This window comes from Myotis yumanensis, unplaced genomic scaffold (assembly GCF_028538775.1).
Source record: "Myotis yumanensis isolate MYYU_CA2020_CCGP unplaced genomic scaffold, mMyoYum1.0.hap1 SCAF_17, whole genome shotgun sequence".
NCBI lineage: Eukaryota > Metazoa > Chordata > Mammalia > Chiroptera > Vespertilionidae > Myotis > Myotis yumanensis.
In genome coordinates, this window is record NW_027223768.1 from 33,241,725 (window position 1) to 33,311,194 (window position 69,470).

At 48.7% G+C, this 69,470-nt stretch overlaps 4 protein-coding genes across 8 annotated transcripts in view; 2 read left to right on the top strand and 2 right to left on the bottom strand.

Moving 5' to 3' along the window:
* The first annotated feature begins 4,582 nt into the window (after positions 1 to 4,582).
* On the top strand, positions 4,583 to 23,611 carry PIGR (polymeric immunoglobulin receptor). Its single transcript, XM_070397385.1, has 11 exons — positions 4,583 to 4,697; positions 12,333 to 12,428; positions 13,246 to 13,587; positions 14,935 to 15,588; positions 16,806 to 17,144; positions 17,880 to 18,203; positions 19,106 to 19,325; positions 19,716 to 19,837; positions 20,448 to 20,585; positions 20,949 to 21,007; positions 22,031 to 23,611. The coding sequence occupies exons 2-11, from the start codon at positions 12,386 to 12,388 to the stop codon at positions 22,124 to 22,126; spliced, it is 2,337 nt and encodes a 778-aa protein (XP_070253486.1). The 5' UTR covers positions 4,583 to 4,697; positions 12,333 to 12,385; the 3' UTR covers positions 22,127 to 23,611.
* Positions 23,612 to 27,675: 4,064 nt separating this feature from the next.
* On the top strand, positions 27,676 to 42,852 carry FCMR (Fc mu receptor). Of its 5 annotated transcripts, none has more exons than XM_070396203.1 (9): positions 27,676 to 27,854; positions 33,961 to 34,293; positions 34,908 to 35,081; positions 36,276 to 36,498; positions 37,911 to 38,041; positions 38,343 to 38,501; positions 38,852 to 38,931; positions 39,618 to 39,692; positions 41,650 to 42,852. In XM_070396203.1, exons 1-9 carry the CDS (start codon positions 27,815 to 27,817, stop codon positions 41,824 to 41,826), a joined length of 1,392 nt encoding a protein of 463 aa, XP_070252304.1. In that variant the 5' UTR covers positions 27,676 to 27,814; the 3' UTR covers positions 41,827 to 42,852. The 5 variants fall into 5 exon arrangements, with proteins under 5 accessions (XP_070252304.1, XP_070252305.1, XP_070252300.1 ...); XM_070396204.1 differs by having other exon boundaries at positions 34,959 to 35,081; XM_070396199.1 differs by having other exon boundaries at positions 27,717 to 27,854; positions 34,956 to 35,081.
* A 1,317-nt stretch (positions 42,853 to 44,169) lies between these two features.
* On the bottom strand, positions 44,170 to 48,282 carry IL24 (interleukin 24). The gene is made up of 5 exons (XM_070396897.1): positions 48,112 to 48,282; positions 46,929 to 46,991; positions 45,887 to 46,045; positions 45,174 to 45,248; positions 44,170 to 44,253 (listed from the first exon to the last, which is right to left on the bottom strand). The coding sequence occupies exons 1-5, from the start codon at positions 48,280 to 48,282 to the stop codon at positions 44,170 to 44,172; spliced, it is 552 nt and encodes a 183-aa protein (XP_070252998.1).
* Positions 48,283 to 68,186: 19,904 nt separating this feature from the next.
* Positions 68,187 to 69,470, bottom strand: part of IL20 (interleukin 20) — a 2,884-nt gene continuing 1,600 nt past the window's right edge. The window contains exon 5 of the mRNA XM_070396904.1: positions 68,187 to 68,264. Within this exon, the coding sequence (XP_070253005.1) occupies positions 68,187 to 68,264 (78 nt within the window). The remainder of the gene's footprint in view (positions 68,265 to 69,470) is intronic.

A 69,470-nucleotide genomic window follows, 5' to 3' on the forward strand; every position in this document is an offset into this window, starting at 1 on the left:
GGCTCCTGCCTTTGAAGATAAGTCTGGACTCAGAAACTCCCTAAAAGTTTACCCAAGTCCAGCCAACCAAATGTGCTATTCCCATCCCCACTCTCTCAGGTGGATTCTAAACAGCAACCACACGAGGGACCACAAAGCCAACCAGCAGCACTGAGTTGAGCAACAAGGGCAGTAGTCCCCATTCCATGCCCTCCCCCAGCCCAAAAGTTGACACTAGAACAGGAGGAGTAGATGCTGTACTCCCGCCAATGGATGACAACTAGAGTGAGGAAATACCAGATCATTATCTGTTGACAACAAGGGTGAAACTACTTGGGCATGGATTATCCCAAACAGTCAATATCCTTTAAAAAAAAAAAAAGAAAGAAAGAAAGAAAGGAGGAGGGGACTGGCTAGTTAGCTTTGGTAGATTCACTGTCACACTTCTGTCTCACAGTGATTGATACTGAAATGACTCTATAGCATTAGCTTACTGAGGAATGCTGGGTTTCAGGGCTCACTGGCCAGAGATTAAACATTGACTCCCGACAGAGGTTAAACATTGAGCCCAGGCAGGGGTTTAACATTGACTCAGCCAGAGATGTGCATGTGGGAGCAGAGAGCTGGCAGTAAACAGCAGTGATAGGCATTTCATCTGTCCTCTTACCTCATTCCCATACCACATTCACAGGAACCATCCCCAGTGAGGGGTGCCGGGAGGGCAGTGGGAACGTGGGGAGGAACTGTATGACTGTGGTCTCCCCTTCTGTTGGTTGCTGGGTCAACCCAGGGTCTTGAAGCATCAAACTAAGGATGCCACCTTGAAGGGTTGGACCCGTGTGGGCCTGTGTGTTTGGTCCTCTCCAATGTTTCGAAGATCAATCAAAGGGGCAAAGGGGAGTCCTTTGCTACCTGTGAACACACAATTCAAAAGGTTTTAGAAGCGGGAGAAATGCCCAATGCTGGGAGGCCTTGGTGCTGCCCCCCGGCCCCCCCCCCCCCCCCCCCCGCCCCCGGCTCCCAATCTACGCTATTGCCTCATTGTGCAAACTTGGGCAAGTCATTCCACTTCTCTGCCCTTGGTTCTTCATGGATCAGTGGGGATAACTCTTTGCTTTGGAAGCCTATGCTGTCCCATTTATTGAAGCTGATCGATAAGCACCTAGCAGATGCCAGTCAATGCACATTATACTTAATCTTTCTAACATACATACAGGGTAAATATAATTAGCCCCGTTTTATAAATAACGTGTCCAGGGTCCCTTAGCTAGCAGGTGGCAGGCTTGGATGTGAACCTGGGCGTGCTGGGCCTGGAGCCTGTGAGCTTTCCACAGGCTGCCCTGCCTCTCCACCCTGGCTGCCACCTGACTGCTCTCCTTGGCGGTGGCAGCGACGTGATGACTCCTTAAGTAGACCATATGCCCTTGGGGAACAGGGATGCCCATTCCTGTATGTCTCAAATCTGCCCGGACCTTGAACTGGTCATGAACATAATAGATGCCATGCTAGGCTGAAAAATGCCACCCCCAAAACATGTTTATCTCATGAAACCTGGAATCTGTACATGTGACCTTATTTGGGAAAAGGGTCTTTGCAGATGTGATTCAGTTCAGGATCGTGAGATAAGATCACCTCGGATTATCCAGGTGGACCCCAAATACCATCCTTAGAAGAGAGAGGCAGAGAAACCTCTCAGCCACAGAGAAAGCAGTAGGAGCACCAGGGCAGAGATTGGAACAAGCAGCTACCAGGCAAAGAATGCCAAGGGATGCCAGCAGCCGCCAGAAGCCAGGGGAGGCCTGGGCAGATTCTCCATGGAGCCTCCAGAGCAGTGGTTCTCAACCTTTCTAAGGCCTCGACCCTTTAATACAGTTCCTCATGTTGTGGTGACCCCCAACCATAAAATTATTTTCGTTGCTACTTCTTAACTGTAAGTTTGCTACTGTTATGAATCATAATGTAAATATCTGATATGCAGGATGTATTTTCATTGTTACAAATTGAACATAATTAAAGCATAGTGATTAATCACAAAAACAACATGTAATTATATATGTGTTTTCCGATGGTCTTAGGCAACCCCTGTGAAAGGGTCGTTCGACCCCCAAAGGGGTCGCACCCACAGGTTGAGAACCACTGCTCCAGAGGGAGCACGGCCCTGCCCACACCTTGGCTTCTGACTTTTGTCCTCCGGAACGGAGAGAGAATACATTTCTGTTGTTTTGAGCCGGGGAGGTTACGGTGACTTGTTGCAGCAGCCCCAGGACCCTAAAGCGGTGCTCAGTGAAAACAGAATCCTAGAAGTAGAAAAGCCCGGGAAACCATTTGGCCCAGCCCTCCCACTTAGCCGCTGGAATAATCACAGCCCTAAAGGAGGACGCGATTGGCAGCGGCCACTCAGCAAACTGCAGGCAGAGCCAGAACCAGAACCCAGGAGTTCTGACCCCAGGCCAGGGCTCTGCGTGTCCCCACACTGACTCATGCCAAGTCCCGAGCCATGAAAGTCAATTGAGAGGCTGTACTTCTTATTATATGCTCCTCATACTATTATTTTAAAAGAGAAGGAAGTGCTTAAGCACGCGAAGTAAGTTTTGGAAGGTAAATGACTGCTGTTACCATCCTTGTTATTGAGTTGGGCAATTGGGCCTCTTGGCCAGTTCCTCCGCCCCCAGGAATGGGATGCAGGGGTTACTTTTAGGGGCACCGAGTCCCAGATGGGGAAACCACCATGAGAGAGGGGAAGCTGGGGGACTCCAATCACACCACAGCATGTGGCTGAGCCCAAAATAAGATGCAGGGTTTTGACTTCCTGGTTCGTACCTGGGTTCTACTTCTCATTTTCCCTTTCCCTAAGCTGGGTCATAGAACAGGTGGGCTTTAGAAGTGTATCTGTGCATGTGTGTATGTGTATGTGTGCACACATGTGTACTTTTATGCGTATGTATCTGTGCATGTGTGTATGTGTATGTGTGCACACATGTGTACTTTAAGTGTGTGTATCTGTGCATGTGTGTGTTCACACGTGTGTGCTTTTACATGTTTGTGTGTGAGTATCTATGTGTGTGTGTGTGTGTGTGTGCACATGCATATGTGTCTGACACGGTCTGCTAAGATAGTTTTGGGGACTCCTGGGAACACACGCTGGGTCATGATCTAGGAAACCCCACCATCACAGAGTACGAGCACATGGAAGAAGGTCTGGGGCCCCCGAAACAGCATGAGAAACAATCGTTTCATGGATAAGCTTCCTGCCCTCCCCTCTCTGTCCTCCCCTCCTCACTCACCTAGTCTCTGTCCTAGTATTCAGTGGGCCCACTTACCCCAGGCTTAACATGAGTCCCAGAGGAGAGACGGAGACAAAAGGGAAAGAACATCTAGAATGAGAGTGAGTTTTAAATTGTGAAGGAAGTAACTGAGATGCCGTTGAACTGGACCCAGTTTGCTTGGAAGTGACCAGATCATTTAAGTCTTACATTAGTCAAGCTGTGCATTTAGGGTCGGAAATTAAGCTCCATAATAGAAAATGGCAATTTCTTTACTTGCCATCCAAATTCATGACGGTGGGTGGGTTCCCACCTGTGAGTGAGTGGTGAGCTAAAATAAGCCCCCGGGCTCTGACCGCCCTGTGCTTTCCGGGACTCTATTTCTCCTTCCCCTCTGGGCTTGGCCTACAGGACGCTGGAGTGAGAGCATGGGCCAACCCTGCACAGGTAGAAAGGGGCAGGATTCTGTGTGGCATGGGGTAAAGGGTGGGGGGCATGTGTGTGTGTGTGTGTGTGTGTGTGTGTGTGTGTTGGGGAGGGGGCTTCACTGTGTGACCCAGGACTGCCAAGATCATTTGGGGAACACCTGGGAGTCCTGACCAGGTCATGACCAGAAGGTCATGACCAGAAGGTCACGAGGGACTCGCTGAGGTGGAGAAGGAGGTTTCTACTCCAGCTCACAGATCGGCACCTTCTTTGATGTGGCCCTGAGCCCAGGTCTTGACAAGACGCGGAGGTTCACCATTTCAGGGGAGCCCGGCAGCAGCCAGCGTCTTTGTTCCTGTAGGAGTGGAAAGGAGAGAGCCGCGGTCCCCCTAGATCCCGGAAGCACTGGCGCTGGTCAGGGGGCTCCGCAGAAGATGTGCAGAGAGCGCTCAATCCAGGCTGTGTCCTAGGGACTGGGGGGCAGTGTTTCTGAGTGAGTGGGGGCTGAGACCGATCCCTGCCACCTGCGCCCCATCCAATGCATGTCAATATCATACCACGGCCTGGGCCAGGTGTCTTACATCTAACATCGGGTTATACCCTCAACCTTCAGGTTTGGTGTTCCTGTCCCTACTTCCCACCTGAAAAGAAATATGAAGGTGACGTGCCTGGGGCCTGGCAGCTAGAAAGTGGCAGAAGGGCCCTTCATGCTCTCAAACCCTATAGCTGCAATGATGTGGGGCTTCCCAAGTAACAGTCCCCCCAAGGTCAAGGTGAAGGCAGCCCAGAAAGCTGAAGGGGAAGGAAAGCAAGGATCTGTGGGAGTCACGTGGCCCTGGCTGGCAGCCACGCCTGTGGGAGAGTGTCCCTTTAAGAACCCAGGTGTGGGCCAAGCACTGTGCATAGTTTCAGTTTTGGCAGCAGCACCCCGTGTCCTGTTGGCAACTCCAAGGAAGCCAGGGGTTGTGGACTCGCCAGCAGGCTGTTCCCCCGAAACTGACTCGACGCGAGAGAAGCAAGTCTCTAAAAGTAAGTGTGGCTGCTCTGGGATCCCCAGATGGGATGCCATCTGGAAGGGCCTGGGATGGTGGCATAGGCAACCCCTATATTCACAGGCTCTCAGCCTCCTAGCGCCAGGCGAGGAGGACTGAGCACATGCTTGGGGAGTAGAGGTGCAGATCCCAGAGAGATGGGTAGGGGCGCACGTGTGTGGAAGCCCCCACCCCTTGTCTGTGGAATTTTGCAGGTGGGAAGAGGGATGTCTGTGCTCAGCACATGTGGTTGTTCTCCAAGTTTGAGCCCTGAGTTCCCTGCTAGCCCCTCCACAGGTGCAGTGTGTGGCCTTAAGCAAGTCCCCTCATGGCTCTCTGAGCCTTAGTGTCTTCCTCTGTAAAATGTGGACAAAAATAACACCCATCACCTGGGTGGATGTGAGGTTGAAATGTGAGGTTCAAATATATGGGAAATTGCTTTGAAAACTCCTGAGCAAAAGTAACAACTGTTGGGTGGTTTTTTTTTAATTTAGTTCAGTTACTCAAGTACTTGTGAGCATCAGACAGACCTGGATAAGATAATGCGTATAAAGTGCCTGGCACATAGCAGCGACTCCTCTAGCCTTTGGCGCTTTCTCCTCCTCCAGCTTCCTGGTGAGGACTCATGCAGCCCCTTTTCCGGGGCTTCGAGGAAGCTCTGAGAGCCTAATTTCAACCCAGCTTTGCTCCATGAGGTGTAGCACCATATTGTTCTGCCTTTGCTAAGGTGGGGAAAATGAGATCCTCCCAGGGTGAGCGAGTAAGGTGGACAGAACCCGCTCCCCAGGACAGTTGGCGTTCTGGTGTCCTGATGCTACTCCTGGCTCTGCAGACATAGGCCTCTCCTCCATGCCCTTCCTCTTGCCCATCCTGACAGGGTCCCCAAGCCAGCCCTGCGCCTCCAGCACAAGCTCCATCCTCGCCGCCCCAGTTCCCTTCCTGCAACTGTCTGAGGCCTGGGGTCGCCCGAGCTGCTGGCTCTGTTTTGGACACAGCTGTCCCTCTCCCCTTCATGAGGGGAATTACAGGTTCCTTAGCATCTGGAGAGGGGATGCGCGGATTCCTGGGATAGGGTAGAAGGCCGCTGTCTGGTCTTCCCGGAGCAGCTCTGCGCTCTGCATGCCTCCTTCTGGCCTGGATGTGGGGCTGCAGCAGAAAGAGCCATGCACCAGGTGTCAGGAGAGCATCTGAGCTCTGTGGTCATTGCCTGTCCCTGGGCAGCCCTCGATCTTGGTGGCTTTGTTTTATAAAGAGAGTGACAGCAGCAACTTCCACGTAGTAAATCCACCTACCCGCAGCTCTAATCTCATTCCCGCCTGAAACACACCCGGGTGGTAGGCAGGGTGGGTGTCACAATCGCATCTTATAGTCGGGAAACAAGACTCCATGAGCTAGTGCGAGTGGTGCCAGGTCACCCACATGTCCGAACGATGACATTTTGGCCCAGTCATTTGATGTGGTCATGGGGACATTTTGACATCACCTGAGAAACAAAATAACCAACTTTTGAAAAGTAGTATGACCCAGGCACGTGCTCAGCAGAGACTCCCTGAATCTGTGTCTCGCCCTTCTGGGTGGGCTGAGGCCACGGTTGCCCAGACCCTGGCCTTGACACAGTAGGACGTGGTAGAGAGAAGCTTTGGAGGCAAGTGTCTGGTTACAGGAAACAACTGTAACACGCCCTGCACATGGTAGGTGCCCAATAAATAGCAGCCATTATTATTTCCAGGAAGAAACATCTTGTTGGCAGCTACCTCTGGGTTCAGGTGTCCCTCCGCTGGAACTAAGTCTTCTGTGAAAGGTGGAGGGCAGAGAACGAAACTAACTTCTCTACGATTGGATTTCCTTCTCCCAACTGTTTCCCCTCTACCTCAAGGCCCCGCAGTGTAGCATAGTGACAGAGAGCTTAGACTCGATCCAGAGTACCTGCATTTGAATCCCATCGCAGTTACTTACCAGCTGGGCAAGATTATAACTTCTCTGTGCCTCTGTGAAATGAGTTTGCCTGTTTAATTCTACCTCATAGGGTGTCTGCAAAGATTAAATGAGTTAACATATGAAAAGCACTAGGAAATTACTCAGTGTGTGCTAACTGTAAATACTGTCCCCCATTTTGATCCTAGTACATAACACGTGTCTCCTCTTTCAGGCCATGCTGGTCCAATCTGAGCAGCGTGCGCGCGCGCGCACACACACACACACACACACACCTTCTTCAAAGGATGCTCAGTAAATAGAATTCTATTCTCTTTTCATTCTAAGATGAGAAAAACAGGAGACTATGTTGATTTTAGAGTGAAGATGGAAAAGAAATTAACACTTTTTAAATTTTGACACCATACCAAAGACTTTACATATGTTGTTCCATTTCATCCCTACAGCAACTCTATACTCGGTACAATTATCCCCAGTTTACAGGTGAGGACTGAGGCTCAAATAATTTAAAGACCCTGCCTCCAAATCATGCAGCCACTAAGGGAGAGAGCTCAGAGCCAAGCTGATGAGCCCATGCTCTGTGCCACTCTCCAAGGGCACAGCAACCGTGAAAGTCAAGTGCACTGATCCCAGTCCTCCTGTGCTTGAGTAATTGTAACGTCTTAAAGCTGAAGAGAACTTTATACTGTTTAAAGTGCCCCCATATACACTGTCCCACTATCCTCCTCCCTATTTCCCCATCCCACAGTAGCCCTTCAATCTAGAAGAGTCAGGAGCTCTGAGGGAGTTGAGCACAGTGGTACAGGTCTTCTGTAGCCTGTGACAGAGCAGGGCTCTGGCCTCTGGGTTGTCCTCCATCTTCCAGGCTCTTCTTCATGCTACTGTCCCTTTAGTGTCCAGAACCAAGAAGGCATTTGGCAAAGTGAGAGAAATTAATTCTGACATTTTCTTTCTCAAAGAGGGGCTAAGAGGATGTAACATTCCCAATCCCATCGGCCTTTGCTGTGCAGCTGGTCCTTGCCAGGAACTCTGGTGCAAGGCCCTCTGGGGATGGAGAGATTGGTCTAGTTGGCCCCTGCCTTCAAGGAGCTGCTCTCTGGCACAGTGGATGAGATAAATACCTACACATCAAGGTAGAGTAGGATGGAGCCAATAACAAGGATTCTAAGTCTTTGTTGAAAGGCTTATTCCCAGAGCTTCATGGAGCTGGTATTTCAAACGCTTAACTTCTGCTTTAGTGTCCCATTGATAGTAGGCCACTTAGATAGGGAAAGGACCAGAAAGTCTTGGATCTTTCTAACTCATACCTTCTTCAAACCCCTCGGCTATTCTTTCTCCATCTACCTGCCCTCTGGAGTTCCAATTCCTTTCCCTCGACATCACCTTTACTTGGGGGACTCTGCCACACTCCAGGGCTTCCATAGACTATATAAATTCTCCTAAGCTCTCACCTGTCATCGCAAGCCTAAGGCCCTTCCAAACCACACAGACTGCTCTCCCTCCCTAGTGGTGCTGTGGTTTCTGGGCTCCGTCTAGTGCCAGTGGTTCTCAACCTGAGGGTCGCGACCCCTGAAAATACATCCTGCATATCAGATATTTACATTACGATTCACAACAGTAGCAAAATTACAGTTATGAAGTCGCCACGAAAATAATTTTATGGTTGGGGGTCACCACAACATGAGGAACTGTATCAAAGGGTCGCGGCATTAGGAAGGTTGAGAACCACTAGTCTGGTCTGTACTCGGCCCCTGCACCCATGAGAGATGAGACTCAAGAGTAGGGAATATAGGGAAAGGGCTTGTTCAGTACAGGCCAAGGGAAGCCCCCTCTCCAGCCAGGCCAGCTCTCTTCACTCCTCTGAGCGCCAAGCTTTCTGCTCCTCCAAGTTCACATTCACAAGGAGTTGTCAGCCACTGCCACTTGGCTTTAAGTCCCCATAGGGCATGCTCTCTGTCCCCTCTGAAGCCCCTCTGAAATACCAATCCCTCCATCCCCAGAGGGCCTTGCACCGGAGTGCCTGGAAAGTCCCTGAGAGAGCTCCCCTGGCCCTCTCCTGTATACCAAACAAATGAAGAGCCCAGAGTTGCTAAAGGCCAGGTCGTTCAGCAGCGGCAAAGCCAGGACCTGTCCAGGAGATCCCTCTCCCTCCAAAAAGGGAGGAAACTTAACATTGGATGGACAAAGGTTTGGACTCAAGCTATGAGAGCTGAAGATCAGTCATTCTGCCCAGACAGTGTGGCCCAGGGGTTGAGCATCGACCTATGAACCAGGAGGTCATGGTTCGGTCCCTAGTCAGGCACATGCCTTGGTTGTGGGCTTGATCCCCAATGGGAGGCATGCGGGAGGCAGCCGATCAGTGATTCTCTCTCATCATTGATGTTTCTATCTCTCCCTTCGTCTCTGAAATCAATAAAAATGTTTTTGAAAAGATCAATTATACTAACTGAACGGAAGCTAGCTAGGTTAATCTCATAAGGAGACCATCACTATTCTCCAGCACGTCCCATACCCCTGCCCCACTCCACAGTTGTGTAGACTTATGTTATGAATATATCATGGGCAGTGACTTGATAAAAAGAGAATGATCTAGACTATCACAGCCTCAGCAGTAAAAAACAACTCCTATTTTGAGGACTAGAAAGGTGCTTTCATGCGTGATATACTATCCTATGTATATCCCAAAAGGACAGGCCCCTCTGCTCATGCAAGGAGTGATAACAGGGTAGTGATCCAATTCTGCTATGGGTCTTGGGGCCAAGAATCTCTCTAACCCTTGGATTTTCCATCAGCAACATGAAGATAATAGTATCTGCCTCTTGTGTTGTTGTGGAGACGGATGAAGCCATATAAGAAAAGAGGCTAGAAATGCACCAGGTGCATAGGAGGTACCCACTAAAGGTTATGTTCTTTCCTTCCTTCCTTAAGCAAATCCTTTCAATCCAACTCCAGACACCATGGAACTGGGACCTCAGTGAGACCTAAATCTCAAAGGTTGGGGAGGAAGTCTGATTTCACAAGGAAGAGATCCCTAATAATTCTCTAAGCCCAAGTTTCTTTCGACCGTTAGCAGAGAAATTGTGCTTCTAGTTTAGCTCTGGGCAAAGATTTCCTGTTCCTGAGAGAGTGGGCGCCCTTGCCCTTCCATCATCTCCCCTGGGACTAGACTGTGTTTCCTCTCCAAGACCACCCTCTGCCAGATTTGCCCTTCCAGCTGTGCAGGCCTGCTGCTTGCATCTCTGGCCCATGGCTGTGCAAAGAGTCATGGGTACATGCGTGTATCCTTCCCAAACCCAGACACCCACAGCCATCCAAACATGTCACACATGAGAGGAAGCCTGGGCTGAACATCGGGATGCCTGTTGCAAACCCTGGCATCTGACTCTCTGTGACCAGGGCGAATCACTTTTACCCATTCGAGGAGGGCTGCATCCCCAGCGCAGCCCATGGGAAGACTCACTCCAGTCTCACAGAAATATTAAGAAGCTGGCTTATCTAAATAGAGAACCAGAACCACGGAGAGCCACTGCTGGTGGCTCTTAAAACGGCAAGTGGCAGCTTGCCCTCCCACCTGCCACTGAACCCAAGGCCAGTGCAAATGGCAGGTGGTAGATTCCCCCAGACTCTGCAGCCATGTGTCCCAGAGGACACAGACTTCTCAGCCTTCTGACACTTGCTCCCACCTGGGAGCCTCCCTCACGGTGACTTCAGTTGCTCAAACAGGTGGTCCCCCAGCCAGCGTCCCCTGAGCCCCTCCAGGGTGGGGGTGATGTGGCGTTTGGCGAAGGCCCCACTCCAGAAGTTAATCATTGGCCTGCTGTGAACGGTCCAGGGCAATTAACCAGAATCAAGAGCCTCAAAGTTGCCACCTGACACCCATATCTGTCCCCACCCCCCAACCCCCCATCCTGCTCCCCTTCCTCTTCCAAAGAACTGGAGAAACAGAATACCTTTATCTACACAAGGAAATAAAAAGGTTCCTTGCTGGGAAATTCCCCCAAGGAAAAGAAATAACCAAGATAAACAGCTCTATTGCCTTTGGCTCAGGCTAGCGAAGGGAGTTGCTGCTGGGCAGCGAGGGCTGGGCAGTAAGGGGAGCCTGGGAGAGCGGTCCTGACTCCCTACTGCTTTGAGCTTCCTTATGTTTGGGGTGGCTCATTATTGCCCAAGCTCAGTTAACATGCTTCTCTCCTTCAACACTCTTGCTTTTAAGTTCATTGGAAAGTTTAAAGCCTGTCAGAGTCTGTGGGAAAGCGGGGACTCCCCTCTCCTCCCCTGGACTGCAGCTTGTGTCCTAAAAACAGCTGTGGTCAGACTGGGCCCTGGGACCCTCAACTCTCCCCAGCTCTGGGCTGTGTCCACAGACTCGACAAGGTCCACCTGCGCTGCACCCTCTGAGTGGCTTTCGTCTGCCCAGGCGCTCCAGGATAGCAAGAACCAAGTCTCTGGGAAATCGTGGGCATATCATTCAGCATCTCAAGATCTTGATTTTCTTCTGCATAATAAGATGGCTATAATTCTATCTGTTTTGTCTTATTTAAAGGGAAGTTATGAAGCTTCAGAGAAATAGTGTAAAGGACAGGGTTTTAGAGCAATGAGGAGTCTAAAATAACAGGAATAAGGCCCTAGCAGGCTTGGCTCAGTGGATATAGCGTCGGCCCTCGGACTGACGGGTCCCATGTTAGATTCTAGTCAAGGGCACATACCTCAATTTCAGGTTCCCCGGCCCTGGTCAGGAGGCAATCAACCCATGTGTCTCTCTCACATTAATGTGTCTTTCTGTCTCTCCCTCTCCCTTCCACTCTCTCTAAAAATCAATGGGAAAATATCCTCGGGTGAGGATTAACCGAAATAAATAAATAAATAAATAAATAAATAAATAAATAACAGGAATAAGCTCATGGGCTAAGCACACTGCTGTATTTGAGTTATAATTCCGGTGCAGTGGGAGAGGTTATGAGCTTGGATTTGAGAGTCCGGCAAAGCTGAGTTCAAATCTCACCCACCTTACCCACCCACACACTTGATCCTTGTGCGACCTTGAGAAAGGCACTTAATCTTTAAGCTTTCATTTCTTCCTATGTAAAATGTGGATAAGAACCCCTACCTCATAAGGGCAGATATCAAGTTTCAATGAGACAATACACCTACATTATTTCACACAGTGCCTGGAACACGTAAGAAAACAGTTGATGGTGGTTATGCCCATCATTGTTACATTTGAAACTTTAATCCTTACAAAGCTTTCTCTATGGGTCTTGGTTTACTCATATGAACACACCATAGAATATGGCAGCCCCCCTCCACCTCCCAGGACTGCAGCTGAGACGGAGAGATGGGACCACATGTTGGTAGTAACCAACCATCCAGCCAGCCGTTCCTGAGATCTTGCAGATCATGCTCAGGACTGTGCCTCCCAGGCGGAAATACCGAAGAAATGGCACTTGTGTCCTGTCCCAGAGAAAGTTGCAGATGAGTTGAGAAGATAAAAATATACATGATCACTTTGGAGGAACGAAAAGTACTGTGAGGTGACCAGACTTTGAGTTCTAATGGGAAAGGCGGAGCCATTCATTCTTTCAATAGGATTTATGTCCATTACTGGAGATACAACACCAAACTGGTGTTACAGGAACTCTAAGGTCATGTAGACTTGGAAGGCATAGGAGCTTCATCCCCTCATGCCATTGTCTTTCAGCATCCAAGCAAGAAATTGGCCTGGGCCCCACAGCCCAGAGGGAGCCACCAACGATGTCGCTCTTCTTCCTCGCCTGCCTGCTGGCTGTCCTCCCAGGTGCGTATGCCAGGTCCCAGCCCACTCCCTGCAGGATCCAGTTCCCTGGGGACACTGAGATCAGGCCCATCCCCAGGGATGCCCCTCTCAAAAAGTATATGCCCTCAAGAAGGGATCACACAGGTGATGGGGAAAATAGATTGCGGATCAGGAACAGAAATGGAAGTTTCTCATTTCAAGGCCAGGGGTCTGCTCTTCACTGGGAATTATAAAAAAGACCTAGACCTTGAGCCAAACATCTCTATGAGATGAATGGGGTTTGGGAAAAAATGACTTATCCTTCCTGGCTCTCAATATTTTTATCTAGAAAAAAAATAATCTAGAATGTGTTTTTAGGAAAATACAGACAGTAAATGCAAAAGTTTAGCACCCTACAAAAGTGGTTTTTTTAAATAACCAAGGGATATCTATAATTAAAGCATAATATGCTAATTAGACCGGATGTCCTTTCGGACGAAGCTGGGGCTGCAAGGGAAGCCCGGGTCCGGGGTGCCAGAAGGAAGCTGGTGCCGGCAGCCAGGGGGAAGGAAGGCCTACTCTTACACGAATTTCGTGCATCGGGTCTCTAGTCATTAAATAAGTTTACATTTCATTGTCCTTCGAATGATTATCATTAATAAATTATCATTGGAATTTAATGATTAATCACTTCTTTTACCCAATAGCAGCAATTGTCTAGCTGTAGTACAGGCAAATAATCCACTGAAGGCCCGTGAGTTGGGTGGAAATGTCATCTCCCTAAGGTGGGCTATTGGCATTCTTTCAGCAGGTTTTACCTCCCACGGGCTCAGAAAGCCTCTGTTCTCTGTCCCCACAGTGGTCTCCATGAAGAGTCCCATCTTCGGCCCCCAGGAGGTGAGCAGAGTGGAAGGCAGCTCAGTGTCCATCAAATGCTTCTACCCAGCCACCTCTGTCAACCGGCATTCCCGGAAGTACTGGTGCAAGCAGGGAGCCAGGGGCCGTTGCACTACCCTCCTCTCGGACAGCTACTTCTCCAAGGACTATGAGGGCAGAGCCAACATCACCGATTTTCCAGAGAACAACATGTTTGTGGTTGACATTGGCCATCTCACCCAGAATGACACTGGGCACTACAAGTGTGGTTTAGGCATTGTTAACCAAGGCCTGTACTTTGATGTGAACCTGGAGGTCATCCAAGGTGAGGATCCTTGGGCTTCTGTAGGAGAGTGAGGGGGAATCATCCCAGGTGCAATGGGAGGGCTGGAGGAAGAATGTGATGAGAGGGAAAGGTAGCCTAGTATGAGGTGGGGAAGGCTGTGGGTCCTCCTCCCTCTGGAGGCAAGGACCTTTGGTAACAAAACATGAGAATGAGACAGATGGCACCTATCTGGGGTGGGGGGGGGGGGGGAAGCAGATGGACTTTTCTAGATCTTTGGGGCCTATTACATTTTAGGGTTTTACTGAGGCCCTAGCTTCCAAGCGCATTAGGAGAACAACTCTAGTGTTTGGTGAGGTGGGACAGGTTTATGAGCTGAGGGATGTAGAAAAGGCAGGGAGAGATGTAGAGGGATCCTTAAATTCCTGCTACTAGTGCACCCTTTAGATCAAGACCTCAGGTCACCAGAAGGCTTCTTTGAAAATGCATTTTTTATCCAGGACCCATTAGTCCATCAACACTCTCAGCATAAGCTATATGGCCACTTCTTTTCCAAAGACCAGGGCTCTGAAAGGATGGGCCTTTGAACAAGCCCGTTCTAATTGAGAAAATAAAAAAAATAAATAAAGATTTTTGTGACAAGGTTTCAATGACAAGGGCATTTTAGATAATGAAGGGAAATTAAAAGAGAAAGGTCTTAAGGGAGGAAATTTTGAGGGATTCCCAAAGATATGTTTTTCTGTTTGGGGGGTGTGCTTAGTATTATCTGTGGACCCAATAAAGAGTTAATTCAGGTGATTGTGGAGATTCATAAAATCAGAGTCTTAAGGGCTAAGGAGAGCTTAAAGTTGGCCCTATATAGGACATCCAGGAGAACATTGGAGATGATGGGGATGCAGCCACCGGTCAAACACTATAAATGGTAGAAATTCATTACTTCACAAAGAAGTGCATTCCATGTTTAGACTGTTGTACAGTTTAGAAACTCTCTCACAATCCACTGAAATCCACGCCCTTGTGCTGACATTCATTCTGCTCATTTTAATGCACGTTAATTTGGACACTGACTGTGTAGAGGCATCATGCTAGGCCCTGCATGGGAGTTGAACATGTGTAAAGCATCTGCCCTCGAGGGACTTCCAGTCTGTGGGGAACATAATTAACTAAACACAAGACTGGATGTATGTGATTTAGATGTAAGTAAAAGAACACAGAAGATGGAAAGATTAATGCCAGCTTGTGGGGCGGGAGGTGGGGGGAGGGGTGGACTTCATGGAGGAAACAGCAGTAAAGGTAACGGGCTCACCCAAACCTTCACTGGAAACACTGAGTAGTCCTATGTCTCCAGAAAGTGAAATCACAACTCACCTCCTGCTCCTCATCCTGCAGGTCCCGGGCTCCAAAACGGCATTCGAGTCTATACAGCACACCTAGGCAAAAAAGTGATCATCAACTGCCCTTTCACGTCCGAGAATGCTATGCAGAGGAAGTCTGTGTGCAAGAACACAGGCAATCAGTGTGTTCTAGTCACCGACTCCACTGGGTATGTGAGCCCTGACTATAGCAACAGAGCTGAAATCACTATTCAGGACACCAGCCAGCTATCGTTCAGCTTCATCATCAACCGAGTCAAGCTCAGCGATGCCGGGAAGTATGTCTGCCAGGCTGGGGATGATTCTACTGGTGACAAAAGCAATGTCGACCTCAAAGTGCTGAAGCCTGAGCCTGAGCTACTTTATGGAGACCTGAGGGGCTCAGCGACCTTTGACTGCGCCGTGGACCCCGAAATGGCACGTCTGCCCAAATTTCTGTGCCGGGTGAACAAAGATAAAGCCTGTGAAGTGGTCGTCAACACCCTGGGGACAAGGGCTCAGGCCTTTGATGGAAGGATCCTGATTACTCTCAAGAACCAGGGCTCCTTCAGTGTGCATATTACTGGCCTGAGGAAAGAGGATGCTGGGAGCTACCTGTGTGGAGCCCACTCTGATGGGGAGCCTCAGGAAGGCTGGCCTATGCAGGCTTGGCAACTCTTCGTCAATGAAGGTGAGACTTGAGAGTGGGGGAGGGAAGAGGTGGGGCGCTCTGGCAGGTGAGAGCCTAACTCCCTCCCGGTGAGTCTATTCAATCTTCACCTGTCAGTCAACAATATCTGTCCCTGAACTTGATGCTATGTGGGCAGCTGTACAGGACAGCTAGGAAACACAGCCTCTGCCTCGTGTTATCTTTTAGTTCTTCTCTGTCATCATTCTGATGGCTGTCCCTGGTTAATAGACATGCGGAGAGTGAAGCTCCTGCTTGAAGCAAGACTTGTAGATTGGCTGGGCTTCAGAGAGCCACAGTGAGGACACAACATGGCATCCCAGGACTTGCAGGCCCATCTGTCCTTTCTCCCTGACTCTTAGCAGATGGCTCCTCCTGACTTACACTCAGATGATAGAATCAGTGGCTTGTGTTGCTCTCAAAGCTTTCCCAGGAAGGCAACACCCTGCCTATAAATGTTCCTCTCCAACATCTCTTAGGATTCATTGTTATTCAGCAAGATATGGCTTACTGAGCTCTACTTTGGTGAGCCACCAATATGGCGAAATACTTAAATCCCTGCTCTTTCTCACCCCAGAGCACCCTGCATGGATTTACCCTCATAAGAAACAACAAACCAGTACTTACTGCCCTTGTGCCTTTTAAGGGGCTCACACCCCCTGGGCAGCATTTCTCTGTCCGGCGTGGGGTCCTTAACACATTCCTCATCCACTCCAGTCACCCAGGATCTCGCTGAACCTCATCATGAACTCCTTGGAGAAGGGCTGTCCTTCTCTTTGGGAGGGCCCTTGGGGTCCCCAACAATTAAACGTATCTGTGCTACAGAGTTTGTGTTTTAAATCACACTGTTCTAAATATAATTTCTTAATTTGGAGAAAATGCATCAGGCTATTTTTGTGGAACAAGCTAATAAACAGGCAAAAAGTTATATACAGGAAGATTTTGTAAGAAGGCAAAGAGAGGAGCTGGTAGTCTCCTTAAATTCCTTCCAGTCTCTGCTCAGAATAAGGTGGGGGAAGGAGCAAGATGCCCTCACTAGCGGTGACGATTACAGGGGTCTGTTTGGGCAACTCCAGCTACAGGCTCGGTGACATTAGGAAAGTCTTTCTCACTTTCTGGGGCAGGTGAGGTCATTAGTATGAACCTCACCCTGGCTGAGACCAGGGAAGCGCCTGCTCAGACCATGTTGACTTTCTTCCATGCCATCTCTGTCCTTCTAGAGACGACGATTCCGCGTATCGTCTCTGTGATGAAAGGTGTGGTAGGAGGCTCTGTGGCCATGCTCTGCCCCTACCACCCTACGGATAAAAATAGCCAGAAGTACTGGTGTCGCTGGGATGAACAAAACAGTGGCTGCCCACAGCTGGTGAGCAACGAGGGGCTGGTGAAGGAGCAGAGCAAACCCTACGAGGGCAGGCTCGTCCTGCACGAAGAGCCAGGCAATGGCACCTACACGGTCATTCTCAACCAGCTCACCACCAAGGATGCTGGCTTCTACTGGTGTCTGACCAGCGGTGATACTCGCTGGTGGTTCACGGTGGAGCTCAAGATTGTGGAAGGTAAGCCCTGGTCAGGTGGCTCAGTTGATTGGAGCATCAGCCCAGGCACCAAAAGGTAGTGAGTTCGATTCCTGGTCAGGGTACATAACCACGTTGCCGGTTCAATCCCTGGTTGGGGCATATATAGGAGGCAACCTATCAATGTTTTTCTTTCTTTCTAAAAAATCAATAGAAAAACATATTCTCAGATGAGGATTTAAAAAAAAAAAAAAAGGAGCTGAACTGGGCAAGTGGGAAGGGAGGCAGCCCAGGGCTCCACCAGTCAGCAACAGCATCACCCCCTACCACGCTTCTTCTACTTCACCCACCTCCATGCTGGTGGGACAGACCTCAGGAGAGAACCCGCCTGTGCAGAGGTCATGCTTTCAGACCTGCAGCAAGCACCCTTCCCAGCACTTGGCCTTCACTCCAGACTACCACACACATAGCTCATCCTATCTGAAGTGATCCCAGCCTTTGTATTGAGACCAGGAAAGAAGAGCAAGGAAAGCCAGCTGAAGCCAGTGTGCGAGGTTCTCTGTTCTGTGATAGACTGATTGCTTCCTGGTGGTCACTCCTAAAACTTATTACCTGGGTGCATAATTACATGTCTTATAATGCCATTCTTTATAATGCTGTCCAAAAAGGAAATGAGCTGTGGACCAAGGTCCCCACCACAGCCATTTCCCTGCAGCATCGTCACCAGTGCCAACTTCTGTGCCTATTTCTCCCCCCCTCCCTCCCTTCCTGCTCCAGGAGAGCCAAACCTCAAGGCACCTGAGAAAGCCATTGCTTGGCTGGGAGACACTCTCAAGGTGCCCTGCCACTCGCCATGCAAGTTCTTCTCCTACGAGAAATACTGGTGCAAGTGGAGCAACAAAGGTTGCAAGGTCCTGCCCAGCCAAAACGAGGCCTCCAGGCAGGCCTCTGTGAACTGCGACCCGAACAACCAGCTCACCTCTCTGATCCTGAACCCAGTCACCAAGGAGGATGCGGGCTGGTACTGGTGTGGGGTGAAGGATGGGCCCCAATTCGGAGACACCGTGGCTGTCTACGTGGAGGTCAAGGAGAAGGCGAAGGGTGAGTCTTCAAGGCCAAGGCCTGCTTCCCCCGGGACCCCAGAGAAAGGCTCCTGCTGGGTGGGGGCCCAGGTTTGGCTCCAAGAGGCTGGGATAGAAGAGGTTTAGCCCCCACAGAGTCTCAGCCCTCCAAAAGGGGCATCCCAAATAAATACACAAACCAAGAAAAAAATAGCAGGCCTGCCATTTAACCTCAGCTTCAAGACAAGTCCCATAGTTGCCCCTCTGGGCCATTTGAAAACCTTTCTATATGTAGAGATCTTCCTTTTTATATAGAAATTTCTAAGTCATTGCCATATGCAATACACTCTGCCAAAGCCAGGTCTCTATAGACAGCCAGATGCCTTCTCCTGCAAGGTCTGAGAAAGAAAGTTAAGGGAACCTCTTCTAGTAAGTTTGCCTTTTACACCTCTTTCTTAAACGTCACCTGAAATGTTTTATCCCTAATGCAGGTATTTTTAGTCCCTCTAGAAATGCAATTGTCTGGGGCCTACTGTTCTGCCTCAACGAGGAACCAAGCGCCATGCTCCCACCAGGGGGCAGCACTATCGCACCCAGCCCTACAGTCAGGAGGCATTGGGCAGGGTTTTAAAGCTGTGAAAAATCTCCATGTCCTCAAATGATGGGTGGGTCAGCCCTTATGCACAGTTGGATCTATGATACGGAGCCTTGTAGATGAGAATAAAGAATGAATTTGGTATTAATGGGGCAGAGGTCATTTGTGACAAACAAGAGACCATCACTCTTCTACATCTAGTGTCATCCTGCTCCCTACCCTAACAGCTTTGAAATCTCACTCAGACCCTGTGAGTCACAATAAAGTCCCATTCCTCAGACTCTCTAGCCTCAGAAGTGCAAACGTAGAGAAAGAGCCACAATTCAGCCCCACTCTGCTCTCTCCAGCATCCCACGATGTCAGCCAAGTGAATGCGGCGGCTCCGGGCAAGGAGGTGATAGAGCCACCTGTCAAGGTGATAGAGCCACGTGTCAAGGTGATAGAGCCACGTGTCAAGGTGATCGAGAACCAAGTCATTAAAGATCCCAGCCTTTTTGCAGAGGACAAACCAGTGAAGGATAGTGGAAAACCAGAGGACAGGAGCAAAGCATCTGCAGACACTGGCAGGTGAGGAAGGATTTGGGGCTCCCACTCAGAGAGCATCTCAGAGGCCAAGGTCGTGAGGCCCCCAGGTCTGAGCAGGAGAGCCTGTCTACTTCCTGATCATGGGGCAGCCCTCACTGCCACTGTGGTGCTTGGGAGAGGCCATTGGTGCTCTGGGCCCTTCTCCAGGGACTGGGGCAGTGTTTACCGCCCAGGTCAATTTCCCAGGCCTGGGATGCAGAGAAGGCCCAGCCCTTGCCTTTGCCATGTCTGGGAAGGTTTCTTAGCACAATGGAGGGTTCTATCAGGAGGAGGGACTGGATCAACCTGAGAGGAAGATCTAGCCAAAGCCAGCACAACGCGGGGCGCCCAGGTTTCCTTTTCCATGACGAACGCACCCAATCTCTCTTCCAGCTCTGCGGGACAAGGAGGGAGCTCCACAGTGCTGGTCTCCACGCTGGTGCCCCTGGCCCTGGTGCTAGCTCTGGGGGCCATGGCGGTGGCGGTGGTTAGAGCCCGGCATAGGAGGAACGTTGGTGAGTCCCGGGATGCTCCCTGCCCCCCACCTCCCACCCCTTAGGTGGGGAGCTGCCATGTTCTCTGCTCTTTCATCAACTCAAGAAGAGGTTCTGGGGAAGTAGGGTGGGGAAAGATAAACCCGCAAGTGCCCCAAACTTACATGAAGTGCTGCTATCTCTGGAAGGCCACCCTCCACTGGCTCAGGTCCAAGTTCAGAGGCAGAGCTGCTAAAGAGGACAGCAGGGTGCTCGGGCACCTGCACTTCCAGCCTAATCTGAGAACTGATTGGATGTGCCACTTTGGGTGTCCCATTTCACACCTCACGGTTCAGGAAAGGGATCATCATACCACCTCAGAGGGCAGATGAGAGGACAACACGAGGCGCTGAGCACGGAAAGGTCTCAGAGTGACAAACAGACCAGGGATCAGTGAGCATTGATTATTCATGAACAGAGACTGGGAGGGGACTCAAAACACTTCCAGTCTGCTTTGGGTCATAGAGATGAGCAGCCAGAGACCCTGCCCTCCCCCAGCTGTCCTGGGGGGCTCCCTCTGAGAGAAGCAGCACGCCCTGCTCTCATATGTCCTCAATCCCATCCCTACACCAACTCCTTTTTCCCCTGACAGACCGGGTTTCGATTGGAAGCTACAGGACAGACTTCAGCATGACGGACTTGGAGAACTCCAGGGATTTTGGAGCCAATGACAACATGGGAGCCTCTACGATCACTATCACTCAGGAGACATCTCTCGGAGGAGAAGATGGTATGTCCCTCACTTGAGAGGATGCCTGACCCCTGGGAGAGCAAGAATTAGAGCTGATTCTACCCGGCAGGTGTGGCTCAGTGGTTGAGCATAGACCTATGCACCAGGAGGTCTCCGGTTCGATTCCCAGTCAGGGCACATGCCCGGGTTGCAGGCTCGGTCCCCGGTGTGGGGTATGCAGGAGATAGCCAATCAATGATTCCCTCTCACCATTGATGTTTCTACCTCTCTCTCCCTCTCCCTTCCTCCCTTTCTAAAAATCAATGAAAACATATTTTTTTAAAAAAAGAACTAGAGCTGACTCTGGGTGGGGTGGGAATGGGAGGCTAGTGAGGGCTAATTCACCCCCTTCTCTTCACACAGAGCTCACTGCCACCACCGAGGACACTGTGGAGACCCAAGAGCCCAAGAAGGCCAAGAGGGTAAGGGTGAGGAGGGGGAAGGAGGCCTCCCTTGGGTGACAAAGAAACACAGTATGAGGGACTGCAGTTAGACATTAGGAAAAACTACCTCAGAGCAGGGCTGTGTCGGAGAAGGGAAGGCGGGATGAGCAGTGTTCAGGAGGAACGTCTGAGGCTGAGAAGCACTTTACTGGCGTGGCGCTGGGCAGGCAGATGCACTAGGTGTATAGGCTGAACGCACGCAGGAGGGAGGGAGGCTGGGGAGGAGCAAGGCAAGTGCATGAAGTTTGGCCCCAGCGTGGGAAGGTCAAATATGAAAGGCTGGTGATTAGGCAGGTGCTCCTCCTGGGCTGGGGGCCCATGGACTTCATGTCACCCACCCTCCCTTGAGAGTTTTGCTCATGACGGGCCTTTCGCCTGGGCCTGGAAGACATTTGAGGCTGGTGGGCAATTTGATAGTCACTAGATGTCCCTCCTCACCCCAACCAAGTGCGACTTCACTTGAAATCCTATCAGGGGGCACTCCTGCCTCTGGGTCACTATCACCCTCCCCTCGGCCTCCCTGATCCCAAGGTGATAGGGTTTATCAGGTCTGCCCTCCCTCACAGCAGCCAAGCCCAGCATTTGGAACAGTGATGGGAACCAGTTAGTTCTGGAGACATCCTTTCCCCTTCAGTCTTGTGTTGTGTCCCTGGGCGGGTAGAGGAAGCCTGGACCACTCACCCAATGTGGCTGCTGCCAGCCTCGACCCCTTGCCCTCATGAACTGTGTGGGCAGAGCTTCCGGGGACAGGCCCAGGCAGCAGAGGGTTCCACTCCATGTGTTGGAAGGAGGTAGTGAGACCAGAGGGAGATATTTTTAGAAGCTGTGACTTTCTGTTTCTTGTTGGTAAGCATGGGGGCTGGCGTAAGAACAGGTAGTCAACACAGGCTTGGGTTGCGGGGCCAGGATTATGAATTCAGGATATTTAGCGTATCCTCTCCTTCCAACCCCGCTTGCTGAGTGAATGCTCCAAACACTGCCTCCTCTCTCGTTCCCCCTCAGTCCTCCAAGGAGGAAGCTGACATGGCCCACACTGCCTTCCTGCTCCAGGCCAACAACATGGCGACCAACGTCCAAGATGGCCCCAGCGAAGCCTAAGCCAAGCGCCCTGCCTCCTCCTTCCACCCTTGACAATCACCTTCAGAATCACGTTGATCCTTAGGGCCCTCACCTCGGGGGGGGGGGGGGGCTCGCTGCCTGCACGCAACCCCACCCAGGATTTTCCTACCTAGTCCCTCTTCAGTGGCATCCAATCCTGGCTTCATTGTTCCTGTTGGGGGCGAGGTGATGTGAGGAGTTCCTGCTTGAGGGAACTTCTTTCTAATGAGACAACTAAGGTGTGGAAGGAGAAGGAATTTTTAGAAAGGCCTCCTCAAAAAAAAAAAAAAAAAAAAAAGGAAAGAAAAGAAAAGAAAAAAGGAAAAAAGAGCTCAGGAAGGGTGGGAGGTAATTTTAGAAAGGAGGGCCATTCAGGGCTTCTCTGTACCCTTATTATGGGATGTCAATGGGATTCTCCTCTTTACTCCATCCCTTCATCTCTTATCCCCTCCCTCCCATCCATCCTCCCTTCTTCTTTCCTTCATTAAAAATACATATACGAACTCTGGCCAGGTAGCTCAGTTGGTTAGCGCATCATCCTGATACTACAAGGTTGCAGGTTCGATCCCTGGACAGGACATATATAGGACACAACCAACGAATGCATAAATAAGTGGAACAATAAATCAATGTTTCTCTCTTTCTCTCTCAAATCGATCAATAAATAAAAATGAAACACACACACACACACACACACACACACACACACATACACATATATTAATCCTCACCAGAACCCAGGCATCTAGCAGAATGAACAGAGATGCTGCACACCCAGCCTGCAGCCTTTGTGTAAACATCACTGGAGTCCTTGGAGGCCACAGCTCCTCTCAGTGTATTGTACTCACTACGACCTGAAATCCTCATCAGGTATACTCACCTCTCTGTCCACCTTGGGACAAATCAGAAAATGTCTGGAGTTCTGAGGTCTTAGGGATATATACATGGGCATATATACAACGAACCTTAAATACACGTTCTTAACACTTTACCGGGTAGAAAATTGAGGTCCTGAGAGGTGAAGAGGTTTGCTCAGGGGCACCAAATGAGTTACACTGATTTGATGACTCCTGTTTTCTTGGCCAGGGATCTCTCTACAAGAGCCCCTGCTCTCCTGGTGAAAACAGGATTCTAGAACAAGCAGAAGGGGAGGGGGGGGGGGGGCGGGGAGGAAGACAAAATTGCAAATGGAGGCTGGTCTTTCCCAAGCCCCACCTCTGGTAAGACAACCGGTTCCCTTTCTGTCACTCACATGAATCTAAGAGGATAAAGAATGGTCCAACACTCACAGCCCCTGTATTAGAAGAGTACCGAGTGGAAGGGAAGATAAGAGGGTGTTTGATGGTGCCAAGGGAGGGTCTGGTCTCCAAAGAGCTAAGGTGTAAGGTCTTTCTCCCTCTGAGCTCTGTACCTCCACCAGCTGGCTCTTGCTACCAAATAAAAATGTGACTTAATTAATAATTAAAGACTATGATTTCCACCAAAGAGGCTTAGACTGCATCTGTCCCCCATACCTTCTGTTTCCCAGACAACCCTTTCAGAGAAGTTTGCTTGGACCCCACTTTCAGGCACCCCATAACATGTATCTAAAACAAAGTCTCTTCTATCTCCATCACTGGGCTGAGGAGAGCTATGAAATTCCCTCCAAATGGGACCAAGATTATATTCAATACAAGAATAATTTGGTCACCACCAATGGTCAAGACCCCAAACCTCTGTGTAATAGAACATAATTAAGACTATTTATAACAGAACAAACTGAAAGCAGGTACAATCAGTGCTCCTCTTAGGCATTAAAAAAAAATCTTGGTGAGGCATCCATAGAATATTTGACCTTGAATTTCATACCTTAATGGAGTATCCTCCAAGATCAAGAAACTGTTCATCAAAACTCAAGTTACCAAATAAATAAACTCCCTCCACAGGAATATCACTTAGAAGCTACTTAAAGAATAGCTTGGCTTTTAGAATAGTTGATCCAAAGTCACTTGGAGGACAGTGATTAGATTTTAAAAACATACCAAAAAACCACCATTGTCTACTAAGGCCATTCCTAGGTTCTAGCACTGAAACTTCTCAGAACCTATAAGCGCCCACCCAGCCCAGACTCCTCCTCCGGGCTCTGTGTATGGAGAGTTCTCTCTGGGAGAGAGTTCTTCCCAGCCTTCTCTCCTGCCTGGGGTGGGGCACAACCTTCGCTTCCACCCAGGCCTTGAACATGATGCTTCTGATGCCACATGCTTCCTAAGCCTGCCCTTGACAGGACTCAGACATCAGTCCGCCTTGTCTCCCCTCCAGCCCCACCAGCCCCAGTGCCCAGTCCTGAGCCTTGGGCTCCTCCCTGGCCAGGAGGGGTGGTTGTCTGGAATATTTCTCTGTTCTCTACAACGGGGATACATACCTAGCTTCTCCGGAATGAGAGCAAATCAGTCCAGGAGCCCCAACACCACAGGTGTGTGTCAAACCCTATCACAGTTTTACCCCTGGGAAACTGCTCTCTGACTCACCAAAGGGTCATGCCTGGGGCAGAGGCTTAAGGTGCAGCTTCCGTATTAATGCCAACAACCTGCAGCCAATCCTGAGCTTGTGCAGCCTATATCAGTCCCTACAATCAAAAGCCAAGATATGTCACTAAAGCTGCAGACAATCCTATATTATTCTTGACTGATACTGTCAATAGGTGATAGCAAGTGTAACAATGTACTCCCCAAAGTGCACCTGGTTCTATGCAGCTTGTTGGACAGAGAAACCCTTCAATGAAGAAGAAAGTGGGTTAATAGCCAACATGGGATACTAATAAGGCTCAAAGCTAGAAAGTGCCAAGGCAGGACCAGAACCCAGGACTTCCGACTGGGTCATGGAAAGGGCCACTTGAGGATCTCAGCCTTCAGTCTGAAAAGGCCCAGAAGATGGCCCTTGGGAGCCTGGTCACAGGGAGGTCAAAGCAGGGTGATGCATTAGTCAAGCAGAACCAATAACGACCATCTCCACCTAATGACCATGGATAATCTCCACTGCTCTCAGACATTACTCCAGGCCCCGTGTGAAGCCCTTTGCAATGCTGACCCATGCAATCCTCACAACAACCTTCTGAGAAATATTCTTCTTCTCCCATCTGTAACATAGGGAGGACAATGAAGCCTAAGTTACTAGAGATTAAATTTGACCAGAGGAGAAGTGTTCTAAGTCCTCGGTACCAGTGTATGTGGTATTATTTATTGCCTCCACCTACCATCGGGCTCTGAATGTTTCCATCCTGTCCATCCCTTCTGATCACTCATTGCTCCTAGAGGATGTTTGACCATCGAGCCTCCTTCCATTAGTGTATTTCAGCTGATCAGATCTTCTCCTGGGAGCAGGAGCATCAGAGCAATTCAGCAGCCCTGAATCAGGAAGGAGAAATGAGGCTAAATGAGAGACAAATAAGAGAGGGTAAAGAGAAAAACAGTAAGTGTTTCCCACTTTGCAATTTAGCCAGGCATCAGCCTTCCCTGGGGCTCAGTCCTGAGACCCTGGGGCAGCAATGTGGAGGCAGAGACTGGACAAGCCAAGGTCTTGAAGCTTTGAGACTCGAAACATTCACTTCCTGTCTACATGTCCTCAGACCCCTCATGCTTGCTCCTAACAACCCAATGTGGTTTTTCTGAGGGTTTTATTTGGGCCACACAAGATGTGAAAATCTCTCCTACCCACTCACCCCACACATCCTCAGCACCTCCTGGCAGGCCCCAGCCACAGCAAAGCCAATTCTCATCTTCACACACCACATGTTCACACTTCACACACTCACACTACACAGCACACATTCACGTATCATACAACACAATATGCACACTCAGCCACACGTCACATAATCACACATCACAGACACACACACACATCATTATGCCACACATCATACATGCACACACTAACATCACACATAACATTCCCACCGCACACCTCACACTGTCACACGCTTACACATTACAGCTATATGTCACTCAACCCTCACACATTACACACTACACATTCACGCTCACACACACTCACGCCCACAATCACACCTACAACTCATTCCTTCATTTGTTCTCTCTCTCCAAGGCAGTCCCAGACATGGAACCCATAGCTGCCCAGCTATGTGGCAGAGCCCTCGAAGTCAGGAAGGATGGAGGCTAAGGGGACCTGTGGCCTCTGGCCTTCACTCACTCTAATCAGAGCCTGAGGCTGCCCACTGACCCGTTGGCCGAGTGTGGTTGCAGGAAGTCACGAGTACAGCTGCTCCGGGCTGGCAGAGACACAGATAGGGTGGGCAGGGCAGGTTGCCTGCCCCCACACACGCTTCCTCTGCACCTGCTCTGAGCCTCACACTCGATTTCCACTGCGGACGTCATTGTTTTGTGTTTTGGAGAGCTTGTGATAAATCTGGTGTGTAGGGGCCAGGGGGAGGGGTGCGCACAGGACCAATGAGGAGCCTGGAGGCCGTGAGCCACATCCACCCAGAAGGATGTGGGAAGAAGCCTCAGTCCCCCGTGGGCACCAGAGGCAGCAGCGCCCAGAGGTGTGGCCCTGGGAACCGACCTGGGATGCAACATCTAGGAATGAAGTTTTGGAAATTCTCTGATAAGTGACAGCCCAGCACATCGCCATGTTCAAGGGCTCTTAAAGCACTTCCATGAGTTTGGTTCCTGCTGGGTCTCATGAAAGCTTGTGAGGTAGGCAGGGCAGGGACCATCCCTATTTTATCAATGACAAAACTGAGGCTCAAAGCTAGAAAGTGCCAAGGCAGGACCAGAACCCAGGACTTCTGACTGGAACCCATGATACCTCATGACTGATCACCTCAGTGTCTCTTCCTTCAGCTCCTGGGCTGTGCCCTTGGACAGTTGAGGTCTGGAAGATATAGCTGTACTAAGTTGCTGTGACTTTAGGCAGAGTTCTGTGTGACTTGTCACACCCTCTCCTGTCATCACCCTTGAGGTCATTGGACAGTTACCTGGGCTCCTGCCAGAGCCAGCCCCTTAGGGAGATGTAGGAGATATGAAGGGTGGCTGATGTGAGGTTAAGACCCCAGGAACAATGTTTTGTAAGAGGGAATGCCAGGGATCATCTATTCCCACCTTCATTTCTAGATAAAGAAATCGAGGTTCAAAACCCATAGTATTCCCATATAGCAGATGCTCAAATAACTGTCAAATAAGTTCAAGGGCTACAACCAGCACCTCTGACTCAGGCACAAGCTTCTGTCCACACAGCCTCCCTCAGACCAAGAAAAGTGGTGATGAGGCTCTTATACCCTGAAGACAAGAAAAAAGTAGAAGGACTCTGGCTAAGACATCAATGAATACACATAAGGCATGGAAGGCCCCTCCAAGAGAAAGTGCCCAAGACAAAGAAATATCATGCCTGGTAGTTTCTGGTGGTCTTTAGGATCTGCGTAGAAGCCCTTTGAACCCTGGTGACCCAATCTCGTGCAACACATGTTTTCTCAACTCCTGACTTCCGTTGTGGTTTGGTGATGTTTTCTTTTTTGGTCTAAGACTAGCAAGCAAATAAGAGGGGCAGTCATTTCCTCATTTTCAAGTCTTCATCCTCACATGGGCCAGAAATCTCTTTCAAACTGCAGATTGTGACAGTTCCTGGGTGAGCAGTGAATCTTTGTCCCCCTCTCCTGAGGCTCTTGAATGGGACCTTGTCCTGGAAGGAGCCATGGACCTCTGGCTTTGGTTAATTTACTTCCTGCCCACAGGTAAGTGCTGTGGGGAAAGAGCTTACATGTCTGATGAGGTTTGAATTGGCCACGGGTAGAGAAGTAGCTGGTGTCTCCAGGTCTGAGGTTTCTAGACAGAATGAGTTTCAGACCAATACTAGGGCAGGACATGGACGGAGGCCAGACGAGGCACTGGAGAACCTCCCCACTCCCTGCTAGTGTTCCTCTCTCCACTCCAGACACATCTCCTGTTGGGTTCACAAGGACTGAAAGTGTCACTTTGCCCAGATGTAGAGCCTATTAATTTGGAACCTTAAAGCAAGTGCCACCAAAGTTCTTTCTTCTTACCTCTACACTCTTTTTCTTTGGATATCCCTCACTCCTGATCTTCAACTTTCAACTCTAAATGAAGACTCCCTAATCCATTCGGTAGCCCTAGTCCATTTCCCAAACTCGGTATCTCAGTTTACAGCTGTCTCATTGGTCACCATCCAAACCAGCTAATCTCTCTAAACTATCACTGATATGAGCTGCAAAATGTTAGAATGGCTCTTCGCAACCTCTTTCCATTTGTCCCCAGCCATACTTCGATTCAATCAATGGCCAATTCATGTGCTTTCTAGATTTCCATCTACCAGGATAAGAAGCAATGGCAGCCTCTACTAGAGACGTAACGGGGGGAAGGAATGGAAAAGAAAAGAACACACAGTCATCTCGTACCTATTTTTCCCTCTTCCTGCAGTTTGACCTACCTATAGTTCCAGATTAATTTTCCTAAAAGCTTGACTCCAATCATAGGATTGCCCTCCCACTGCCTACTGAATTATATACCTCTCCCTTGTGCTTCTCTGTATTTCTGAGCTTATACATCCCCCAGCACTTCCCTAACCTCCGGCTAAACAGGACTGCTTGAGCATGTGCTAGACTTACTGCCACCAGCCCTTGATCATCCCATTTCTTCTGCCTGGAACATTCTTCTGCTCACCTCTACCTTCTATGGGTCCTTCAACCATCGCCTCCTTCCTATACACTTTCCAGAACCTTCTCTTTTGAAACCCAATAGCAGATCCCATTCTGCCTTGTATTATGGTTTGGGGTGTTGCCCACCTCATTTTGTTGATTAAATGATAATCTCCTTGAGGGTCTAAATGGATGTTTTATTCCTACTTGCTTTCTTTCTGATGGCTTGAGTATGGAAGAAAGTCAAATGTTTGTCAAGTTGAAGATCAAAAACCCCTAAAAAGCCCAAGGGAACAGAGTTTTAATGAAGCGTCAGACTGGGTGAGAGGTAGTGAGGCATAAGTGAACACGATGTGAGTAAAATTAAACTCAGACCCCAGGGGGAAGAGGGGTTGGGTGGGAGCAGAAGGTCTCCAGGAGTGAAGGGTACCTAAATTGTACCACAGCCATATCTTCTAAGCAATAACATCATTCTATCTGGGCCAGAGGAGTCGAGGATCTGGGCCTGGTTCTTCTCCATTTGTGTCCATACCCACAAGGTGAGGAGTTCAAGGCCCAATGGGATGTGCCCACGCCAAGGCCACCCCTAACCCCCTCTTCTAGACCTTGAATTCTTTGTCCAAGTGTCTGCAGGCCCATTTTCAATGACTGTGTGCACTTCCATCTCAGGGTCTTCTATCCGTTGGCCTATGAAAGGATGGCACAGGTGTCTGCCTGGGACGGAGATAGATGGAGCTTATTATACCTGCCAGCTGGGGAATCCATCATGTATATACCAGCACCACTGTGGTGTTGGCAGGAGCCAGGGATGAGAGAAGCAGGGAGATAAGCAGGAGGCTGGGGCAGGGACGTGGGGCCTTCTTTACCTTATAGCCATGTTTTAGAGTGAACATCCAAGGAGTGTGTGAATTTGTAAAGAGAAGGGGATAGAACAAACTTTATTTAACAGTTTATTAGCTTTATTCATACCTGCAAAATCTTTAGACATATAATATATGGGCCTTTATTTGCATTCATGCCCCAGGTCCTGGTCCGCAGAGCCCAATGCATGAGGCCCAAGCTATAGGCCACACTGCCTGGAGCCTTAGGTGGCTTTGCCTAATAAAGTAAGGCAGTATCACAAGGTGTAGACTTTCAAACCATTTTTACCAATAACAATAATAATAATAATACATGAAAACACTAGGTGTTGTGATCCAGCACACACACACACACACACACACACACACACACACATCCCTACAATTTGTTCTTGATTCTTTCATATGGGCATGAGTTTTGGGCTCCAGCAGTTGGATGAATGTTGGTGCTCTTTACTGATATGGGAAGAGCTTGTAAAGAAATCAGTTTTGTTTTGTTCTTTACTGTTGTTTTGTTTTTCATTAAATTTCTTGGGGGATGGTTAATAGGATCATATAGGTTTCAAGTGTGCATTTCTATGATACATGATCTGTATATTGCACTGTGTGCCCACCACCCAAAGTTAAATCATCTTCCTTCACCATATATTTAGACCCCTTACCCCACTCAGCACTCTCCCACCCCAGCCTCTTGCTTATGTCCCACTGGTATCCACCATAATTTTGTCTGTTTATACGAGTTTTAGTTCTATATTCCACATATGAGTGAAATCACATTGTTCTTAGCTTTCTCTGACTGATTTCTTTCACTTAGCATTTTCAAGGTCCACCCACGTAGTCGTAGATGGCAGTATTTCACCTTTTCTGATGGCTGAGTAGTATTCCATTGTATTTATGTACCACATCTTCTTTATCCAGTCCTCTATCAAAGGACACTTTGGTTGCCTCCATGTCTTGGCCATGGTGAATAATGCTGCAATGAATATAGGGGCACATGTATTTTTGTGAATAAAGGTTTTCAAATTTGGGGGGTAGATACCCAGAAAAGGGGTTGCTGGGTCATATGGTAGCTCTATTCTTAATTTCTTAAGGAATGGCCATTCTGCTTTTCCATAGTGGCTGTACCATTCTACATTCCCAACAGCAGTGAACGAGGGTTCTCTTTTCTCCACAACTTCCCCAACCCTGTTTTTACTTGTCTTGTTGGTAACAGGTGTGAGGTGGCAGCTCATTGTAGTTTTGATTTGCATTTCCCTAATAGCTAGTCAAGTTGAACATCTTTTCATGTATCTGTTGGCCTTTTATATGTCTTCTTGAGAAAGTTGTCTGTTCAGATCCTCTGCCCATTTTTTAAACAAATTGTTTGTTTGGTGCTGAGTTGTATGAGTTCTTTATATATTTTGAAAATTAACCACTTGTCGAGCTATTGTTTGCTAATATCTCCCATTTGGTTGGTTGCCATTTTGTTCTGTTGTTGGTTTCTTTTGCTATGCAGAAGCTTTTTAGTCTGATATAGTTCCATTCATTTCTTTTTGTCTTTACTTCCCACATGCAAAAGAATGAAACTAAATTACAGTTTATCCCCATCTAAAAAAATTAATTCAAAATGGACCAAAGACCTACATATAAGATCTGAAACAATAAATTACATAGGAAACATAGGTACTAAACTTATAGACCTTGGTTATAGAAAACATTTTATAAGTTTGACCCAAAAGGCAAGGGTAGAAATGGGTTTTGGAAAAGAAATCAAGAGTCCTTTTTTTTTTGCCATTGTTTGTTTGAAACACATAGTAGATATTCACATGGAATCCAAATGTAAACATTGGGAAGGCAATTCTAGAGCCCAGAGGTAAAGACAAGACTGGAGATATATGTTTGGGTGAACTCTGTATAGAGTTGGCATGAAAAGCCACAGGAATAAATAAGCTAGTGTGGAGGGGAGGAGGGGAGTGATGGAGGACAGAGAAAGGAACACACCCAAGTATGAGGCCCTGGGGTGGCCTAACATTGGGAGGTGAATAGAGAAGAAGTAAGTAAGGAGATTGAAAAAGAATAGCTATTGAGAGTGTGATGTCAGGGAAGACAAGAGAAGAAAGTGTTTCAAGGGCTCAATTTCATCAAATGCTGCCAGGAGGGTGAGTAAAAGGAAGACAAAGAAGCGACCATTAAACATGGCAATAGGGAGACGCTGGGTGGCCTTGATTAGAGCACTTTCAGTGGAGTGTTGGAGACAAAATTCTGACAGGTGTAGGTAGAAGAGGAACTGGGAGGCGTGGAAGTAGATTCAGTGAGTTTGATGGCTCATTTAAGAAAGAGAACAGAGACGGGTGGCAGCTGAAGGGGAGGCAAAAGTCACCCGAGGGGTTTTCAATACAGCACAATGGAGCGTGTGTGGAAGCCATGGCGAAGGGGGAAGAGGAGAAAGCAAGAGGCGGAGAGAGAAAAGAATAATTGCAGGAGAGAGGTTCCGGGGAAGGTGAGCAGGATGGGTTTCAGGGTAGACATGAAGGCACTAGCGTTTGATAGGAAGGGGGACACTCCATTCACTGTGCAGGGACAAAGGGCAGGCTGCAGGCCTGGACACATAGGTTAGTGTACGCGGAAGTGAAAAGTTGATTTGGATGTTTCTCATCCTTTTAACAAAGTCTGCTCTATCTTATAAACGTAAATGTCTCAGGCCAGCTTCCTTCTTTCAGAGATTCTGCTATGGCTTGAGTTATAAGCTGCTCATTATCACCCTCCCTCCCCCTGAAAATCATCGCTTTGTGGAATCCAGAATCTATCTCCTGAGCTCCGTCACCAGGCAAGGCCATGGGACCCCTTACCTTATTTTGCATTATGAAAATTATATTATTTTCATGTTCCAAACATCCATTTATATCTAATTATATAATTAGTAACTTTTGAAATCCTCCCCTACAGCGCCACTATAAATCAAGTTGCCAAATTATAGATTAATGTCACTTACTTAGTTTAGTAGCTAAAATGCCATTAAACAGCTTGGCTCCTTTATATAGCTTCTTTCACTCCTCCCTTTCTCCCAAGAACCATTTGGAAATATAGTTATAGCCCAGAATTACAAAACTCTAAGGACAGCTGGGATGCTTATTTACCATGCAGGTGCCTAGACCCAACCTGGATCGAGGTTGTCTGCAAGTTCTCTCCACATGAATCTTAGCACACTGTGCTTAAGTTCTAAACCAGGAAGTTACTGGTACATCTATCTTTCTTCTGTTGGGGAAATCTGCTTTTCTAAGCCTTGGATGCCAGTTAGAAGCTACTCTGAACTCCAAGGAGAGTTGGGGTCTGGTCATTGTCATCTTGCCAACTGGTCTGTCTCTTCATGGGATCTATGATACTCTGCTGTAGTGGCTGTCCATTTGTGTGGATTTGTTTGTTTGTTTGTTTTAAGAAGAATATAGAGTTGCAGTCAAGAGATCAAGGTTCTTTTTTTTAATTGATTTCAGAGAGGAAGGGAAAGGGAGAGAGAGATAGAAACATCAAGGTTGAGAAAGAATCATCCATCGGCCACCTCCTGCACCCCACCGCCCCCTTACTGGGGATGAAGCCTACAACTCAAGTATGTGCCCTGACCAGGAATCAAATCGTGACCTCCTGGCTCATGGGTCAACACTCAACCACTGAGCCACACCAGCCAGGCAGTGGCTATCCATTTGTACCATCCACTGAATGAGTCCTTCTGTGAGGGGAGGAATACCAATTATCTTATTGTCTCTTGAAAGGCATTCAATACATGCTTATTGAGTGATTTAACAACTAGAACTGGGTGGGGATTGTTGTTTCGGCTGAATGGATCTGAGCAAAGCAAAACTAGACAGACAAACCTGTTGCAGCAAAATGGTTCCATGCCTCCCAATGCCACACTGAAGTCACCTGGGGGTTACTTGCTGTTTGCGATTTCCATGGAACATTCTCTCTCCTCGGAGTGCAGTATTTTTTTACTATATTCTTAGGGGGTTGGTGTCCTCGTGGACATGGGTTTGGTGGTGAGCTGAGGGTTATGCTCAGGCTTGGGCTGGGGAGAAGTGCAGCTGAGACAAGTTTGGGCACAGAGATGAACATAAAGTAGGGCTGAGGATGTAAAGAGAGGTGGGCCTGGGAACAGGCTGGGGATGAGGCTAGGGCTAGAGATGAGGATAGCACTGAAGCTGAGGGCTGGCTGAGGCTTGGGCTGGTAAAGGGGATGGGCTGTTCTGGGGATGAGCACGAGGCTGGACTGGGGCCTGGGCTGGACAGAGGGCTGGAGGTGGGAGTATGGCTGGTGATGAGGCTTCCTGTCCATTCACTCCCTCTTCCTGCAGTATCTGGAGCCCTGGTGCTCCCAGAAGTCAAGCTGGAGGGGATGCTGGGCGGATCTATTACCATTGAGTGCCCGCTTCCTGAAAGGTATACGAGAGTGTATCTGTGCCGCGAGACAGACAAATCTGAAGCGTGTTTCACCGTGGTGTCCAGCAAGCGCTTTGTCAGGAAGGAATACAAGCACCGCATCACCCTGACGCTGTATCCAGACCAGAACCTGTTCCTAGTGGAGGTGACAGGGCTGACCCAGAGTGACAGCGGAGTCTATGCCTGTGGGACAGGCTCGCACACAGACCGGGGCAAGACCCAGAAAGTCACCCTCGATGTCCACAGTGGTAGGTGCCCGACCTGATGGAGGCTCCGCCCAGCCGGCAAACCTTTCCACTCAGGAAGGTTAGGACAGCATCGGACTATGCTAGTGCCATAATAGTCAGTCCAATAATAACTTGGATTTGGATTGGTGGACCCCATAGAGTCAATTAAATTCAGGGTCCACAGAATTGTCTATGCAAGCAAGGTTGGCGCTCTTCTTGTGTTGAATTGTACCCAACCTACCCGGGGCATGAGGGGAGGAGTGGGGGCTGAGATTGAGGAGAGGCTCTGAGAGTGGAGGAAATTGGGAGCAAAAAGACATAATTCTCTCTGAGAAATATCAGGGGTGACTATAAAGGAAAGACAGTCATTTCTCAAGCCACATTTGTAGGCCAAACGTGTTGCTTTAGGATGTGATCCTTTCCATATTTCTGCGGAGTCCTGTCTTTCTCCACTCACTCCCTCACACGCCAGCAGCATTAATTCAACAGCCTAGAAACCCAGAGGCCTCTGGGTTGATTGGGTTGGGTGAAAAGGTTTCTTTTTCTGCTCCTCTTGGGGGACCCTGCCCTCATCCCCCCGCTGCCATCCACCCTGGCCGAGTCAGCTGCAGCTCCTACCACTGCCCCTTCCCCAGGCTTCTGGCTCCACCCGGAGCCCACCAGTGCATTCTTCATGCCTCCAGCAGAGTATGACCCCTTCTGGGAAGAGGAGCCGTTTCCACCATGGTCTCGGAGAGTTCCACCCATGGAGATGCTCCCTTGGTTCCAGAAACCTGTACTTGCCAGTTCCCTCGAAGTCCTTCCCCAAGGTCAGTTCCCCAAAGCTGGGGTGGGAGGGGTGGTGGAGGTGATAGGGCGTTGTGAGAAGGGAAGGAGGTTGTGTTCGTTCATAGAGTGGTTGGCAGAGCATAGCGGAGTCTCCGATGTGTGTTTCCCTGACTCAGGAGAGGGTACCCCCCTGAGGTCTGTTTCTGTGTCCTTCAAGCCCAGCCTACAGCCTGGACACTCGGCTCTAGTCGCAGAACTGACATCACCACTAGGTGGCACCGCAAGCAATGGAGTTTGTGCTCCATTCACAAAATCCAGCTCTTTTATGAATGACTGCGGAAACCGAAATGGGGCAGAAGGTTCCCAGCTGGAGCTCATTATGACTCCTGCTGCCCACAGGGCTGTCTTCCACTTGCTGGCATATACAGTGATCTTAACAACTCTATTTTGCAATGAAAAAAAAAAAGAATGATTATACTAATGATACCTTTACATTCTCTATCATTTCCCTGTTTTAAATGCATTTTGACATGCAATATTGCCATCCCACCTACCCTGTGGGGTAGATACATTAATTAAACATGGTGTCACTCGAGGACCCTGCTGGGTGCCAAGAGGGTGCAGCTGAGCTCATTATGTGCCCCTGGTTGTGACTGACAGGTGTGGGATGGGGGAGAATAGACAAGCACATGGCAGAACACAAGGTTTTCTCCATGCTCAGAGGAGGGGAGGCTGATCTTCCTGGGAAGCCGGGGAAGGCTGCATGGAGAAAATGGCATTTGAAACAAATCTGGGTAGAATTTCCTGGGTGTGGACGGAACTAAGAATGCTAGGAAGGTATTCCAGGCCCCAAGGAGTGCAAGAACAAAGGTAGCCTAGGTCCGTGGTCGGCAAACCGCGGCTCTCAAGCCACATGCGGCTCTTTGGTCCCTTCAGTGTGGCTCTTCCACAAAATACCACGTGTGGGTGCGAACATACAGTGTGATCGAAACTTCGTGGCCCATGCACAGAAGTCAGTATTTTGTAGAAGAGCCAGTATTTTGTGGAAGAGCCACACTGAAGGGGCCAAAGAGCCGCATGTGGCTCTCGAGCCGTGGTTTGCCGAGCCGCAGTTTGTCGACCACTGGCCTAGGTGAAAGGGGAGAGTGTGTTCAGGAAAGAGGTGGTCACGGCCCACCCCTGCTGGAGACCAGGGTGTGTGATGGAAGATCACTTTTTCCCACTGTCTCCTGCAGTGACCTCACCAGCTCCAATGACAGAGGCCCCTCCAGCACACCACTCCTCCCCCACCACCCCAGCCACCCACCGCCCTCGAGTTTCCAGGTCATCGGCAGTGGTGGTGGCCAAGCCCACAACCCGGCGGTCATCCACCACAAGTTCAAAGACCTCAGCACCGGAGAGGCTGCTCAGGCCCCAGACAGCCAGCTACAACCAGCACACCAGGCTTCACAGGCAGAGGTGAGAGGCCTCCACCACCCGGGATGGGCTAGAACCCAGGCAAAATAATCTAGAATTCGGAGACCCCCTGAGATGTCTACCAACCAAGGCCCTTCTTGGCTTTGTCTCTAGAAGGCCACTGTGACACAGACGACCTGTGAGTATAGCGCATTAACTCTTTAGTGCCCTTAACATGAATATACTTGCCAACGCCCCAGCAGGCAATCCTGTAGAAACCAGACCCCAAATTTTCAGTCCCTCAGCATTCATTCACATCTGTTTCGATGGGGAGAAACTAAACGAGAATAAAATTAACGACTAAACTATTGAGGATTATAACTACTTTCACGTGTTTCCTTTTACTTTTTCAATCTAGCTATTAGGAAATTTTAAATTACATGTATGATTCAAGCTATGTTTCTATTGGACAGCACTGCTCGAAAGGCTAGATGCTAGGGAAGTGCTGTAATAGACCACTAGGGGGCAGCATTACAGCAGCCGCCAAAGAAAAGCTACAATAATCGGTATTAGTTTTACCTAAGCAAAGATCAACATGTGAGTGAGGAAAGGGACCTTCATTTAGGTCGTATAGATGAGGAAACTGAGACCATGAGAGCAAAGTAGTTTCAAACGGAACCAGGATTCCTGATTATTCGTTCAGGAAATGACAACAGCCTACTAGGGAAGAATTCAAGGCAAGTCAATCAACATTTTCTTACTATGTGTCAAGCATGGCGCTATGTCCTGAAGATGTAGAAAAAACAAAGCCGTGCGGTACATAGGTCCTATCTCACTAATGCAAGTCTGACCGTGACAAAGGTTGTAAGTGCTATGATCACCAGAATTGGGAAGAGGGAGAAAAGAATCGGTTCTGGTTTGCCAATGTTCAGGGAAGAGGACTTACCCACTGGCTCTTTGTGGAAAATAAAATTTCCACATGCAGAGGAAAGAGAGGGGAGGCCTCCTCGGCAGAGGGAGCACCGTGAGAAAAGCATCCTCTTTCCCACAATGAGAAGAAACGAACTCATTGAACATTTGCAATAAGCTTGAGGAAACTGAGGTCCAGAAAGGGAATCTGACATTTGCTGACCGCCGCGTGGACCCGGTGCATGAAGTTCTTTTCATCCACTCTGTGGTTCGCCCTTAAACGGTTCTGTGAAATCGGTTTTACTAGAGCCATGGACAGGGAAATGAGGCTCAGAGAAGTTAGGAGACTGGTTCCAGATCACTGGTTCCAGTGAAAATCTGAATCTAAATTTGGCTCCAGAAACAAGGCTCTTTGTTGGGGGGGGGGGGGGGGGGGTGAGGGGCGGCGGAGATCGGTTAACAAAGGGACAACCTGAACCATCTCCAAATAGTGGCCACTCAAAAGTGCTTCCTTAAGCCTCCTCCCTTCCCGCTCTCTCCCCCTCCCCCTCTCCTGCCCCCCTCAGAGCCTCCCACCACGGCCCGGGGTCCCGAATGGAAGACCAGGGGTTTCACCTCCTGATCCCCACCTTCCTGAGCCTCATCCTGCTGACCCTTCTGGGGCTGCTGGTGACCAGGATCATTCAGAGGAAGAAAGGTGAGCGGTCGGGCTGGGTTAGAGGGAACTGAGCGGCCCAAAGAGCCCAGAGCACGCCCCCACCCCCCACCCCCCACTCCCCACCCTCCCGCTGGTTCCCGGGAGCTTTTGATGAGTGGCCGGGGGTACAGGGAAACCAGGGATGGGGGGGGGGGGGGTGAAACACCTGGAAGTGGGGGTCGCAGCCGCCGGGGCGCTTTGGTCTTCCGTGGAGGGTAGGCCGGCGCCGCGCACCCTAAGCCGTTCTCTCCCCCCCCTCCTCCCCCCCCCCCCCCCCGCCCCCGGGCTTTTTGCCGAGAAGCCCTCTCCAGGCGGGCGAGCCGACTGGCCCTGAGGATGAGCGCCCTGGCGGCCCCCCAGCGGCCCCAGGCGCAGCGGCCCCGCGTGTCCCAGCGGCCACGCTCCCAAAACAACGTCTACAGCGCCTGTCCCCGGCGCGACCGGGGGGCGCACGCTGCGGGTAAGCAGGGGCGGTGGGTGAGCTGGCTGGCGGGGGGCCAGGGGGACCACAGGGTAAGGGAGGGTGCGGGGGGAGCGGGGAGGACACGGTGATCGGGGGTGGGTACGGGGAGCAGGGGGTGGGTGCGGGGCAGTGGGGGGTGGGGCGGATGAGGGCAGGATCTCGGGGCCCAGCGTTCCCTTGGGTGAGCTGGAGCACCCAGAGGTGCGCGGGCGCCGAGGCGCGCCAGAAGGGCTGGAGGAAAGCCAGGGGCGCAGGGCCGGCTCCCCTCCCCAGGGCTGGTAGCAGAGCTAGGGTGGGGCCCGACCCCCGGCCACGCCCTCATCCCGGCCTCCGGTTCCTTCCCCCAGGTGACCTGGAGGCACCAACCCTCGGTCCCGGAGCGTCGGCGCCGCCCGCCCCGCCGCAGGCGCGCCCTGCCCCGGCCCAGGTAAGAACAGCCGCGGTGGCCCGACGGGGCGGTCCCAGAGCTGGGCGCGGCCCCAGCGCCAGGGCCCCAGCCACGTGTAGCTCCCGGGCTGGGCTTTCCCAGCTGCTCCCGCTCGGAGTCCGGGAACTAGTCTCAGTGTCGGCGCAGGGCCTGCCCGTCGACGGGGTAGACTTAGTTACCTGGCTTTTAGCCAATCATTTCCGTGGGTGCTAAGTAGAGGCTGATGGGTGGTAATCCAGCACACGAGGGGCTCTCGTGGGGAGAGATCGATTTCTAGGAAGCCTGAAGGGGGTGGAAGTGCACACTTTCACCTTAATATGAAGGAGAACTTCCAAGTGGGCTCTCCAAGCTGAGAGGAGTTCGTTTACCCATCCCTGGAGGCAGTGAAGCCCCGAGGGTGACCTGGCTGCTGGCGAGATGTAGAGAGGACTCAACACCTGGGGTGAGGAGGGTCCCTCTTGAAATCCAGGAATGGACGTAGGAACTCGGGTTTCTGTCCCGGCCATTGGCACATGGGCAAACTATCGACTCATCTTTGTTTTCCCAAAGTCAGGGAGGAAAAGACTTTATTCTCTAAAGTAGCCCACAGTAGCTAAAACACTATTTGCTTAGGGACCAGGAAAAACGAAGCGTGGCCAAAGTCTTCCTTTATTTTTAAAATATATTTTATTGATTTTTTTTTACAGAGAGGAAGGGAGAGGGACGAAACATCGACCAACTGCCTCCTGCACACACCCTACTGGGACGTGCCCACAACCAAGGTACATGCCCCTGACCAGAATCGAACCTGGGACCCTTCAGTCCGCAGGCCGACACTCTAGCCACTGAGCCAAACTGGCTAGGGTGGCCAAAGTCTTTTTTTAAATTAGGGTGTAGACCAGTGGTTCTCAACCTTCCTAATGCCGCGACCCTTTAATACAGTTCCTCATGTTGTGGTGACCCCCAATTTCATTGTTACAAATTGAACGTAATTAAAACATAGTGATTAATCACAAAAACAATATATAATTCTATATGTGTTTTCCGATGGTCTTAGGCAACCCCTGTGAAAGGGTCGTTCGACCCCCAAAGGGGTCGCGACCCACAGGTTGAGAACCGCTGGTGTAGACTAATCTAAAGCAATGGACCTTAAACCAGAGGGCTCACAAGATGGAAACCTGTTTCCTCCCAAGTAAGGGTAGGAGGCCATCCAGGGACTAAAACACCTTCTGTCTTGTTGGTCCCCCACCCCTGGCTTCTTGCTTGGACCATGGCCAGTACCCAATAGCCACATTCCAGCCCATAGAGGGAGGAAAAGAACACTGCTTCTTTAAGACGCATCACTTCCTCCCCATCCATTGGCTGAGGAAATGTAGTCGCTGGCTGGGCAATCATGTGCTAAAAAGGGGAGAGTGATGCCCAGCAGCCAGTGACAGCTCTGCCACAGTCACCTCCAGCTTCTTGAGTTTGCGGTCACTCGCCCCTGCTGGACAGGGTTCACGGTAGCTTAGGCAGGCCCAGCAGTGCCCAGACTCTACCCGCTCTACCCTTATTCTCACCCTTTTGTCTAGAAATGCCCTGTGGCCATACAACCCCCACCCCATCAGCTTGCTCAACTTTTATCCTTCCTCCTTGCTTGAAACTCTCATTTCTACCATTAGGGACAAAAATCTTGATGGAACAAGTTCTCAACAAGGTGCATATGATTAATGACTGAATATTGTAGCCTTCACAGGGAATATTTGAATTTTTAAAGACAAATAAATTAATCTCAAATGGCAAACTATAACAGGCAATGGGAGATAAGTACAAAAAGTAGCAGGTCCTTTCAATGAGCACTTACTGAGTGCCTACTGTGTTCAGGGGGCTGGACTTCTAATTCTCAGCACTTGTGTTTAAACATGTGACCCAGACCCTAGCTGGTTTGGCTCTGTGGATTGAGTGCTGGCCTGGGGTCTGTAGGGTCTCAGGTTTGATTCCGGTCAAGGGCACATGCTCAGGTTGCGGGCTTGATCCCCAGTGTGGGGTGTGCAGGAGGCAGCCGATCAATGATTCTCTCTTATCATTGATGTTTCTCTCTCTTTCTCTCTCGCTCTCTTCCTCTCTGAAATCAATAAAAATATATTTAAAATAAATACATAAGTAAACATGTGACCCATCACCACCACAGCCTTCTTGGGTCGTGGTTCGGCCCCGTCCCCCAAGAACTGACTCATCCTGAAGGCAGGTGATTCTGGGGAAAGGAGCGCCCCTGTGCCCACAGGTCCTGCTGCCTTCCTCCCCTTCACCACCCAGCGCCTTCCTGGAATGCTCTGTCACGCCACGTCACTGCCTCTCCGAGCCTTCCAGAGGCGCAGGGGTGACTCACCTGCCTCTGAATAACTCCCTTGAGGATGTATATTCATTCCACAATCACAGCATCCAATCCCAGAGGAGAAACTCCTCTGGCAGCCAAGTCTCCTCCAGACGGGTGCTTAGCCACGTGACTGTAGTCGGAGCCCCATGTAAGGCATTTCCTGCCCACATTAGACCTAAGTGTTTTCCAGTTATCTCCGGTGAGATGCCGCCCTGAAAATCCCCAGGGCGGAGCCGCTAGATGGAGCTCGGCCACCTCTGCGTCGTTGCCTTCGGGAAGTCAGCAACTACTCGCATGCCCGCCATTGCCCACTGTGGGAATCCAGCAGGAGAAATAGAAAATCGCTCCACCCAGACCCAGTCATGCTTCCTTGGTTTTTCCAGGTGTCGGAAGCTCCCTGGCCCCACGTGCCGTCTCTGAAGAGCAGCTGTGAATATATGAGCGTTTACCACCAGCCTGCCGCCATGATGGAGGATGCTGATTCAGACGAATACGTTAATATCTACTGCCTGACTCCCCCCTCCAGCTGTCCCCCTGGGCCCAGGCCTCTGCGCCAATGAGTCTGGTTTGCCTGCTGGTTTCCAACACCTGCTTCGTCTGCTTTTAGAGCCCTCCTGACGTCCCACATCCCACCTTCCATCCTGTCTCTGCCTCATTGCCCTGAGCCTAGCTAGCTCAGTTCCCATGGCTCTTCTGCACACCTTTGCAGACCCCTGTGGCCTTCGGGTGGCTTCTGGTCATGCAGGGCATTTGTCCCGATGCCACCTGCTTCCCTTTCAAGCCCTGTAACAGGCTGTGGGATTTACAGACTCTCTTTGATCACAGGGTTTTTGCTGCCTCAGCTCTAGACCATGCGGCATCGGGCTGGAGCACAGGCATAGCTATTGCTTCTGGAACCCTTCCCAGGCCTGGGCCTCATACCAGTAGAAGATCCCTGGACTGTAACGTGAGGTCATGCCTCAGCCCTGTGAGCTAGGAAAGGGCCTGGTATGAAACGGCCCTGGCAACATCTTGCCCTGGTCTTAATTAAGGGTGGCACTTACTAGTGAGCTTTACTCATCTTGTGTCCCATGACAGGGTAATTAATTTTGATGTGATGAAGGATTCTAAATTTTCAGAACCCTATATAGTTCCCCATGTCCCTAAATCTTCTTTAAGTCTCCCTTCCTTGATGCTCATAAGGATCCTAACCCTAGCATTTCCCCTCTTTTAAATATAGTTTTTGTCACTTCTAGAGGACTTCAAGGGAGAGATTGACAACAATACAGTTATAGTAGGAGACTTTAACACCGCTGACGTCACTGGATAGATCTTCCAGGCAAAAAATTAACAAAGGAAACAGTGACTCTAAAGGACACTCAGGCCCTGACCAGTTTGGCTCAGTGGATAGAGCGTCAGCCTGCGGACGGAAGGGTCCTGGGTTCGATTCCAGTCAAGGGCATGTACCTTGGTTGCAGGCACATCCCCAGTAGAGGGTGTGCAGGAGGCAGCTCATCGATGTTTCTAACTCTCTATCCCTCTCCCTTCCTCTCTGTAAAAAAATCAATAAAATATATTTTAAAAAATAAAGGACACACAGGATCAAATGGATTTAACTGACTTTTATAGAACATTTCACCCCAAAGCTGCAGAATATACAGTCTCCTAAAAATCGTTTGTGTCACTTCCTTATCCTTCTTCCATTCTTATCCTAACATGACTCTATCTTAGCCATCCAAACCGTTACCTCTCTCTGCTTTCAGAAATGCACCTTAGCTCTTGGCCAGTTCCAAGTGGTCCCAGCAAGGTGGGGAAGGAAAGTGGCCTGGGGTCGTGGAGGGCCATGGGCTCTGCAACAGCACTTCAGTCTCATGGAGGAAGACATCCCATCTCCTCCACGACTCTTACCCTTAAGTCTTCTGCGCAAGGGCTTGGGCAGACATTGTATCTTTAGACTGATGTCAACTACAGAGACAAGCCAGAGCCTGAGACTAGAGAATGCCCAGTCTTGCCGTTGGGAAGAAGGTCTTTCCCAGACACACAACTCAGCCTCACTGGGCCCTTGTCCAGAGTAGAAAGGAAAGGCTGCCAGAGTTGAGTTCCCTGCCTTTCACTAGCAGGGAGTTGCGTCACAGATCAGAGAGTCCACCCAGCTACCGTGACACCATCAGCAATGTCAGCTTGCCCCTGGCACCCTCTCCCGTGGCAGATAAAAGAAGCATGAGTAGGATAAGGAAGGAGGGCACCCAAGGGTAACGGACGGTGCGTGGGCACAAAATGCAATGTTTCATGAGCTTGCTTTGTGTTGGGCACTTAACACATTGGATCTTTTCTCATTTACATTTCAAACTGGTGCCCCTCACCCCTTCCCCACGGCTCTGTTCCTGGAGATGTCAGGACAATGAGACGGTCATGCCCAAACATTCGACTGTATTTCCCAGCATCCCTCATTCTTCCCCAACCATTCAAAACAGGCAAAAATATCCAGCTTATTAGGCCTTTACTGAGCACCGTCACTGCCCCACATGGTTCCAAGGATCATGGAGGGTAAAAGAGAAGCATGGGGCGCTGTCTCTGGTGTCTTCACAGATCTTAGTCAAACAAATAAATATATAACATAATATAGTTATGTTATATAAATATATAACAAATAAATATATATTTATATTTACATATAAATATAAATATATGAAACACTGACAGGAATTAAATAGAGATGTAATAAATATAGGAGCCTGCTTTGTAGCTTTTTCACAGCATCTGAGGGAGACTTCCGTGACTGTCGTTGGGGCCACTTAAAGAATGAAGTCTTTGGGGATACGCCTGGACCAAGAATGGGACCCACGGTTCAGAGAGGGAACATCACAGGGAGGGACACTCTGGAAATGACAGGGAGGACGAGGAGGGCGTTCAGGTCTGGGAAGTTAGAGCTTGTAGAATTTCTGCATCCAGGTCAGGAGAATGTCCACTTCTCCAAAGGCTTTGGTCTGCGCTGCTTCTATGTCCAACTGCAGGGGAAGAAGAGTTGAAGATCTGCCACGTTAGCCACAAGCGTAGTTGCCTTCCGACCCACCCCTCCCAGACCTGGCTGACTCCACCTCAGGGCGGCTGCCCCTGTGGGATGGCCTCTGAGGAACTCACCCACCCATCACTTGTCCCCCGTCTATGTGTGTTGCCCACTTTGGGGTTGAAAACAGTGGGTAGCGGTGGGTCAGGAGCCAGGGAAAAGCATCTGGGGCCCCTGCCAACAAGAACCCTAGAATCCCGGTGTGGGTGGGTCTGGTCCACCTCCTGAGTCCACTGTGTAGCCGACACTGAGGCCTGGGTGACCCTTTCCTTTGTGTGTGATTGCTCTTCATTTATTTTTGGGCTGAGGTATCTGTTCCTTGAAAAGGTGATCAAAATCATACATGTTGGGGGTGGGGAGCTGGGGATGACATTTGGCATTTCTTTGTTGTATTAATTTGGGAGAAAGTAATATATTTTCCCATGATGTTTTTCCTCACAAATTAGGCCAGATGAGCATTATGGGAAATACCATGTATGGAGATGTGTGTGTCGGGGGGGGGGGGGGGGGGGGGGGGGGGAGACGGGGGGGGGGGGGGGGGGGGCGCGTTACAAGGCAGTCTCCCTTCTTTCTCCCTCACTCCTGACTCCAATTGCCCAGGAAAAGTGCTAGGTAGTGAAATCATCCCCTAGGGAAAGAGAATAGCATTTTCATTTGAAAACTGGCAGGAAAATATAGTGTGTCATTTGTGGTGTTTATGCAAAGTAAATGCGAATTCATGTAAACACGGCTGTGCTCCTGCTAAGTCAGGTGGCTTTGGGGCAAGCCTGGAGGAGGCGCTTGCATTGCATTTAGCTCTAGGTCTCTGAGGCATCTGACTGCGACAGCTCAAGCAAGCCCTGAGCCCCCAGCCCTGATTACCTGCTTAAACGCTGCCTGGAACAGCAGAAACCGCCTGCGCGCACTCTCGCGGATGGGAAACATCTCATTTTCCTGCTGGAGAACAGAAAAAAGTTGTGCCGGGTGTTGGGTGGGGGCAGAGGCAAGCCCCCTCCGCCTCCTTCCTGGTGATGCCGGAGGGTCCCGGGGCCTCGGAGGACAGCGCTGAGTCCACGTCCTCAAGGAGCCAAGGCTGACTCCCACCACGTGGCAGGGCCGCCTCGAATTCCCACAGCGGCCTTGCCAGGTGGGGGCGATCATCCCGTTTTATACCTAAGAAACCTGCAGAGGGCCAACCAGCTGGCTAGGCGCAAGGCTAGACTGGAACCCAGAACTGCTGGTGTCCAAAGCCTGCTGTGCTCTTTTCTCACGACTCCCTGTCGTGGAGTAAAAGCCAGGACCAGCTAAGGCAGTGGTTCTCAACCTTCTGGCCCTTTAAATACAGTTCCTCATGTTGTGACCCAACCATAAAATTATTTTCGTTGCTACTTCATCACTGTCATGTTGCTACTGTTATGAGTCATAATGTAAATATCTGATATGCAGGATGGTCTTAGGCGACCCCTGTGAAAGGGTCATTTGACCGCCAAAGGGGTCGCGACCCACAGGTTGAGAACCGCTGAGCTGAGGGGAGCAGAGTCTCCTCCAAACACACCATTTCCCAAGGTGCCTGGTCCCAGCTTTGTTCTACTCACGCTGGGCTGCAGTTTCGACAGGATGACAATGAAATTGTTGGCCAGGGTGGAGAATGACTTCAGGATCCTGAGTTCAGCGGCCTTCTTGTGGTAGTTTCTGAACACGGTATTCAGGTAGAAGTTCAGCAGGGCACGGAGGAGGTAGCAGCTCTCAGCGCCCTGAGGAGGGTCTGGGTCATGAGGGAGCCGAGGCCTCTGCCCACCCCGGCCCTGGATGAATAACCCACATATCGCCGACGCAAGATAGGCACAAAGGAAGCAGGGCTCTTCCAGGAGATGCTGTTAAACATTAGATGTGAAGGAGCCTTCGCCAGCATGGGCAGTGGCACCTTTGGTTTCTGGCAGGAACCACAGGCCCAGAGAGAAGGGCTTGCCCAGGGTCACACAGCTGGTCAGTGGCACACACAGGTCTAGTTTCTGACCCTCCCCCACCCCACCACCACCATCTGCTCAATATTCTCTCTTCTCCACCCCCATGACCTCCTTAATGGCCATGTCGGGTGATAGACCCTGCAAAGCACCCAGAACTTGGTGGTTGTGAATTGGCGGGGAAACGGGCTGGAAGGAGAAGAAACGAGGAGAGAAAACAGCATCCTTGAACACAGGGCTTGCACTCCAGCCCCCTTGAGAGGCCCAGAGCAAAGCTCAGCGCCTTAGGGATCGGGGCAGTACCTGTGTGCTCGCTGGCTGACTAGCTGGGTGACAAGAAGACAGAGATGGGTGAGAGGAAAAGGATGGAAATGGGAGGAGACCCAAGCAGATGCAAAAGAGAAAGATTGACGGCCACTCTCTGACCAAGTGGAGACAGATGTTTACAAGCCTTCGTCTCCACCCTCGCCCCCTGCCGTCACACGCCAGCCCACATAACCCAGGTTCCGGGTGCTGACCCCGTGCATGAACTTCCTTGGCTCACTGCCCAGCCCTGTCCTGGGTAGGCCCAGCCGGGGGCAGAAGGGAAGTCTTCTGCCAGCCTCCCCAGACAACCCCTCACCCCCACCCACAGAAGACCAGCCCTGCTCCTTCCCCGAGGAGGTGTGATTACCGTGACGTTCTGCAGAACCTCCCTCCGCAGCAGCTGGACACTCATGATGTTATCCTGAGCTTGCTGTGGGAACAGGAAGAAAAGATGTCTCAGTTCGGAGGCAGCATAGAAACCAACCGTGCAAATGCATGCTGCCTCCCCAGGCCCCTAAACCTCTCCAGTCTGTGAAGTCTCAGGGGCCAGGGGGTGCCCAGGAAGGGCTGGGCTGAGCTGGCCCCTGGGGTGGAGATACAGGTTTCAGCCTCAGACAATCACTAAACTTGGCCCCAAGGGCAGATGCAATCCCAGGAGTTCTTACTAGAGCCTTATCAGGAACCTATTTGATTCCTCTGAGACAAGAGGAAATAACCCTATTTGGTTTAAGAACCCCTAAGGGCAAGATTTCACCTCCCTTTTCCAAGAGCCTGGGGAAATCCTGCTTTTCTCACCCACGGGGCTTTCCCTGCAGCCCAGACATTCATTCATTTCAGTTCTTGGATTTAGATTCAAAGAATCATTGAGAGGAAGGAGCTTTTGAGCTCCTTTGTCCCACATCCTCATTGTGCAAATAAGGAAACTGATGGGGATGAGGGTACTTTATGGGCTGGTTTCAAGGTCACGATCACACACACACACGGGTCCTGTCTCCAGTGCAGCACTCTCCCCTCCCAGGCTGCCCCATTGAGCGCCCACTTTCTGCCTTGCCTCTGGATTGTCCTTTAAGGAGGTGAGTGCATTTGTGAGGGCACGTATTAGAGTGCTCGCAGGCCCAGGAGAAATCCGGTCACATTTCACCAGCAGCCCCCTCACTCAGCATTAACCATTCTTTCTACCTTTAGCCAAAGTGTAAGCAGGTGGTGGCAGACTAGCAGGATCCTGGCTAAACAGTAGGTGAAAACTCCAGGAGGTGGGACTCAAAGGACTTCCCGTGACTTCCCATTGCTGGAGTCTCCTGGCCCCCTGGATGAACAGGCTCTGTTCTTTATTCCTCGTGAGCTGTTTATTTTCCTATGGACTGACTATGTCTTTCTGAGCCTCAGTTTTCCCATGTGCAAGAGGAAATGTGGGCTTGCGATGTCTCTCACTTCACAATGTTATTCCAGGGTAATGATTAGCAAGGTACAAAGGGCTCCATAATTATAAACTATTATCCTCCCCCCCACAGTCACCCCAGCAGCTGGGTCCAGAAGGACACTTCACTCACCACAATGTCCTTCACGGCCCGGGAGGCCTCCCACAGTTCCTGGAAAACTACCCCTTCCACGCGGCAGGGCCCAAATTGGAATTCTTGGCCTTGGGCCCCAGGAACCTGGCTCCAGATAAGCAGGATGAGACTCAGGCAGGGGAGGGCAGTCTTCTGCATTGGAGAGCCCATCTGCAGCAGAGGGAGGACCGGGAGGATGCTGCTGGGAGGAAGGGAGACAGGCCGCTGAGGTCGGCTTTCTGGCCCAGGACCGGTACACCCAGAAATAACACTCCTTGGCTCTGCCTCGCCAGCCTGACACACAGATAGGAAACCTGAGACTACGGTGGGTTGTTAGAGTTAGAATATTGCAAACATGAGGTGGGGTGAGGGTCTTTCTGCTCCTCATCTCATGCCCGCGGGTCTCACTATCTCACTATCTGCCCACCCCCTCATGCCCATCCACGTCACACATACTGGGCACCCCCTTCCTTACTCCATACACTTCTCACAAGCCAAAAACCTGCTAGTCAGAATTTGACCAAGAAGAGTGAAGAAATGGGCGGGGGTGGGGGGGCAGGGGGTGGTGTTTACAATGTGCCAAAGAACATGTATAGGGAGTTCAAATTCAAGGGTAGAGCTGAACTAGGTGTTTGCTTGTCTGAGTTCTGTCCCTCAGGCACCAGGCACACCTGGGCAGGTCTTTTTCTCACTCCAGGCCACCTCTGACTCCTCATCACGAGGGAGCTGAGGGGTTAATCCTGGCACACTCTCACTCTGCCACCTCAGCTGACTCACTTTTGACCCTACGAATTGGCTTTTTAGGTATCTGAACAGGAGGGAGGAATCGCATTTCTGGATGACTCACCTTAAAAACTTTCACTAGAGGGCCGATTGGGAATGACTATGAAGAGGGCCCAAGCTAGAGAAAGGCGAACCATTATCTATTTGTCATACGTGTAATACGTGTACCCCAGAACATTCCTTCTCCCTCCCTTCTTTGCCCCTTGCTCTTCTTCTTCCTTTCCTCCCTCCCTCTTTTCCTCCCTCCTTTCTGTCCTTCCTTTTTCCCTTCCTCCTTCCTTCCTTCTTCCCTTCCTTCCTTCCTTCCTTCCTTCCACAACTATTGAAGAACCTTTCATATTCCAGGCAGTGGTCTCCCACCTGAAGAAACTCAGTCTTCCACCCCACGGCTGGGCAGGAAGATGGGAGAAGACCCGTCTCTGGAACGACTGCCAACATATGGGCAGGGTAGTGGGACCCAAGACCAGCGCCCAGTATCCTCCGCCACGCAAGTCTGAGCTTCAGCATCGCCCTCGGCTCTTTCGCAAACTCCATTCTGTTCTCTCAAACTCCACAGACTTCAAAGCCTCTCTGGAAAATTCATTTCTGGGCCTCATACCCCTCCTGCTTTTCCTCCCATCCGGCCTAAATTCTTCTTGGTATTAAATCAGAAGAGGCGGCACCACATCCACGATTAGATCTTATCCTTCCATACTCAGTGAAAGAGTTGGCACTGCCATCCCAATCCCCATTCCCAGGGAGGCGGCAGTCAGACGCTCAAAGCCAAGCACTCGGGAATTCCGCATCACTCACCTCCGGACTGGAGTCGATGCTTGAGGTTCGCTGTTTGGAGGTGTCTGGCTCCCGCTACCGAGGGCGGAAGTTGGGAGGCACCCTCACCACTCACCAGTCAGGATGTCACTGTGGGTGGATGGTTCCTGTCCGGGCTGTGGAAGTCGTTTCAAACGTAAAGGTGTGCAGGCCAGCTTTGCGACGATTCATATATATATGGGGGCTGGGTCAGGGTGAGGAGGAAGAAGAGGGGGGTGGAGAAAGGGAAATTGGTCATGCTCTCCTAGAGAATTACTTCATTGCCTAGTCACCCTTCACTCAAAGACAATGGGGCAAGGAGAAAGTTGCCCCTGAGGTGAGATGAGACATGGGTCTGAGTTCTGGCTTTGCCTGTGTCTGTGTGACCAGGGGCAAGTCTCCTAGGGACCCTGAGCCTCAGCTTTTGTATCTATAAAATTTGAAAAAAGAAAATAAAAGGAAACTGTTCTATTTCCCCCAGAGGCAGGTGTAAAGAGCAAAGACACAGAGGTGCTTTGTAAAGTCTATGCACGTGGAAGTACATTATTGCTGAGTAGAGTACACCAGCCTCCTTACTGTCCAAATCATGCAATAGTTATGGCCTTTAATAACGGGACAGTAGCCAAGAGGCTAAGGATAGCCTATAAGTACTTCTTCAATGGATCAGGGACAGGAATTTTAGGGGTATTTCCTGACATGCAACCAGGGTGACAAACACTCAACCAAAATATGTTGGCCGGGTTCTGTGTGTGCGTGGCTGGGTCTGAACCTAAAGACCTGTGTCCTGTGGACTAGCTTCGGACTCTGCTGCTCTGCTGGGGCTCCCCCAGAGGATGCAGTAATGGCACGTCAGGAGCATCATGCAGTCACGGGGCCTGATTGCACCAGGGATGAGCAGTGGCATGTCAGGAGCATGAGCGCAGTCACGGGGCCTGACTGTATGTCCAGCTAGCAAGGCACGCAGGCTTCAGCTTCCCCATGTATCAAATGAGGGGTGGACTGCAGAGGGTTCCCAAAGCACGTTCCACAGAACCCAGCCCTGAGAAATGCTTGTCCACAAGACACTCCACAGAACAAGAGATTCATTGTCAGTAAATTAGAGGCCTGGCCTGTGCCAGCCTCTCTGGGAAACATGTGCAGCTCCTGAGAATATTGACCTGAGAAGTCCCATGAGGGCAGGAGCAGGCCGGGTGGTCAGCTTTGCTTAACCCAGCATTTCACCTGAGTGTTTGACCACGCCCCTTGGAAACAGTTGGGAAAACACTAGACTCCCCCCCCACCCCCCCAAAAAAACAACAACAAAACAACTAGACTCTGAATCAGGGTCTAGTATACTTGGCATATTCCAGGCCAAGTATAAGCTAAGAATGGCTTAGCTCTGTGATATAAGAATGGTTTATACATTTTTGTTTGTTTGTGGTTGGTTGGTTTGTTAATCATCACCCAATGATATTTTTTCCATTGATTTTTAGAGAGAGTGGAAGGGAGGGGGGAGGGAGGAGGAGAAAGAGAGAGAAAAATATCGATGTGAGAAAGACACATCGATTGGTTGCCTTCCGCACACGTCTCAATGGGCAGGGGTCAAACCTGCAACCCAGGTATGTGCCTTTGACTGTGAATCAGACCCAAGATCCTTCGGTATGTGGGCCCAATGCTCTAAACACTGAGCCACACTGGCCAGTGCTGGTTTTCAGACTTTAAGATACTTTTTTTTTAAAATCAAAAGAATGATATACTGTGACGTGAAAAGTTTGTGAAATTCCAATTTCAGTGTTCATAAATACAGTTCATGCCCATTTGTTCACTTGTCTATGCTGCTGTTGTGTTTCAATGACACAGAGGAGTAGTTGTGACTGAGACTGTGTGGCCCACAAAGCCTGAAATATCTACTCTCCGGCCCTTTATAGGGAGAGGTTGCAGAGCCCTGCTCCAAATCACCTTCCTGCACAAACATTCTTAAACCTCGGTCCAGGAGTAGGGTGTGCTGTGAGGGGCAGGATAACTTTCTCCAGCTCAGTGCAGAAGGCAGACACTGGGAGGAGCAGCCCAATCTCTCCAATTGGCAGACTCTTCCCAGTCTCTCTGGCACTAGCATCCTTCCCTCCATCACACACAGAGATCTGCAGTCCCCAGCCAGCAGCCTGGCCTGCTCCTGCTGCCTCTACAAGGACCAAGCTTGAGTCCTTTGCTTTGCTCTGGGAGGACCTGAGTCTTGCCCTCTAGTTGTAGGTGGGGCCCCACATCACACCCTTTTTTTCCCCTTCAGGGTTGAGGGCATTAGTAAAAATCCCTAACCACTATGGAAAGATGGTCCCTATGAACCAGGAGGTCACAGTTCGATTCCCAGTCAGGGCATATGCCTGGGTTCGGTCCCAGTAGGGGACGTGCAGGAGACAGCCAATCAATGCTTGTTTCTCATCATTAATGTTTCTATCTCTCTCTCCCTCTCCCTTCTTCTCTGAAGTCAATAAAAATATATTTACAAAACAAAAGAAGAAGAAGACAAAGTCAGAGTGTTGGGGCAACAAATGAGAAGAAGGCAGAAGAGGACTGGAAAGACCAGACAGATAGTGAAATCAGGAAGCCGAGAGGGACTCGAGCCTCGGGGGCAACTGCAATCCTAGATGCCTGCCTACTGCTAGGCAGGAGGGATGAGCTGTTCGCAGGGCAGGCCAGAACAGAGGCATGAGGTCATGGATACAGCTCACTAGGCTCCAGGATATCCACCTGGCATCATGAGTAGCTCACTCTGTCTAAGGACGGATTAATTTAACATGGATGTTCCAGGCAGACACGTGCCTGAGTCTCAGGCTCTGCTGAGCTGACCGTAACACAATGACGTGGGAAGGGAGGCTGAGGAGAGAACTCAAGGCCCTTGGCGCAACATCAACTGTGATTGCTGGTTATGAGGACCAGCTTTGCCTGCTGGCAGACGTTGGTTTCAAGTGTGACTGAGCCACCTACGAGCTCTCTGAGCCTCAGCTTCCTCATCTGTAAAACCAAGTCCTCCCTGGGCCCCAAGGACACAATGACATAGAGCAGGGGTCCTCAAACTTTTTAAACAGGGGCCCAGTTCACTGTCCCTCAGACCGTTGGAGGGCCAGACTATAGTTTTAAAAAAAACTATGAACAAATTCCTATGCACACTGCACATATCTTATTTTGAAGTAAAAAAAACAAAACGGGAACAAATACAATATTTGTATTTGCATGTGGCCCGCTGGCCATAGCTTGAGGACCCCTGACATAGAGCCTTGCTCCTCAAAGTGTGGTCTGTGGGACCAGCCCCAACACAACCTGGGAGCTTGTGAGAAACTCAACACCTCAAACCCTCCCCCAAAACGACTGAATCAGAATGTGTGTTTTAAGACACTCCCCAGATGGTCATGTGTATTGAAATTTGAGAAGCATCTACATAAAACAAATGAAACATTTAACCCAGTGTCTTCCACGAGGTCAAAAGCTTAACAAACGAGGGCTTCAAGTGAAAGGGGAAAGGGCTGGAGCAGTGATTCCCAATGGGGCATTCCCAGGGGACTTCTGACAATGCCTGGAGAGACTGCTGGTTTGCCGGGATCCGGTCCATCCTTGCTGCTTGACAAAGTCGCTGCAGGAAAGAAACATCTGCACAGCATATGTTTCAAGGGACCTGGCATATATAGCATATTGTTCTTAATATGTCAGATGCTGGGGTCCAACCCCAGCGGGTCCAGGGGTCCCCAAAGGTGTGGACGGAGTCGGCGAAGAAGGAATGACATGGAAACTGGGTTCAGTTCATCAGCATAGCGAGGTTCTCCCTCCAGGATCTCCAGCGATGTTCTGGTCAGGATCTCCAACCAAGTTCTGTAGCCAGGTTCTGGTTCTCCAGCCAGGTTCGGTTGCCAGGTTCTTTAGCCAGGTTCTATCCAGGTTCTTTTGCCATGTTCTGTCTAGGTTCTCCAGTGAAGTTCTGTAGCCAGGTTCTGTCCAGGATCTTTTGCCATGTTCTCTGGCTAGGCTCTGGTTAGGATCTGATGAGGTTCTGATGAGGAGCTGATGAGGAGCTGATGAGGAGCTGATGAGGAGCTGATGAGGATCTGATGATTATTGTCTTGTTACATCCGTATTTATACCAGCCGATTTTAATCCTGTCAATTTCTATTACAAAGGTTAGGGCGTTTCTTATCTCCATTCCAGGGAGTAAAGATTATGTAGCTTAACTACCCGCCTGGCACTTAATTAAGGGGTTGTATCCCCTCCCTAACCTCAGGGAAAAATCCCCACCTGGGGAAACAACCTTTCTCGGAGAGGTGACCTTGGTTAAAACACATGGCGCTAAGGAGAGCAAACATATTAAGAACAATATGCTATATATGCCAGGTCCCTTGAAACATATGCTGTGCAGATGTTTCTTTCCTGCAGCGACTTTGTCAAGCAGCAAGGATGGAGCGGCTCCCGGCACTGGTTGTCATAAGTGGGGAGGGGGGGGGTGGGGGTGGGGCGAAGGTGCTACTGACGTGTAGTAGAAGGGGCTACAAATGCTGCTAAACATCCCACATTGCACAGGATGGCGCCTCACCACCAATAATTATGTGACCCCCAAATGCCCATAGTGCGGGGGCTCAGAAATCCTGAATGAGAGGAAAGTAGTGGCTGTGGGGAAAAGAGTGAACTAGGAACAGAGGAGGATAAGAAGGGAACCGCATTAGGGAAAGGAGCAGATGCGATGGTCAGGGGAGTGGAAAAACAAGATAGAAATTGGGGAGACGGTGCCCAGATGCTCGTGGGTGGGAGTGGATGGGCGAGGCCTGGCCCCTGGCTTCCCCTGGGGAAGCTCCACATCCAGCCTTCGAGAGACTGGAGAAAGTGGAGCCAGTCCAGACCCATATATTTTTATCCAAAAGTCATCCTGGACCAGACTAAAACCTGAGGCTCTTCCAATCTCTCGAATCTTCTGGAACTTGGGGGGATTTCCTTTGCAAATATATCGGGTGAGAGAAAGGTGCTCTGAGGATAAATTTTGATTCACAGGGCCACTTTCTTTCCCAACATGCCCCTTGTGAGATTTCGGGCTGTTATTCTGATAATCTCATGCCACCTCTGTCATGTACATCTATCTGTAGAGAAGGAATTTTACATTTGAGAAGTCAATCTATTACCGCTCCACACCCCTACCAATTCCCCTAAACCTCTAGAGCAGCGGTTCTCAACCTGTGGGTCACGACCCTTTGGGTGTCGAACGACCCTTTCACAGGGGTCGCCTAAGATCATCGGAAAACACATATATAATTACATATTGTTTCTGTGCTTAATCACTATGCTTTAATTATGTTCAATATGTAACAATGAAATTGGGGGTCACCACAACATGAGGAACTGTATTAAAGGGTCTCGGCATTAGGAAGGTTGAGAACCACTGCTCTAGAGAAAGGGATTGACACAGATGGAGAAGGGCCGCTCTCCACTGCTGTGGGAAGCAACCAAGAGCTCACTCTTACATCTGAATGCCCCCTCTTTCTGGTTGATGGAAATGCCACCCAGAAAAGAAGTGATGAGCATATTAATTAAGATTCCCTGAGAGCCAAGAGACAAAAGAAAGTTGCATCATCAATTTCTTCCAGCGCATTAACTTTGATCTTCACTCTAAAAGAGATTTTTATCTTCCTTTTGGCTGGGAAACGCATGCAGTCATGGATGTAGGAGACCTGGGCATCTTGTCAACCCCTTTCATTGTAGTAGCGATCCCGTTGTCATGAGCTAGTTATTCATAACAGGAAAGGAGCAAAAAGGAGGCCAGACATTAGAAGCGTGGTCATTTGGGCAACTTCACCAGGAAGCTGCGGTTTCACACTCCCCAGAGAACCACTGGCCCATTCCCTGCAAAACACTGGGGAAGAGGGTCCAACAAAGGGGATATCTATGCATGCACAGTGAAGTTAGGGAAGGCTCCTGTCAATCTAGCCTAGGGAACCATGGGTTGGCCAGAGTGGGCAGGGCCACTGCAAGTTGGCCAAAATTTGGGGATACATAACCCTTCAAAATAGTTACTCTCTCTCCCTCTGGTTGCTCTCTGGCTCCTTTGGCTTTACTCCTGCCCATGTTTTCTCCACAGCCATGTGGCCCTGCGAACCCCGCATGCCATGGGTTGATGGATTACAGCTGGAAACACAAACTACGCTAGCCTGATGCTGGACTGAACTGCATCAACATGGCCCAGAAACTCCGGACACTGGCTCGGATTCCAGCCCTCATGAAAGCCACAGCTACACGTCTTCCTTGGAGTGACAAAGGGAAATGGGACCGCAACTCAGGGATTTAATTCCACGCAAATAAAAGTCACTCATTCTCCTGTGTGGGTCTCCGAAAATTCCTTTTATCGGGATATCGTAAGAATTCCACTCCCATGAACAATAGGTGGGGGTGGGGACCTCTTCTGACCAGTAACAGTAGCTGCCACTGTTCCAGGAGCAGAGAGGAGAGGTGTATGTCCACTGGTTGACCCTTTAGACTCACATGCTGCCATTCCTCTTTCTCCTCCATCATTGGTCTATTAAATGATGTATTACAGGCATTCCAAAGGATGAAAGGAAAACCAAACACAAATTATTCTTACACTTGCACAGCATGCTCAGATATAGAAATATTTCCAAGGGAATTTTCTCACTTGCTATTTACCATAACCCTTTGAGATATTATTTCATCGTATATTAGAAAGCTGAGAGTCAGAAAAGTCTAATAATTTTTCCTAAGTCACCTAAATAAATGACAGAATCAGAACTAGAGTATAGGTCTTCTGGCTTTTAGAACAGTATTCTTTCCCCTGTGCTACTCTTCTATGCAACCTTTCCATCTTGCATCCATTCATTCATTTACTAAACAAATATTTCCTAAGCACCCACTGAGGGTCAGAAGAGAGTGTGCAAGCCCAGCCGGCGTGGCTCAGTGATTGAACGTCAACCTATGAACCAAACACAAATTATCCTTACACTTGCACAGCATGCTCAGTCACGGTTTGATTCCCAGTCAGGGGTCATTCCGGGGTTGTGGGCTTGATCCCCAGCGTGGGGCATGCAGGAGGCAGCCAATCAGTGATTTTCTCCCATCACTTACGTTTCTATCACTCTTCCCCTCTCCCTTCCCCTCTGAAATCAATAAAAATATATTTGATATTTTAAAAAGAAGAGGCTATGCAAAAAAAATTACTATAATAACTTTTATGTAAAAGGTCCAGAAAATACAAATCTATAGAAACACAAAATAGCAGCCAAACCAGAGGCAGCAGAGGCCAGAATGCTACAGCAATTGAATACAGTACATGACCACCTCTCTTTTAGCATGTTCTTGATTCTCCTCTTCTAGAAGTGGTAGACATTGGTTTCATTTCTCTGTCATCTTAAAGAAGCTGCATCTCCCACAGTCATGTCACCTATTGCCTCTATTGTGGGGTGCGGCTACAGTGTTTGGACAGGTTCAAGCCTTGGACTGATGAGAAGGCACAGTCCTCTCATGGCCACGTGCAAGTCCCAGCTTGGAGGGCAGAGCCTTCCCAGCACAATTATAGCCAACAGCTGTAGTTGTAAGCTTGAACCTGTGGTGTGAACACGTGAACACGTGGCCCCAAGTGGCTGAGTGATGTGGGCTTGATAGAGTTCAGGTGCATGTAATTGAGTAGGCTCGAAATCCATGAGAATGTTGTAAACTTCTTGACCACGCCCTTACTTTGCCTCGTGGCATCAGCTATAAAATAAAGACATGGCTTGTGGGTGATGTCGCTGTCTCTCAGAGAAGCAGCGTCCCACCGAGACCCAGCTTTCATTCTCTTATCTGTCTTTTCTAAGCATTTCATCGCCCCCACTCAGGGTCACTGAACCAGGCTGAGCTGGCACGAGTATGCCATGGCCATGCCGGCTCCCCACACTCTATGTTTGAAGTGCCATACCTGACATTGTCATGATGGGGATCAGAAGTGGCAGCAGTAGAACTGATACAATTTGGCCAACAGCATTTTTCCTCGTAGAGCACTCTCTTTTCAGCCTGCCAACTGCACGGGTTTCTTCATCTTGAGGGTTGAGGAGGTCTTTCTAAATCCAGAACGTCCAGTGCTCTTTCACTTAGCATAAGAACAGGGGGCGGCGTTTGTAGTGCCAGGCGTTTAAAGGAAGTTGACTGGATGAGGTAAAGATCTGCTGGTCTTGAACATGAAATGTCTTCATTATTTCCTGCTATGACAATCCTCTCCGACACTTGCATAATCACACCAGCATGTGGAACTCTTCTTAGAACTTTTGTTCCGGGTCAGCATTTGATAGGGCCCTCGTTTGCTGACTAACACCTGTGGACACAAAAAGGGCCACTTACTAAACCTGACAAGCTCAGGTGAGGCCTGCGTGGTGGCCGTACAAACTCAGAGACCTCAAGCAACCACATAGGATGGTCTGAAATGAAAACTTTCTAACTCAAAGCAGTTCGAGGAGGGTAGCCATGTCCTAGGGCAGGGGTTGGCAAACTGGCCCCTTGAGTGTGGCTCTTCCACAAAATACCACCTGTGGGCGCGCACATACAGTGCGATTGAAACTTCGTGGCCCATGCCACGGGGCCAAAGAGCCACATGTGGCTCGCGAGCCGAGGTTTGCCGACCACTGTCCTAGGGAGGTATTGTTCCCTAACAAATGCCAATCTTCACCTTAACTGAGCCTGTCGGTTGTCTTTTTGCATCTAAGATAACATACCTGGTATCATACCTTACAAATATCAAGCAAGACCTCTTTCTCCAGAGCCCTCAGAGCACAATCACCATGCTGTCAACTGTTCACTGGCCTGTGTACTCGCTTATGTAAAAGAGGCATATGTCTATTCCTTCCGCATTTTATTCAATCCATTTGTACAGAAGCTTCCCTTTGGCAGAAGTTTTTTTCTGCCAAAGTTTCCCCACTTTGCTTTCTCCTGACTCTGTAGTCTATCACCAATGGACTTCATGGAACCCTTTTACATCTTCCCCTTTGACTCTGATGTATAAAATAAGTGGTAAAATTGCCATTTCTGGGTGCATTTTCTTAATCCTTTGAGATTTTGCTTCCCAGCAATTGTGGTCAGTTTAGATCACATAGACTCATAAAATTCTTACAGATTTGGACGTTTCTTACATTGACATCTACTTGGACCACCTGCAGACCCAGACCGGTGCTGGTCACCAGCAGGGGCCATTGTGTTCCATTGGCTCCTTGTTTTGCATCAGGTGAACTTGGATGAGTTTTTGTGTGGGGTTTTTTGTTGTTGTTGTAGGGTTGTTGTTGTTTTTGGGGGGGGGTTGCTTTTTTGTTTGTTTGTTTTTAAAGAATAGTTATTGTTTCGTTTTTGTTTTTCTTTAGAGAGAGAGGGGGGAAGGGAGAGAGACATAGAGAGAGGAACATTGATGTGAGAGCACAGCATCTATCGGCTGCCTCTTGCATGCCCTCTACCAGGGATCAAGCCCAAAACTTGTGTTCATGGGACAATGCCCAACCAACTGAGTCACACTGGCCAGGGTTTGAGGAGGTTTTTTAAAATATATATATTTTATTGATTTTTTTACAGAGAGGAAGGGAGAGGGATAGAGAGTTAGAAACATCGATGAGAGAGAAACATCCATCAGCTGCCTCCTGCACACTCCCTACTGGGTATGTGCCCACAACCAAGGTACATGCCCTTGACCGGAATCGAACCTGGGACCTTTGAGTCCGCAGGCTGACGCTCTATCCACAGAGTCAAACCGGTTAGGTTTGGGGAGGGGTTTTAAGGTGAGAGTTTTATAAGTAAATGTCCTGTGCCTCAGCAATGGTTATAGAGGGCCATGTTTTTAGAGCCATTTCAGCTTCTATCTGAATTAATATCCTTAGTAGTCCTTGTTGGGTTAGGCAGAGTAGGAAGTTTTTTTCTGCCAAAGACTGTTTGGATATTTATAACATCATTTGCAGACCATACAAAATTATCAACTTAAAAATAAGCCTGCTATATTTGATCAAACATTTAATTAGCTCACCCCTAGTGCCTTGGCAGGGCCAGACCACATGATTTCTTGGGCCTTATACAGCTGGAACTTCCCCACCCCTGGAACCATTAGGGGGTAAGCACATTCCCATAATTAAGTTCTGACGTTTATACATAAAATTCCTTTCTTAATATTCATTTCCCTGATTTAAGGTACGAGATCCTGATTTTATTTGAGCTGTTCTTTGTTTTTGTTTTTAATTCTCGAGGTGGAACTAAGGGTTAAGGGTTGACAGAACCCAAGCTAAGGCATGATGAGAGGAAAATGGGTGCCTGGTTTTTAACTTTGGCTTTTCCATCAGAATCACTTTCTGAGAGTCTGAACAAAACCCTTTTGCTGGATAAATGAGAGCCTGAGCTCACTTGTCTCTGAAGATGAGGGGCCCGTCCTCCAGCCTGAGTCTCGGGTATTCTTAGGTGACTAAGAATCCTTGTGGAGGTGTCAGGGGGCATGCCTCCATGACGTGCAGGAGCCCCACAGGGAATTTCAACCCAAGTAATTAATTACGTGACTCATCTGGGACATGCACACCCAACTAAGTTGCCCAGAGGGAAGCTTCTGTACAAATGGTAGGGAGATCTAATCAACCAATGTCTCTTTTTAAATCAGAACTTGTTCCCTTCCAACTAGGGGATGATATGGGGCAGTATACATTTTTGCTAATCAAATATGCCCCAATTCACTTAATAGGGCAAAATTTTCTTAAAACTAATGATGCCCACATATCCTTTTTCCAGAAAAGTGAAATGTATTTAGAAGTAAACAAATAAGATACTGAACCAATTGGGAAAATACTGATTTTAAAGAAGCATTTCTCCACAAGAGGAACTTAACATTTGTTACAGGACATTCCAATACAACTTCAGGCCTTTCCCAGTTGCCAATATAACTTTATGCATGAGATGAAATTAAGCCCAATATACACGATCACTTTTTTAAAGGGGCTTATAATTCCATGTATGAGCTCCTGTAATTCTCCTATCCTTCCAGTAAAGAAACTCAATAGGAAAGGGTGGAAGATTTGTACACAATCTCATAGCTATAAATCTTCTCAAATATCCTGTTATTCAAAATTTACATAACCAATTATTTGCTATTCCTGTGGACTGCCAATACTTGTCAGTAATAGATTTATGTAATGCCTTTTTCAGCATTTCTGAAAAAATAAATAAATACCTCTTTGCTTTCACCTGAGAAGATCACGAGTTTACATGGATATACAGAGTCCCACCGATTTCTCTTAGATACTAAAAGCTGATTTAAATAATATTAAATTTTCTAGAGATTTCACTCTGACCCAATATGTGAATGAATTACTTTTATGTTCTAGGACACAATTTACCTATTACAACCAATTGAACCACACCAGACAGGGTATGGCACTAAATCTTATCCCTTCCCTTGCCTGCCTTCTCTACCCCACCCCTTCTCTCTCTTCCTTTCTCCTCTTCTTATCTTTCCTTTTCCTCCCCCTCTTCTTCCCCCTCCTCCTCCTCCTCCTCCTCCTCTTCCTCCTCCTCCTCCACCTCCTCCATCTTCTTCTTCTTCTTCTTCTTCTTCTTCTTCTTCTTCTTCTTCTTCTTCTTCTTCTCTCTCTCTCTCTCTCTCCTGAAAGAGCAAAGGAACAGAAAGTATTCTAGGTTGGATTTTCCCCTTGAAAATATGGTAGACATCCCAACTGCTCCTCACATTTCCTCTTCGTGGGACACAGGAAAACTGCACTTCCTTGCCCCATTGAAGTTAGGCATGGCCATGTGACCATTCTGACCAGTTAAATCTAAGTGGAAGAAACATGTGTCATTGCAGGTGGAAGGAATTAAGCCATGTTCTCATATCCTGTTGGTGTGGAGATGGCAGCATTATAGGTGGAAGGATTTCCATCAGTCTGGGTTTCTGAGTATCAGAGATGAGCAGAGCCCCCATGCTAACATGTATTGGACATGTAAAATAAGTGAGAAATAACTTCTCTTGTAATCAGCCACTGAGAGAGATTGATATATTGTTTGTTACTGCAGCATAAGTTAGCCCAACCTGACTAATACATAAGGAATGTTGTGGGAAGAAGGATTCAAAGCCCTTTAAAATCCCTTTCAAACCTCAGATAATGAATTCAGACTCTGCTATAGGCAAAACTGTGATCCAATATGCTATTTAGACAACTCATTGTAGTCACAGAGATTCTCCGAATCCTTCTTTGATGGAAAGCACTGCTTTCTCCTTGAACACAATGTAAACGATGCATTCAGCAGGATGAGATCAGGTTATGGCAGGAGGCTGACCACTTTGAGATCCAACAACTGGAGCACAGTCACTTGGGAGTCACATAATGTTGACAACAGCTCCGGACTAGAGGGTTGATGGGAGTCTGACACCCTACCTACCAGAGAGAGCCTTTTGCTCTTGGAAGGGGAAATGGAAAGGACCCTTCCCCTAGCAGATGCCAGAAAAATGTTTTGAACAAAACAATTGACACACACACACACACACACACACACACACACACACTCCACCACACATACTTACTTAGTATGGATCTTAAAACTGGCAAAGAAAATCAGGCTAAGGCCTGATATGTCTGAGCTTGAGAAACTAGAGATTTTGTTCCTGATAAGGCTTACCTAACCACCAGCGGTTCTCAACCTGTGGGTCGAGACCCCTTTGACGGTCGAACGACCCTTTCACAGGGGTCGCCTAAGACCATCCTGCATATCAGATATTTACATTACGATTCATAACAGTAGCAACATTACAATTATGAAGTAGCAATGAAAATAATTTTATGGTTGGGTCACAACACGAGGAACTGTATTTAAAGGGCCAGAAGGTGGAGAACCACTCCTAACCATTTTTTTTTGGGGGGCGGGGGGGGGGTGGCTCCTCATCTCCAGGCTTTGCCCACAAGTAAATGATCAAATCCAGGGGATCTTCAAAAGTCAAAGGACTGATGAAGAGTAGACGCTGCTTCCAGCCACAGTGGGTGGGGCTCTCTCCATAGACTCTGCCTTCAATTTCCGAAAAATACCCTCTTGAATATTGCTCATGAAATTGAAGAGAAGGCATTTCCTGTTGCAGAGTATTTACCGCTTGGAAAAGTCACCATCCCTCTTCCCAGGCCAGAGAGATTGTCCCATAAGAAAGTGGATCTAATTGCTGAATCCTGGTTAATTCTGCTTTCCCACAATAAAATAATAATAATATGGGATAGTATGGCCTGAATGTCCAGGTTGCAGTAGCCTATGATTACAAATTAAAAATCTCAAAATTCTGAAGCCCCATCTGCTCATGTAAACAGCACAGGCTCTTAAAGAGTTCACTCCTTTGAGTCTTTTGAAAATCCCCAGAAGAGTGTCTCCATATGTGTGTGTGTGAACTGACCTTAGCCATCAGGGCTGGCGAGCCAGCTGCTGCAAGCTCCAACAGCTGCCCAATGATGGTGAGAATGGGAGTCCCCTCACCAGGTCTTGGTGCCAACTTGCTGCAGCCAAAAGATGTTACAAAGTCACATTCTCCCTTTATAGGGTGTTTGGGCCCAAAGGATTACAGAGTTCAGTGAAACAGCTTTCCCAGTTTACACTCAGAGCAATTCTTGGCCCCAGGATGTCCACGTGCCTCCATAGTGATTGGTTTGGGGCAGTTTCTGGTAACATGAGACCAGAATCCACATGTCATGAGGGTTGGGGACTAAGGGGCAGCTCTCAGCTCTAGTCCAAAAGCCAGACCATTGTGTAGTATTTTACAAAGTACTTCCACAATTTTTAAAATATATTTTTATTGATTTCAGAGAGGAGGGGAGAGGGGGAGAGAAAGAAAAACATCAATGATGAGAATCATTAATCGTCTGCCCCCAGCAAGCCCCCTATTGGGGATCAAGCCCACAACTGGGGCTGGTATATTCAGGGATGACCATGACTGCCAGAGGGTATCACTTTGGGATTTCAACCGGAAGCTTGTCTGAGCGGTTACTAGGGCCCCCTTCAGCAGGCTCTGAACACTGATTGTTGTTGCCCCAATCCTGTAAATCTGTGGAAAGTTCTGCACATCTTCTCAATCTCCCAAACTTTTATCAACTTTTCTGAATTTAGATAACTTCCCTCAGGGAAAAGTTGTCCCCAACTCTGGGCTCACTTCTCTGGATTCCGGCTCCCATATCCCGGCCCTGTAATTATGCCTGTTTTGTTATCTCTCTAATATCTTAAAACAGGTGTGTGGGGTTTTGTTTTTTTCATATTTTCTGATTTTTTCCCAACTTTTCTTGACTTCTTCTCAGTGAGAAGTTTCATTTAAAATCCTCCTTCAGCCCAATTGGTGTGGCTCAGCAGTTGAGCATCGACCTATGAACCAGGAAGTCACGGTTTGATTCCCAGTCAGGGCACATGCTCAGGTTGCAGGCTCGATCCCCAGTAGGGTGTGTGCAGGAAGCAGCCTATCAATGATTCTCTCACATCATTGATGTTTCTAGCTCTCTCTCCCTCTCCCTTCCTCTCTGAAATCAATCAAATGAAATAAAAAGCATCCTTCATGCAAACGAGTAAAGAGGAAAAATCCTTCTGCGCATTCACCAGGTCCCCAACAGCCACGGAAAAATCACTGGACTCTGCCATTGGAAGGAAAGACAGACCTACCATGCAGGTCTGTAAAGACTGAGTGAGACAATCTAGATGACGTGCTCAGTGAATTCCATAGCTTTCTTCTTTGTTCCAGACTCTGAAAAGCTCAGAGCCAAATACTCATCCTTCTAACAACTTATGATTCAGAACCTTATCATCTGTCCTTTGTGGAACAATCTTAGTTCAACTTCATGGCATTGTCTGTGTTCCAAGGGTTTCCCCTAGTGTCCTTGCCTCTTTTGTATTGCATGGATCTTTAGAAGCCACTCTACCTCACTTTGATAGGAGGTGGAACATAACTGAGTTTTGATATTCATTATAGTTTCTGAACTCTAGTTCCTTATCATAAACAGGATTTGCAAATACTTACACCCAGATGATGGCCTGTCTTTTGAAGAGAAGAAGAGTTTCACTTTAATGAAGTTCAAATAATCGATTTGTTTCTTCTGTGGCCTCTGCTTTTGCTGTCATATCTCAAAAATATTTGGCTAACTCAAAGTCACAAATGAATTTGCTCAGGGCTTCTTTGAGAAGTTTTATAGTATAGATTGTACATTTAGATCCGTGATCCATTTTGAGTTCATTTTTACACATGGAATAAGGTAGGGATTCATTCATTTTTGCCTCCTATGCTGTCTAATTATTTTAGCACCATTTCTTGAAAAGATTATTCTAGCTCCACTGAATTACCTTTGCACCTTTGTCAAAAACCAATTGCTCATACATGTGTGGGTCTTTTTCTGGACTTTCTGCTATGTTCCACTGATTGATCTGTCTATGTTTACACCAATACCACACTTTCTTGATGGCCATAGTCTTATATAAATCTTAAAATCAAATATTAATCCTCCAATTTGGTTCTTTGTCGAAGTTATTTTGGCTATTTTAGGTCTGTTGCATGTTAATATGAGTTTTAAAGTGAATTTGTCCATTTCTACCTTAATAAGGTTGCTGAAGTTTTAATTGTGATTGCGTGGAATTTATAGATCAATTCAGAGAGAATTGACATCTTGATAATACTGAGCCTTCCAACCCAAGAATCTGGCAGTAAAGCTCTTCATTATTCCATCATCTTTCATTGCTCCCAACAATGGTTTACAGTTTCTAATATGGAGATACTTTTCACATCTTTTGTCCCTAATTTATGCCCAAGTATGTAAAATCTTTGATGCTATGATAGTCTTTTTTTAAAAAAATGTCCAATTTGTGGTAAATGGAATTACAATCGATCTGTGTATCTTGAGCTTATATTCTGCTACCAAATGGAGCTTCCTTAATAGTTCTAGTAGCTTTTTGAAAATTCCATCAGATGATCCCAGCTCGATGAGCATGTCTTCTATGAATAAAGGTAGTTTTACTTCTTCGTTTCCAACCAGGAGGACTTGTGTTTCTTCTTACACTGACTTGAGGTTGAATGTCCTGGGGATATAGGAACCTGAGTTTCAGTGCCAACTCTGCCGTCACTCACTATGTAACCTTTGGCAAGTCACTTTCCCTCTCTGAACCCGAGTTACTGTAAAGTGATCCGAACGTTCCTCCCCTAGTTTCTAACATGTAGTGAGGAAACGCCCTCTGACAGGGGTTAGCGCTCCCCGTTGTAATCCACAGCTTCCTGCCTGTCGGCCTCCGAGCCCCGCCTCTTCCAGTTAAGGCCTGACTCACTGTGCTCTTGACAATTGGGCTGAACAGAGAGTGTCACCTTTTCTCCTCCCAACTTCCAGTGAAATAGCGGAGTCATTCTCTCACCATTTGTTCCGCTGCCTCCTGTTGGCAAGGCCCAGGAAAACGAATAAAGGAGCTTTGCCCTCACCTCTGTGAGCCAACCTCAGACACGCCCATCTGGGAGACTCACACCATTGGCAGGTAAAACTAGCCTCCGTTGCCATCCTATGTCTCTTAGAGGTGGTGTTTCTCATTTTAACACTGACTTCAGTGAAGTTGACTTCTCCACTCTTTCTTGAGAGTTGAAGCTAAGTTTTCGTCAGACTTGTCAGAGAAAACCAAGAGACATGTGACTAGAAAATCTGATAGAAGAAGGGTGATAGGAAAAATCTCACAGAAAATGGGTGATTACAATGGGGAGCATGAAAGCAGAAGATGCCTTGTTTTCAGAGGAGCATGAAAGACTTTCTCTTGCCCAGACTCGGTGGCTCAGTGGTTGAGCATTGACCTATGAACCAGGAGGTCATGGTTCGATTCCCAGTCAGGGTATATGCCCGGGTTGCTGGCCCAATCCACAGTAGGGGTGTGCAGGAGGAAGCTGATGGATGATTCTCTCTCATCACTGATGTTTCTATTTCTTTCTCCCTCCTCCTTCCTAGATAGTCAATAAAGACATTTTTTTAAAGAAAAGACACCAAAATGTTTGAGTAGTTACCTATGTGCAGTAGACTAATGGATGATTCTAATTTATCTTTATATTTCTCTGTATTTTTCAAATTTTCTTTATTAGGTAGTTGCTACTTGTATAATGAGAAGGTGGGGGGAAAAGAAAACTAGTAAAGTAATTTAAACAAACCAGGTCTCAGGCTGAGGGCTTGGAGCAGAAACCAGAGGCAGTTAGCAGAGCTCTCTCTAGAAGCCAGGGCAGCAGCCTCAGTCTGCTGTTTCTGAAATTGGAAACACTGAACTGCTAAGCTTCAGGTTCCTTTCAGAGCAAGGCGGGGAGAAAGGATGCAAGCAGCCCAGGCCAGGATTCCGGCTCCTTACAGCCCAGGGAAGTTCAACCTGAATAACACTGATTTACTAGTTGGTCGTGACAACAAATACTTGATCCAGGAATAACCTAGATCATGGGGTGGACAGAATCCAAAAAGGGACGACCTCAAAAGAGGACTCATGCACTTTCCTGGGCAAAGCTCAGTCACTATCTTCCGCATGTGTGTGCTCTTAACCTACAATAGAAACTTCTGCCCATTGTAATTTGTGGTGTAATCAAGATCTCTAACTCAAGCGTATGGGAACCTGAAATGAGGAAGAAAACCGAGGTACAGAGAGGACATTGCTCAAGCCAATAAGGTGAAAGTAAGGATGGCTAAAGCCCCTCCTTCAGTCACAGTCACTTTATGTGGAGGGTAGAATCATGAGATCAGAGATGTGAGTGAACTGAGAGATCAGAGCTGGGAAGGTATTCGGTAGCAGAAAGAAGGCCTGGGTCCCCACTTTCGTTCTTCTTCCCCAAAGGAGCAAGCCGTCCCTCGGCCATATGAGATTCAAGCTCATCCCCATCATTGTTTCTGTTCCTGAAGCATTTTTCAACACCAACCAAATATCATGCAAAGAAAACTTTATTCGTAGAATACAATTTTTACCATACAGGATGCCACAGCTGGAAGATACACAAGTATGGGGTTGGGGAGTTGGGTGGGGTGGTCAGTAATTATGAGGCACGTCTGTAATTTTTCATTGGAACTTCTTCCACAGCTTCCACTTAGTAACCATTGTTTCCATTGACAAAACCATTGTGGCAGTCAGTAAATACGTCCTTAATTTAATAAAAGTGACTACGCACCCCAGCCACTCCTCTAGAAGTTACAGTTTGTTCACTGTTTGAAAATATATCATGTGCCCTAGTCATAAATATTATCTACGAATTTTTAAAGACATGCACAAGTACAAAAATAAATAGATTAAATAGCAGAAATAAATAAATAAATTAACGAATAAATACATCCAACAGTACAAAAGATATCACCCAAATCTTATAAACCCATGATGTAGATTAAGAAAGGAAAACAACTACCATAAGGAAATAAATATTAAATAAGTAATATACACAGTGACCAGCACTAAATGATGAAGCAAAGGGATGGTGGTTTGGGGTCACGTCTCCACAGTTCTCAGGACCGGACTCGGCCAGAAATGCTGTCAGAGGTATCATCGTGTTGCTCCTATCTCATCTTCCCCATCCATTGCAGGAGAATGTCTAGCTCTCCCAAAGCTTTCACCACCGCTTCCTGAAGTTTAAGCTGAAAGACACACAGTTATGTAATGAGCAAATCAAAACGAGACAGCATGCGCCCCAAGATTGATCCTCTTTTTTCATTGGCAGTTCTGTTGGGGATCACAAGCAGGGCATTCTTTTCAAGATGGAAGAGCTTGAAGAAGTTATGGAACTTCAAGATCTCACAAGAGGAAGGAAAATTATTGAGTCCATCACCCTGGTCTCAAATAGGTAAACTAAGGCCAGAGAGGAAGCAGAATTAGGGCTATAGCCCAAGCCTCTTGCATCACAGAGATCAAAGTAATGAAGCTGTGTTTTTTTAAAGGTGTGGTTGGGTGTGTGTGTGTGTGTGTGTGTGTGTGCGCACGCGTGCGCTCATGCATACAGGGGTTGCTTACTCTGCATACTTCAATTGAACAAATATGTATTGTGCTAAGCACTGGGCTGGCTCGGGATCCAGAGATGAATTGTACATCCTCTACCCACAGGTCCTTAACAGTCTAGTGAAGGAGACAGGCAGAAGCAGGCAGTTAAAATGTAGTGTGGTGCCCGGCCAGCATGGCTTAGTGATTGAGCGTCGACCTATGACCCAACAGGTCACTGTTCGATTCCCGGTCAGGGCACATGCCCGGGTTGCAGGCTCAATCCTCAGTGTGAGGCGTGCCGGAGGCAGCCAATCAATGATTCCCTCATCATTGATGTTTCTATCGCTCTCCCCCTCTCCCTTCCTCTCTGGAATCAATAAAAATATATTTTTAAAAAATGTAGCATGGTGAATAAATGATGGAGTCCACACAGGACAACAGTAGCGGCACTTAACTCGGAGAGGTAGCAGTACCTCCTTGGAGGTGATGTGTAGGCTGAGTCTTAAAGGATAGAATTAGTCAGTGAGGAGTGGACTCCAGGCCTTCCTGGCAGATGTGCAAAGGCATGAGGTGAAAAACAGCATGGGGTGGGCACTGGTGAAATTGTGAGTGACTGTTTTTGAGGGCATGTATGAGAACATGCATGTTTGGAAGACTATAGCCTCTCGTTTGTGCACCTGGAAGATCACATAGCTCTGAAGTGACTTGATGGCCATTCCCTTTTAATTCTTAAAGCATTTTTTCAGAGAAAGCACCCTTCTAAGCCTGCCTGGGTGTCACTGGGGTACAGCAGAAAGACAGACCACATGACTTCAGAGAGCTATTACCCTGAGGGCTACAGGATTTCTCCCAGTGTGAATACCCAT

What these genes read in the sequence shown, in the direction of transcription:
- IL24 (XM_070396897.1), bottom strand. Translation starts at nt 48,282, where the DNA reads ATGGGCTCTCCAATGCAGAAGACTGCCCTCCCCTGCCTGAGTCTCATC. An exon ending in AGGTTCTGCAGAACGTCACG is followed by an intron (nt 46,046 to 46,928) that starts GTAATCACACCT and finishes GACCCTCCTCAG; the next exon opens with GGCGCTGAGAGCTGCTACCT. An exon ending in TGTCGAAACTGCAGCCCAGC is followed by an intron (nt 45,249 to 45,886) that starts GTGAGTAGAACA and finishes TCTGTTCTCCAG; the next exon opens with CAGGAAAATGAGATGTTTCC.
- PIGR (XM_070397385.1), top strand. Translation starts at nt 12,386, where the DNA reads ATGTCGCTCTTCTTCCTCGCCTGCCTGCTGGCTGTCCTCCCAG. An exon ending in CCGGCATAGGAGGAACGTTG is followed by an intron (nt 19,838 to 20,447) that starts GTGAGTCCCGGG and finishes TTCCCCTGACAG; the next exon opens with ACCGGGTTTCGATTGGAAGC. An exon ending in AGCCCAAGAAGGCCAAGAGG is followed by an intron (nt 21,008 to 22,030) that starts GTAAGGGTGAGG and finishes GTTCCCCCTCAG; the next exon opens with TCCTCCAAGGAGGAAGCTGA.
- FCMR (XM_070396203.1), top strand. Translation starts at nt 27,815, where the DNA reads ATGGACCTCTGGCTTTGGTTAATTTACTTCCTGCCCACAG. An exon ending in CGCGCCCTGCCCCGGCCCAG is followed by an intron (nt 38,932 to 39,617) that starts GTAAGAACAGCC and finishes TTTTTTTTACAG; the next exon opens with AGAGGAAGGGAGAGGGACGA. An exon ending in GGGACGTGCCCACAACCAAG is followed by an intron (nt 39,693 to 41,649) that starts GTACATGCCCCT and finishes TGGTTTTTCCAG; the next exon opens with GTGTCGGAAGCTCCCTGGCC.